The sequence below is a fragment of the Lissotriton vulgaris genome, chromosome 8 (genome assembly GCF_964263255.1).
Source record: "Lissotriton vulgaris chromosome 8, aLisVul1.2, whole genome shotgun sequence".
NCBI classification, from domain to species: Eukaryota; Metazoa; Chordata; class Amphibia; order Caudata; family Salamandridae; genus Lissotriton; species Lissotriton vulgaris.
In genome coordinates, this window is record NC_141696.1 from 790920005 (window position 1) to 790992093 (window position 72089).

Genomic DNA, 72089 nt, shown 5'->3' on the forward strand with positions numbered 1-72089 from the left:
CTCACAGACCCGATCTGACACTAATTTACCCATTCATATACCTACTCAAACAATCATGCACCCAGTCATAGACCCACTCAGACACTGATGACCCCACCCATAGACCCACTTAGACAATCCCTCAGATAATCACAGACCCACTCAGAGACTCACACATTTTCTCACAGACCTTCTCAAACACTCATACACCGATTTAGAGACTTACTCGAACACCTATTCACAGACCCACTCAGACACACATGTACTCACAGACCCATTGATATTCTGATATACTTACTCACAGACCCACTTAACCACTCACACACCCACTCAGATACTCATGTACCCACTCATTGACCCACTTCAACACTCACTCACAGACCCACTCACATTCTCATGCACTCACTCACAGACCCATACAGACACTCACACTCACTCACAAACCCATTGATATTCTGATACACTAATTCGCAGAACCTCCCAAATACTCATGCACTCACTCACAGACCAACTCAGACACACACACTTTAAACATGGGTCAGGCCGGCTAGTGAAGACTGTGCCTCTGCACTCTCGCTACCAGCTTCACTTGGCATGTAAAATCTGTTTGGCATGTCTTAAGTCTACATTTTAGTACAAATAACTCACCTCTGGCATATGCTGTAGTAAGCCATAAAGCATGGCGCTTTGTGCTTAAAAGATTAAAAAATGTTGTTTTCAGTTTTAAAAACGTACTCATGCACTTGCAGACCCATATGTCAAGCACTGCATACAGTGTACCATTCATAATGCAACTGACATTCATGTGTCCGAAGCATAAAAGCTGTCACCTAGTCACAGAGTGACTGAGTGACTAATACATTCAGTCACGTACTCAGAAACTGCTTATGTGTGCTACAGTATCAAAATCAGTTGCAGATACACCTACATAACCCTCTAATCCCTAACATAGGCACTGAGATATTCATTCAGCCACTTACATACACATTTAAAGAGCTCTAGAGGTAATAAAACAAAGTCACATACCAACACATTTACTTAAACATCTCATGACACTGCTACAGGTAGACTCCTACATTCACTCAGATATGTAGGCAAGTAGTGACTCAGCCTTGTCATCCATGCAGACAAATAGCCCTTTAAACATGGGTCAGGCCTACTAGTGCAGGCCCCATCTGTGGACTCTCACTTCCAGCTTTAATTAGCATGTAAAAGCCGTTTGTCAAGTCTTAAATCCACTTTCTGGTACACATACCTCACCTCTGAGATAGGCTGTAGGTATGCCATAAAGCACAGTGCTTTGAATTAAAAGATTGATAGACATCCTTTTAAGTTTTAGTAATTTACTGATGCACTTGCAGACTCCTTTGCCAAGCACTACATAGAGTATAACACCCATAATGCAACTGACATACATGTCTAAAAATCATACAGTCTCTCACCCATTCAAAGAGCAACAGAGGAACGTATACATCCACTCATATACTTAGAAACTTTTTATGTATACAGCAATATCAAAGGCAGTTGCAGACACACCTACCTAACCCTCTAATCCCTAACACAGGCACTGGAGTATTTGTTCAGCCACTTACATACATATTTAAAGCACCATGGTGACACTAAAATAGACAGGGATAAACTGGCACAGTTACCTAAATATCTTATAGGTGTCCTACAGCTGGACTCGTACATTAACTTAGATATGTAGGCAAGTACTGACACAACCTTGCCATTCAGCCAGAGAAATAGTTATTTAAACATGAGTCAGGTGTAATAGCAAAGACTCTGTCTGCACTCTCACTTGCAGCGTCACTTGGCATGTAAAATATGTTTGTCAAGTCTACTATCCATGTTTAAGTACATATGACGCACCTCTGAAATGCAGTATAGATATCCCATAAAGAATGGTGCTTTGTGCTTAACCCCTTCCATGCTCATGACGAGCTCAGCTCGTCATGCAGTACAGTGCTCCTGTGCTCATGACGAGCTGAGCTAGGCATGACCACACCCATTTACATTGGGGCCCAGCACAGAAGAGGAATCTGTCAAGCAGCGATGTGGTTAAAAGATAAAAAGATGTCCTTTTTGAGATTTAGAAACGTACTCATGCACGTGCAGATCCCTATGCCAAGCACTGCATACAGTATAGCACCCATATTGCAACTGATATAAATGTTTACAAAACCTAGAACCTCTTTCTTACCTACCATCTAATACAGAGGACATTTGTGCGACTCACACAGCCATACAGACATGTACACAGACACTAACTCGCCCATACAGCCACTCAAACTACAACTCACTCACCCAAACACCCACTAACACAGGTACTCTCTTACCTATAAAGCCACTCATACATGCAGCGACTAACCCATACAGTCACTAACACACTCACTCCCTCAACCATACTATCATTAACACTGTCACCCATATACCATTTATGCACTCACTCACTGATACAGCCACTGCCCCATCCATTCACTTACCCACACAGCCACTAACACAACCACTCACTCTACCATATGGCTGCTTACACATGCACTAACTCAGCCTTCCAGTCAGTAGTACACCCATTCCCTAACTCATACAGTAACTCACATTCCCTCTCTCTCACTCATACAACCACTCACACACCTACTCACTCACCCATATAGCTGCTCGCTCAGCCATACAGCTACTAACATTAGAACTCACTCACCCATAAAGCTACTGATACACCAACTACAGCTAGACATGTACCCACTCACTCAATCATACAATCACTCACACTCACTCACCCATGCAACTACTCACACAGCAGCTCACTCACCCATGCAGCCACTCACACTAGCACTTACTCACCCATATAGCTACTCACACACCCTCTCACTCACCAACACAGCCACTCAGACTAGAATTCACTCACCCATACAGCCACTGACACTAGCACTCACTCACCCATAAACCTACTCACACACCCATTCGCTAACTTATACAGCCACTCACACATCCACTCACTCACCCATACAGCCACTCACACAGGCACTAACTCACCCATATATCCACTTACACAACCACTCCCTTACCCATACAGCCACTCCCACAACCACTCACTCTCCCATATGGCTCTTCAAACTAGCACTCATTCATGCATAAACCACTCACGCAGGCACTAACTCAACCATACAGCTACTCATACAACGATTCACTCACCCATTAAGCCACTCACACAACCACTCACTTTCACATACAGCCACTCACACACCCACTCACTCAAGCAAACAGCTACTCACATAGGAACATACACCCACTCATGTACCCTCTTACTCAGCTATAGGTACTCACATACCCTCTCACTCACTCATACAACCACTCACACACACACTCTCACCCATACAGTTACTTATACACCCAATCGCTCACCCAGACAGCTACTCACACACCCACTCATTCTCCCATGCAGGCACTCATGCAACCGCTCACTCACACATGCACCACCTCACACAGCCACTCACTCACCCATACAGCACACTTTAGCTTTTTTTAACAGTAAAAGGCAGTTCTGACAAGAACCTTTTTTCTTCTTTTTCACTTTGAAGATTAATGAAAACTGCCTTCTCCATTCAAATCTCTTTCTTACATAGTCTCAAGATGTTCGTGAATAACAACATCATTGTGAAAACTGGTGTCATAATGAAAAAAGTGCTTTACAACAAAAATTATTAGAAAAATAGAAGTTTCAACACTAAATTAGTAAACCGATATTGTCAAACATTAATTACAATATGTGTATATATGTGTTTTACACTTTTTCAAAATCACGCCATCTTCGCGACTTTTCCTCGAAACCGGAATATATGTATCACTATAATTCATGATTTGAATTTAATTTGAATTTGAATTTAAAATTATTTATATAGCGCACGTTCACCAGCGGCTTCATGGCGCTGCAACTGGCAGATAACAGGGCAGGAGTGGCAGAAACTAAGCTAGAGGAATTCAAACTGCAGGAGGACTAGTTGAAGATTTTAGTGAACAAATGAGCTTTGAGCTGTTTCCGGAATTGCGGATAGAGAGATAAGGCTCTAAGCTCTGGAGGCAGGGAATTCCAAAAGAGTGGAGCAAGAGTCGCAAATTTCGATCCTCCCCATTTCTTCCTCCGGAACCGCGGGACTGTGAGAAGGGATTGGGTGGATGAGCGTAGTTCCCTGGTAGGAACATAGGGGGTGATCTCAGATGAGAAAAAAGCCGGTGCCGTGCCCAGTCGAGCTTGGAAGGTGATGGAGGCAAGCTTGAATTGGACACGTTCACGGACTGGGAGCCAATGTAGAGACTTGAGGAGGGGAGTGACATGGTGGGACTTTGGCAATTTAAACACCAGGCGCGCCGCCTGGTTCTGAATCTGCTGCAACCGCCTTAAGCTATATGCAGGTATACTAGCATATAGGGCGTTGCCGTAATCCAGGCGGGAGATGACCATTGCCAGGGTAATTAGTTTCAGAGCGTCAAAAGAAAAGAAACGGGACACCTTGCGTATAGTGCGCAGTGAAAGAAAAGAAGAAGACACCACAGAACTAACCTGGGAGTGAAGGGTGAGTTGGGAATTGAGTTTGATGCCTAATGTTTTTACTGAGGTAGAGGGAACAGGTGGAGAGCCTAGGGAAGGGGGCCAAAACAGAGAAGACCAGTGACTGGATGAACCACCCGTCAACACCAGCTCAGTCCTGTCTGGGTTGAGTTTCAGATGGTTGTGGTTCATCCAGTCTCGGATGTGAATCATAATAGATTGAAAATTAAGGACAGAAGAAGGGGAAGAAGACAGATTAAAGACGAGTTGGAGGTCATCCGCATAATTATATACGGTGACCTCCATCTGCTGCAGTGAAAAAATAAGAGGGGCGATGTAAAGGTTAAACAAAAGGGGTGAAAGGGAGGAACCTTGGGGGACCCCGCACTGAACTTTCCGGAAGTCCGCAGAAAAATCACCCAGGCGAACCGCCTGGGTGCGGTCCCTCAGGAAGGAGGACAACCATACCAGGGCGGTACCCCCGATCCCCGCCGCCTTGACACGGGAAAGTAAGATGGTGTGATCAACCGTGTCAAAGGCGGCTGAGAGATCGAGGAGGACCAGGGCCTGGGTCTGGTTAGTGTCCATTCCCTCCCTGAGGTTGTCAAGGACCGAGAGTACTACGGACTCCGTAGAGTGTGCGGGGCGGAAACCGGCCTGGCGGGGGGCTAAGACCCCATGCGTCTCCACAAAAGAGCTCAAAGTGCAGGTGACATGGCGCTCGAATACTTTTGCCAAGAATGGCAGGAGGGAGATGGGGCGATAGTTGGCGGGGACCGAGGGGTCCGCGCCCGGCTTCTTTAGGATAGGGACAATGACTGCTGTTTTCAATGGGGCGGGTACAACGCCCTGAGAGAGAGAGCTATTGAGGAGGTGAAGGGGGGGGGTCGGGACAAGAGGTAAAAATGTGACGGAGAATGTGGGAAGGGCAAGGGTCTAGGGGGGAGCCAGATTTGACTAGAGGGATTATCGAAATCAGGGATTCCTTGGTCAAGAGAGGAAGGGCACCAAGTTGTCCCTTGGGGGGAGGACACTGAAGATCCACAAAAGTAGGAGAAGGGGGAGGAATGTTGGCTTTAATGGTGGCAATTTTCTGGATGAAGAAGTTGTTAAGGGAGTGACAGAGTTCCTGAGAGGGGGTGGGCTTCAGAGTAGTTCTGTCGGAGAATGCCAAGTTATGCAAAATCGAGAAGATTTCCCTCGATTGGTTCTCCGCAGCGAGAACTTTGGAGGAAAAATAAGCTGTTTTTGCCGCCAAGATGGTCTGTTTATATTGGGTCAAGATGTTAGTGAACTCCAATCGAAGTAAGGGGTAGTAGTTTCTCCTCCAGGCACGCTCCGCTCGGCGTACCGCTAATTTGATGATCTTGAGGTCCTCATTAAACCACAGGTTTGCATCCTTCTCCCGCTTTGAGGTGACCCGCTTCAGGGGGGTGATAGAGTCGCAACCTGAGGTGAGCCACTGATCAATGGACGTGACCTGGGAAAGAGCGGATAGACCTTGTAGGAGGGGGTAAGAAGCGGTGAGTAAGGCGGATAAATTGTCAGGGTCTACTCACCCCCAAGCCCGTACCCAGACATTTTTAGGAAGTGGGGGCTTGACCGGGGGGTGGGTGGGAAGGGCGAATGAGATCAGGTGATGGTCCGACCACGTGCAGGGTGAGATGGATAGGCACTTTACGGGACAATTCAAGGACCAGATCTGGTCTAAGATATGTCCTTTGACATGGGTAGGGGAGTGGATATGGGATATGAAATTGAGAGAATGAAGGGTGTCTGAAAATTCTTTTGAGGAAGGGCATTCTGCGGGGTCTGAAGGCCAGAAGTTAAAATCACCCAGAAGCAAAATGGAGGAGTTATTGACCATGATCGTGGCTAATACTTCCAGAAAGCTGGGGAGAAACAATAAGGGCGATTGGGGGGGACGATAGATAAGTACACAGGTGAGAGGGGGGTAATGGAAGTGGTACGGATAGCCAGGTACTCCGTAGTAGCAATATCTGGCAGAGAGAGACTTTGAAAAGGGAAGTCGGCTCGGGCGATGACCGCTACGCCACCCCCAGCCCTGCCATTAGGGCGATCTGTGCGTAAAGCATAGTATGGGGCTGGGAGGGTGGCCAAAAGGATGGGGAGAGAGTCATCGCAAAACCAGGTTTCTGTTAGAAACAGGAGGTCTGGTGCATGGAGGTCCAGCAGCACCGATAGTTCGTGCGAGTGGGCTACTGCGGACCGGGTGTTCAGATAGTAGGCCGAAAGGGCTTTAGTGGATCCAGGATTGACATCACCCCCAGAAGGGTTAGGGGGAATGTGATGAGGGGGAGGGATGGCGAAAGCAGGAGACAGACCGAGGGAGGAGATACGGGAACAGGTGGTGGCGGCTAGGACCATGGGCCCTGGAGGCAGTGAAGTTCAGCGGGGAATAGGTGATACCGTGGGCAGAGTGACGTGCCCCTAGCCCCGGCCGGCCGCAGAAGGGCGCAGACGGGCTTGACTTATGCGCGACTTCGGCGCGAAGTCGGCGCTCCCGCTGCGCTTGCTCCAGGTCGTCATTTATGCCTAGTAGCCGTGAGCCACTAGACCGCTGACCTGCACGGTGGAGAGGCAGGGCGGAAGTGGTGCAGGACCAGGCAGGAAGTTTCGCTCATGGGCTAACCCTCCGCTCAAAAGGCACACAGCCGGGGCGGACCGGGGTCGAGAGCGAAGATAATAGAGGTAAGTTGGACTCAGTTGCCAATATTCTAAATCAATGTGCAGGCGCGATGCTTTTAGTCAGCATAGAACAATTTTAAAACACACAGAGTGCGCAATGCTTTTAGTCAGCATAGAACAATTTTAAAACACACAGAGTGCGCAACACAGCTATCAATCAGCTGGGTTGTGCAATTTTTAAAAATAAATGTATTCAGCGTAAGAGCGCGCAAATAGCCTGCCCACCGCTGTAGTCTGCAGTAGTTGACTGAATGATGAATTGGTAATATATACGCGACGATTAAAAAATGGGGAAAAAAACAGTTATTAATCCACTGAAACAAATGATAAGGGGTGACACAAAGAAATACATAAATGGGTGGTCCATTATGCAGGTGTAGTGTTTAATACACCGTAGACATTTGTACAATGACAGCATAGAAACTAAATCCCCACTACAAAATACTGCAGGTTAGTACACATTTTCCTGAAAACTGTGGACTCTACAAAAAAAAGAGATTTTATTCAGATACTCATGATCATTTTAGATGAATTAAATCTCTACATGAAACATTTACAAATATAAACAAAGTACATTCCCCAGGAAAAGCTCCACTTTAAAAAATAGAAACAAATATTCTTCTTAGGTTGGGTGAATAGAAACCAAAAAAGTTCTCTATAATAATTCATATTGAAAAAAGATCCGAAAGCTTTAACAAAAGTGAATGCATCATAAATGCACTGGAGTAAAATTTGAACTTCAGTGAGTGTGATGAATGAATTCTATAATGATATCTTCTCATAAGACCAGAGACCATGGTTCTGTCCTTTAACCCCTTCGATGCATGTGAAATGCACAGTGCGGGAAAAGTTTGCAAGTGCGCAATTCGGACGGCTCCCCCGTCCGACACACATGCCACCCGTAGCGTTGGACGGCCGGGGACCGTCCGACGCATCCAAAGGGTTAAATATACAAAGTATGGAAATCCACAAAAACAGTAGGACCACCCATACACTCACTAACATACCCCCGCAAACATCAAAAGCAGCACTCACACATGCACTCACAGACACACACAGGCTTTGACACAACCAGTGACAAACCCACCGAGGCATACACAAAGTCACTCACAGACCCACTTATGCACTCAAAGACCACCTCACATAGCCACTGACATTCTACCACTCCCACTCAGAGAGCCAAACACACAGTCACACACCCACTAACTGACCGACACAGGTGCTCACACATCCACTGTGAAACATTACAGCTTAGAGTTATGTGAAACAAATTGGAAAAACTTTAGAAATTAATTGAAAAAACAAAGGATACAGGGATGTTATAGTTAGGAAATAGAATTTTAAAAACCTTAGAAATTAACTGGAAAAAAAGGTTACATAGATGTTATATTTAGCCTCACATTCCATTCTATACCAAACCAGTGAAATTCAGCAGTTATAGTTACCTCAGCTATCTATGACTTATACCCCCCCCCCCATGCACAGCTTAGGACTTCATATATTACGTCACTCGTGACATGGTCATTAACATCACTGATGACATCTCAAATGACAACACTGATGACATCACTGATGACATCATTCAGTAAGTGTATAGGTGCTAGCTATGATTTTTTTAAAGAATAAAAAGAGTTCCAGCACTTAGAAGGAATAAGCGCCAGTTAGAGTTATCTAGTCACATTGGGCCGGGGCAAACTCAACAGTTAAAGCCAACCACAAGGGAGCACAGGCCAGGAACAGATGCCACACAGGCTCGGGGAACAGAGTACCTTCATTCTGGTCACAACAGCGAGATGTGGCATCCAGTCGAGTGATGCGTCAATGTCGGGCCAGTAGTCGAGGTGATGCATTTATTTTCTCCATGCAGTGGCGGCAATGCATTGGTTCAGAGTGAGATGCAACAGGTTCCACTCCTCCAGCATGGTCAATATGCCAGTTCTGCTACACACAGACTGGAGATGTGTTGTTGTCACTGGTGCAAGTATCTGGGCTGATTTCCAGTGGCCCAGGAGCAGGAGTAGAGACTTTGATATCCCTGAATTTCAAGCAAGAGGAAGAAAGTTAACAAGCTCTTGGAGATCACTTCAGTTGCAAGGCAGAGTCCAGCTCTCCTCAGCAGGGTCGGAGAGCAGCAGGCAACAGAGCTGCACAGCAGAAAAGCAAGACTTCCCGGTCAACAGGCCAGCAGAGTGTCAGTCCTTGATGCAGCACAGCCGTTCCTCTGACAGAGTCTAGTTGTATGTCCAGAAGAGTCTGATCTGGAGGGGTCTGAGACCCAGTACTTATACCCAGTTGTGCTTTTGAAGTGGTGGCTGACTTTAAAGAAGGGTCTTTGAAGTGCACAATGTTCCTTTCTTCCCAGTCCTGGCTCCAGACTATAGGTAGGGGTTAATCAGCTCTTTGTATGGGGAAAGTCACTGCCCATTCAGGAGTGTCAGTTCCTCTCTCCCTTCTTTGACCAGAAATAGCCATCACAATACAGATAAGTGCTCATACACACCTAACCTTTCTCTGTTTGTGGCTATCTAAAGGGAATGCACAAAATCTAGCCGTCACTCACCCCAGACGTGCATTGGAGACAGGCTGCAGGCACGCAGAACTGTAAGAGCTGAGAAATATCCTCTTTTTAAAAGTGGTATGTTTTAAATTGTAACATTGAATACAACTTTACCAGTAAAGAGGATTCATCATTACCATTTCAAATACATGAAAAATGATTCAGCCACTTCTTTCTAATCAGGAATTACAGCTTAAAAGTGCATCAAGGAATTCCCAATGTAACCTAAGCCAGGAGTCGGCCTCACAGTTGTGAAAAACGAATGTAGATGTTTTTCACTACCAGGACATGCAAAATTTAAAAGTACATTTCCTACTTTTTACTTTTACAGCACCCTGCCCTATGGGCTACATAGGACCTACCTTATGGGTGACATATGTGCAATGAAAGGCTTGGCAAAGGGTTTGAAATGCCAAGTCAAAATTTCAGTAAACTGCACATAAAGGCCTTGAAATGGCAGGCCTGAGACAGGTTTGAAAGGCTACTTGTGTGGAAGGCACAATCAGTGCTGCAGGCCCACTAGTAGTATTTTATTTGCAGGCCCACTAGTAGCATTTGATTTGCGGGCCCTGTGTAAATGGTATTCCACTTTACATAGGACTTACAAGTAAATGAAATATGTCAATTGTGTGTACACCAATTTTACCATTTTTAGGGGTGAAGCACGTGCACTTTAGTACTGGTCATCAGTGATAAAATGCTCTTCTTCCTAAGGTCACACAAAAAAAATCAGTAAAAACAGGAAGTAAGCAGGCACAAAGTTTAAAGGAAGACCCTTTCATTGTTGTCCGAGTTGATGATAATTTAATATTTCCTTTGATTTATGTTTTCAACACTGAGTCCTGGTGATGGTCTTGTTGGCCTTTTAGCTTTTTGAGACTGAAGCATTGATGGTTCCTAATCTTTAACTATATTGATGTAATTATTTGTGGCGGAGTCCTTAAAATTAAAAAACAGATTCATAATTAGGACTGTGAACCTACTCAAGTTAAAAGGAGTCTACACCTCTAGAAGATCTATGTATTGACACCTTCTGAACTTGTCTATGTTGGATCTTGCTTGTGAGGGGAATCAGAATTGATGTAATTAATATATCTGTATTTATTGACATATGTGGTTCTAAGCAATACATTTCGGCTACAACAGTACGCTATTTGATGTGAGTTTCTTGTGCTTTTTGATAATACTGTTGGATCTAGTCACCAACCAAAAAGAAATTTATAAATAAGTGCTCCAGGAACATTGTTATTTGTAACTGATTTACCCAGCTCCCTAGGGAAATATTGGATTGCCTTGTGTATGTTTATGTTATGTTATTTCCGCTTGTAACGCGCACGGATACTCATGAGTTTCCCAGCGCAGAGATCGAGGGGAACAAGAAGAAATTAACATACAAAGAGATGTGTCCTGAGTTTCTTTTTAAAGATGGCAGGGTTCTGACATGGTTGTTTCATGGGAACACCGACAGCGACAAGCATGTCACGCACCCAACATGCAAAGTATTGTGTGAAAAGAGTCATATTTATCATGCAGAAAGTTGCACTGCGGGTGCGTCATGCAACATGGCGAACGTGCGGCGGAACAGGCTTGTAAATAAGCCCAGTGGTGTTCTACTAACTTGCCCCTCTTTCCCTACACAATTGAGACCACAGAGGTCAGTGCTACCCCTTTATGTTTTAAGAACGAAGTTAGCCGCGCCTCTTGCCCTTATGATATAAATAAATGAACTTCGCGGAGCCCAGCTTGTTTAGCAAGTTGGAGAAGGTGACATCCAATGTATGACATGGTTAGTGAATGTGTCCAGAGATTATCTGTTGTAAATTGTGTGTCTTTAGTTCTGATGGCATTTGTTTGAAGTGTTTGAAGCATATTTGACTTATGAGACTAGATGTTTAGGTCACCAAGTATACATATATTAAACAGTTTTGTTTATGGCTGATGACTCCACTAGACAGGCTACTCCTCTGGGGGATGGAGTCCAACAATCCCCTTTCCTAGTAGACCATGCTGCTTTGCCAGGTAGTCCACATCTCTTTTTGCTGGGGTCATGCCCAGTTGCCCCATCTACTAAGGAGGCTAGCAATAAGAGTTCCTGGCTCTAATGCTCAGTTAATTCCCACCTGCCCAGCTGGGTGAGTCCTAGCTCTGATCAGTGAGAAAACTGGCACACTCTTGCATTTCCACCAATTCTTTAATTTTACGGTAAACACTGTAATTTCCAGAGATCCACCTCGGATGTCATTTTCAGGAAATGTTTGACATTTTTATATTAGCCCCAGACTGGTCAGCCTACAGTCTTTTGTCAATCAAAATTGAGATATAGAGGAGGTGGAGCCAAGGGTTCCCTGACAGAGAAATTTGAGGCAAAGGCACAAAAGAAGTGGAGGCCTTCCACTCACCTACTACACAACACTGTCTGAACTAACACCTCCGGGGAAGAAAGTAGCAGGAACGGGGCAGGGACTGTAACTACACTTGAAATGGGCTTCTGTCTCCATCCCTGCTTTCATAAGCAGGCAGTGGTGGCTCCTCCACTATGGTAGAGGAGCATCACCCACTGCTTTCAAGCAGTGCAAGAAGCAGAAACATAAAATATAATAACTTTCAGTAATTTTCATTTTATGTTTGTGCTCCTTTACTGGTGGGCGGGTGAGCAGGGCTGCTCCACTTTTGGAGCAGGGCAGGGGAGGAGTGGGTTGAGCACTCCTAAGTGCGCAATGTCTGTTTGGTCGGCCTTCTTGGGCAACCCAAACCAGTCATGCGTACTTTCCTCATTATCCATGTAGGCTGCATTACAGGGGAGGGAGCCAGACAGGGGACCCAGCGGCAAGGTGAGTTACTTATGTATTATTTTAATTATGTACCCACCCGCAATAACAACTCCCTTGTGACCCTTCCACCCCCCACCCCAGCACTGTGCATGCGACCAATGCTGTAAGCCACTGTTTCAAAGCACAGGGAAGCAACATATGTCCCATCTCTGTTCTCTTCCCTGCGCTGGCACACAAACTGATGCCATGAGCCGGCACATGCACCTCTGCACCATGTTGCAAGAATACCTGCATGGTGGGGAGAATGTTTTTATGGAGGAAGAGCACCTTCCTGCACAAAAACAATCAATTGAGGTGATTTCCTCTTCTAATGGGTGATGTAGAATGCAGCACGCATTGAAAGAGGACAAAAGCAAGGAGAAATGAAAACGTTTCTCCTCATTGCACCTCACTACGCCACCCCTGGGGTGGCGTAGCATTCTGAAGCATTTTCAGGTTTACGATTGCTTATACATCTGGAAATGCATCAGTTGACATGGTTGTTGCATGGAAACACCGACAGCGACAAGCATGTCACGCACGCAACATGCAAAGTGTTGTGTGAAAAGAGCCATGTTTATCACGCAGCAAGTTGCACTGCCGGTGCGTCATGCAACACGGTGAACGTGCAGGGCAACGGGCTTGTAAATAAGCCCAGTGGTGTTCTACTAACTTTCCCTACACAATTGAGACCACAGAGGTCAGTGCTAGCCCTTTACGTTTTAAGAACGAAGTTAGCCACGCCTCTTGCCCTAATGATATGAATAAATGAACTTCGCGGAGCCCAGCTTGTAAAATGTCACACTATCACCACAGTAGTCGGGAGAAAGGGGGAAGGATCGAAGGACTCAGAAGTGAGAGAGTAGGGCCCAGTTCCTCATTCTGAGTAGCCCGGGGATACTGGTGGAGTGTTTCCACACCGGCAATTATTGATCCTCCAATGGGATTGTTACAACTATGGCGTGGAAAATCAGGAGTATTCAGAATTATACCACAAGAAGTGAGGAACTGTTGTGGGAATTAATCTTTCGTCATCTGATTCATGCAGTAATTCCTCATTTTTGGGACATTTATCACAACCATATTTCACCAGGTGTTTGTTCTTGAAATGCCGGTGGAGCACAATGGACGTCAGGAGGACTGCGGTTTTCGCCTTATTTTTTATGCTAATGAGCCTTTTTTTTTTTTACAGAGTTTTATATAGCGCGCACTTGACCCGAATCGGGTATCAGAGCGCTTTACATAGCACCAGTTACAGAGCACCAGTTGCATTACATGAGGAGCCTTCCTGTTATCAACCAAATCATATTTAAGAGCCAACTCAGAATGACATAATGAGAAATAGCCACAAATAATCAGGCCATTCCTTTCACTGCATTACATGTAAAAACATACATATCCCGGAAAGTCGCCATTATGCCAACTTGTAATTTTCAAACTTGTTTGATAACATCCAAACACAAAACTGCAATCTTGTTGGTGAATTCAATTGTTTTCTGTCTTGTTTTCAAATCCTTGTGCAAACCAAAGCAATCCCTACTGTAGACAATTGATTGTATAAGTAGGCACACAGCACAGTTATTTGACTCTGGATATTGAATTGCCGGGAGGGATGGCTGCAGAGAAAAATGTGTTTCATTAAATTGAAATGTTAGTATTAAATTCTATTGCAGGGCTGGAGGCTCCGATTATGTTTTCTCATTTCTTTAATAGAAATGCTCAGCAGACAATTAGAAAACAGTTTGTAAAACAAAAACTACAATACCCATGAATACTTGGATATCACGACAGATCATAGAGTCATCAGTATAAAACGTCACACAGAGAATACCAAATCCTCTTTCTTTGCTGCTCCGTAGCCAGTTAAGTGCATTTCTATCATTACTGCTTTATATGCTGTTTTGGTTACCTTATTGTGCCTTGTGCGCTTTCTGCTATTTGCGCTTTTGCTCACCCTTTGTTCGCGCGTTGCCACTGTGTCTTTTGCCTCTGTACGGCGCTTCCTTTGCCGCTTTGCGCTTCATTCACTTTTGCCGCTTTTGATTGCTTTTCACGTTGCGGGGAGCGTGTGAACACCTCCCTGGTTCGCCCGCGCCTTTTTCACAGTGTGGAGAGGGAAACTGGGGCAAGGAGGCTCGCGCATGGTGCGCGAGTGCTCCTCTGATCTCTTTGGCAGGCGGCCATTACCGTGCATGCGCAGAGGCCATTTTATTTGTTTATCTCTGTTCTTTCACGGAGTTTCACAGAGAGGTAAGCATCTTTGACTGCATATGCCCACTGCCAGCTACTTTTGGCCCCATTTACGCCCATTTGTCAAACTATTGCTTTGAGCTGTATAATTTTCATAGGCTCTGCCTAGAGTGGCTCATTTAATAGCAAGCCCTCCCTCCACTAATAATTTAATTATTTATTGCACGAGTTTTGCCTGTCCTCTGTTGGCTTACTTTGGGGTTGGTCACTCCCCCTGCATTGTGCCTTTGGCATTTTTCATTTTTCCTCTCCTCTGTGGGCAATTGGTGGTTACACTTTGTGTAATTATGGAAGACTACTATGATGAGGATGAGTATTATTATCACGAGGACGCCTCTGGCTCCATGGAGCAAGACTTAGTTGAAGCTTTGGACCAAGGGGTTCAGCATTTTGTCAATAAAGCGTCTTGTTCACGCAATTGCTCCCTTGAAGCGTCTTCTTTCTAGCTATGCGCAACAGGGTTGGTTACAGTCCACTTCTGGTCGTGCTTCTTCCTCTAAATCTCCCAGTAATCCCCATAAATCTTATTTTCAGAAGTTGGCAAAGGCTTTATCTAGTGACTGGTCTGCTAGTAAACCGTCCAAAGAAGCCTCTACATCGCAGGTTCAGCAGACGGAAACTGATGAGACTCATTCCACTTCATCTTCAGACCAGGATGGACCTCCACCTTCAAAGAAAGCCCGTAAGGAGCATTATGTTGATGCTCCAACACACCCTCAGCTCCTCATGGTTGAACCATCTGAGATTGTTCACCCAAATTCTTCCTCTTGGCTTCCGCCCCCAGCTGTGTCCGAATATGTTCAGGCTCATATTCGCCAGCCATTTGAAAAGGATGTCAGAGCACCCCTACGTTCTCAGTGTCCACGTCCTGACTTGACTGATAAGTTGGTCGACACTCCGGAGGTTGACCCCACAATGGTGACTTATCTTAAAAAGTATGCTAAGGACCCAAAAAAAGGGCATTGACAGGGCGTGGCGTTCCTGCCAGGATAAATTGTTAGATCTTTTGGGTCCTCTTACAAAGATATTGGACCTGGGCTTTTGAGCCAAGGAATCGTCCTCCGTTGTGGATCCTGATGATTTAATTGAGGGGTCGCAGAGAGCGATTTGTCAATTGGGGAATGCCAATTGCGCAATGTCCTGCGAGCGTCGTCGCTCCATTTAACTAAAGTTAGATCCCAAGCTGGTGGACCTGGCCTCGTCAGAATCCGGCTCGTTGGCTCAAGGCTTATTGTTTGGCCAGCCTTTCCTGAAAGAATTAACAAAGTTTGTTGCGACTTTTAGTGGGCTGGATAAGGCTCAAGCATCCCAGCCATTCGCCCGGTTTTCGCTAGGGCCGGACGAATCAAGGGATGATCGTTCGGCCGTGGGTCCAACCAGAAAACCCAACGTGTATTCCAGTCCCAACGTGGCGGAGGACAAGATTCCGGCTATACCAACAAAGCCCATTTCTAGCCCTCCCGTAAAGGGAGAGGTCAGTATAAAAAGGACGCTACGGCGGGGCCCAAGGAGGACATCAAGATTCCAATACTTCAAGGTGAGGTTGATCCCGGTTTCGGAAGTGGTATTGGGGGGCCGAATTCAGTTTTTTCTACCAAATTGGGGTCTGATCTCCAACGATTAATTAATTAATTGCAAGTTTATATAGCGCTAGGATCGACTCCCGGAGGAGTATCTCCGCGCTTCGACCGCTGCGAAACCCTTCCTGGCTTCCCTGAGGGATGGTCCCTTAATGGGTATCTCCAGGGTGAGACCAGGCATCCCCGGCGGTCTGGTGGGGCCGTTAGTGCAGATGAGGCAAGCTTATGCCCAGAGTTGCCGAGTGTGATCGCTGATCAGAGTGGGCACCGAGGCGAGAGAATTATCGAGTCCGCTGACCCTGGTCCAGAAACCTGCCGCGTCGGGAATCGAACCCTGGTCCCGGGCTGTCCTCTGCTCTCGGGTCTGCCGCCTCTAACCAGTGAGCCACACTACTGCACTTGCATGGGTGTTGGAGATTGTTCAAGGTTGAAGGATAGAATTCTATCATTTCCAAAGTCAATCCCACCCACCCACTCCTCTAGTTTTTTCCCTTCACGAACAAGAGTTCGTTTCATTCAGCGCAGATCAACTCTCTTCTAAACAAAGGGGCCGTTATTCGGACTTCGCACCATCCTCAGGGCTTCGCAAGCACAGTTTTTCTGGTCCAGAAAAAAGGGGGTGGGTGCTGAATCTCAAAGATTTCAACAAAGGGGTGGTTTATCACTACTTCAAAATGGAAGGCATCCATCTCTTGAGGGATCTTCTTCGGAAGGGGACTGGATGGTCTTTCTCGATCTGAAGGACACGTATAGTGTGGCTCACTGGTTAGAGGCGGCAGACCCGAGAGCAGAGGACGGCCCGGGACCAGGGTTCGATTCCCGGCGGGCAGGTTTCTGGACCAGGGTCAGCGGACTCGATAATTCTCTCGCCTCGGTGCCCACTCTGATCAGCGATCACACTCGGCAACTCTGGGCATTAGCTTGCCTCATCTTCACTAACGGCCCCACCAGACCGCCGGGGATGCCTGTTCTCACCCTGGAGATACCCATTAAGGGGCCATCTCTCAGGGAAGCCAGGAAGGGTTTCGCAGCGGTCGAAGCGCCTTGGGACCCTCCGGGTAAGTAGTGCGCTATATAAATGCCTATACATTTACATACATTTATCAATTCCCATTTACGGTCCGCACCGTCGGTTCCTGCAATTCCAGCGGCAGGGGAATCGGTTCGAGTACATGGTTCTCGTGTTCGGCCTCTCGTCGGCACCTTGGTGCTTCACAAAGCTTTTGAGGCCCGTCGTTGAATCCTTGCGATCCCGGGGTGTGCGTCTAATCATCTATCTGGACGATATTCTGATAATGGCGGATTGCCCTCAAAAGTTGATGATGCACTTGGAATGGTCCATCAATCGTTTCCAATCTCTGGGTTTTCTGATCAATCCTCAGAAATCGATTTTTCTTCCTTCTCAGTCAATAGAATTTCTGGGTTTCCAAGTCAATTCCCTCTCTTGTCAACTCCTCTTACCCAAGCAGAAGATTTGTTCCATCAAGAGGGAGTTGAATTTAGTTTTGTCCAAACAGAGTGTGTCGTTGAGGTCTATAGCTCGGATTGTCGGTCTGTTAGCTTCCTCAATTCAGGCAATTTTCCAGGGCCCTCTTCATTACCGGGCGCTTTAACGTTTGAAGATACATCATCTCCAGAAAGGCCTTCGCTATTCAGATCTGGTTCCTCTTTCAGAGGAAGCGAGGTGGGAGATGGTATGGTGGTTGGAGCATATGGAGTCCTGGAATGGCCGAGCCCTGTTTGGAGCATCCCCGGAGGTAGTGATAGAGTCAGATTGCAGTCTGTGGGGCTGGGGAGCCTGTTGCGGTCCGTTGTCGACGGGAGGTCGGTGGTCTCAGGAGTTGTCTCTCCATATAAATTGTCTGGAGCTGCTAACGGGATCTTTTGCGATCCGTTGTTTGTCTCCATGCCAGACCAATTGTTGCATACTTCTCCGCATGGACAATATTTCGGCGGTTCGGTATGTCAACAAGTTGGGTGGAACGAAGTCCAAGATTTTGGCAGAAATCGCCAAGGATTTCTGGAACTTTTGTCTTCAGAGAAAGATCACAGTTATTGCAGAATATCTTCCTGGTCGCAACAATCTGAATGCAGACTGGAACTCGCGACATCTTCGGGACTTCAGTGATTGGAGGCTTCACCCTCACATATTCTGCTCTCTATCCCGTGTTTGGGGCCAGTGTCAGATCGACCTGTTTGCATCTCGTCTCAACGCCCAGCTTCCCCTGTTTTACAGCTGGAGACCAGATCCAAAAGCCCTGGCCACGGATGCATTTCTGCAGACATGGCCATGGGTCCTGTATTACGCCTTACCCCCGTTTATGATGATTCCCAGGGTCCTGGCTCACACAAAGCATTATCAGTCGGAGCTGATTCTGATCACTCCTCCGTGGAGGGCTCAAGCTTGGTTCCCAGTTCTCCTGGAAATGTGTTGTGCAGTGTCGCTCCTTCTTCCCCAGAGGTGGAATCTCTTGCTGGACCCTCTCGGCAATCCGCTTCCCCTGATCGAGTCAGGTCATCTTCACCTAGTTGCATGGCGAATTTTGGGGAACGCTGGCACATCCCAGCTCTTTCGCAAGACGCTACCAGATTTATCAGCGAGGCTTGGTCACCCAACACTCACAAACGTTATGCAGGGGCATGGAAACGTTGGTGTGGTTGGTGTGCTCAACGGGAGGTGGATCCCGCTCCAGCGGATATCGCTCTGATTGTTAATTTTCTGGCTTCCATAGCCTCGTCCGGTCTTGCTTATCGAACGGTTATTAATTTCCGTTCGGCTATTTCCGCCGGTCATATCAATATTGATGGCAAGCCTGCTGGAGAACATCCTTTGGTTTCTAAGTTGCTTAAAGGTATTCGCCTGGTGAAGCCACCTTGTCCAAAATACGCTGCTTTATGGGATGTTTCCATTGTTTTGCGGTTCTTGGAGGCCTGGCCTTCCAATTCATCTTTATCCCGCAAGCAGCTTTCAGCCAAATTGACTATGCTTTTGCGTCTTGTTTCATGTAAACGAGTTTCTGATGTTCGTGCTCTGGATCTGGCAGGTCACAGTTTCACGCCTGAGGGTGTTACTTTTACTCTTACCAGACGCACTAAGTGTAATACGTCGTCTGTTACTTATCCATCTTTTCCCAATAATCCCAAACTTTGTGAAGTTCAATGTGTTAAGGGTTAGGAGGTGAGTACTGCTCCTTTTCGTCATGATATGCAAGGTCATGTGTTTCCCCTTGGGCTACCACCCTAATATCGAGAATTTGGTTTGCCCATGTCAGAACCCAGGAAAACAAACATTAATGCATTTTCTGTTCTTCTGCTCCTATTATCAAAAATATAGTAAGTACTTCCTGATACCATTTTTTAGGACCAAAGTTATAAAGGATTTTAACGTGGCATATAAGACCGTTCTTCAGCTTAAAGATGATGGATTAATATACCGTGCGTGTAACTTTTTAAAAATGGCTATCCGATCTCGTTCCTCTATTAATACCTACTTACCTGGACTAACGTGATCCATACACACTTGGAGGTAGCCCCTTTGCACTTGCACAGTTGCACTTTAACCCATGCTGCTATCTGTAAATATATGAATCTAATAATCTGAGAACTAATGCCTACTTGGCCAACATGTTTTTATTCTATGTACTTTAAAAACCTGCACCTTAAATAATGCTGCTAAATCATGTGAATATATTGCTGTTACTTCAAGGGTGATCCCTGTATATTTACATTTATTTGAAAATGTTAAAGAAAAATACATGAATTTGAGGATCCGTATAAGAATGACACTTTGCACTTTTTGCTGTCACAGTTTTTAATAAGGAAAATACAGCAATGTTATTCTATTTTAATGTGATTTATTTATCTTGACCATGTACGTAATTATGTGTATGTAATTATGTGTGTACTTTTATGGATAACGAAATATCCGAATAAAGGGTATTGACTTGACTTGACTTGATATGCAAGGTCAATTGTTAATTGCTCTACAGAAGCCTTTTCGTCCTGTGACCCCAGCTACATTGGCCCGTTGGGTCAGATGGCTCATGACTGAGGCTGGTATTGATGTCTCTATACTTGGTGCATATTCAGCACGTGGGGCTATGGCTTCTTAAGCTTTTTCGATGGGAGTGACTTTAATTGACATCATGAAGACCACTGATTGGTCGTCTGATTCTGTGTTTACAACTTTTTATTATAAACCAATTGCACATATTGCTTCTGTTGTGGTGCATCAGCTTTGAACAAGCACAATCGGAGCCTCCAGTCCTGCAGTAGAATTCAAAATTTGCGAACATACGTGACAAGAATTTTCAATTCTATTAAGTACATGGAGGCAAGGAATATCTCACCCATTTTTTCTGCATTTTGCATGTGTTAACTTGTTATTGATTATTGCTAATTGCATATGGCATTTTGTTTCTTACTGTTCTTTGTCTTTACCCTCCCTATTTATTGATCTTCTCTGCACACAAAGAATGTGTATTAAGGCTCTATATCTCTTTTCAGGTTCTGACCTTAAATAGAGGCTTCTGTCGAGCATGGTTTGTCCTGCCTGACGGTTATCTTCAATTCCCAGTTGTCTACGGCTGCAAGAATCCATTTCTTCCTCTCCAGGGATTTCTGGTGCCACTGGTTACTACCTTTCTGATCTTCATATTGGACTGCCCGTTTTCATTTTGTTGTAGACAGAGGGGTTCGACCCATGTGGTCAGTGGGACCTGGGTAATAAATTGAAGTATATGAAAGGGTCCCAGACCAGAAAACACAATAGATAAATTATTAATCGTCACACAGTTACACAAGATCAAAATCAAAGATACTTATGGTTGACAGTGTTTTTATTTTCACTGAACCCAGAAAAACCGTATACTGTTTTTACATTCATTAGTATTATGCACAAATTTCAAGTGCGCCCACACAAAGGGGGGGGGGGGGAAGGAGTGCAAAGGGAGGGGGGGGGGGGGGTTTGTGTTTCAATTAGTTAGCATCACTAATCAAACAAGTCCATAAGCACAAATCCACAAGTGAAACCATCATTATCATTGATCCATGAGTGAGAGATCAAGAGAAACTCATGTTAAATAAACCATTATACATGAAACAGAGACTCCTATAATGATTCTTAATATCAGTCTTGGGGTAATGCGCTTTAGGAAACCCCAGGCGCTCGTCCAAGGGGGATTGTAAAATACTCTCAGAAAGGAGCCGGCTCAGCGTGTCTCCTTGGAAATGGCAGGGGCCTCCGTGGCCTGAGCGTCCCAGAAAGTGGATCAGGCAGCCATAGGGAACTCACCCGTGATGGGTCAGAGCGGGGCCAGCGTTAGCGCGTGTCTGCCTGGAACCATTTGAGGGACCCTACCCGCCGTGCCATCCAGAACGGTTGACCTATATACTATAAGACACCTCTACTATTTACCCGGACTGGCCCTGCCTGGAGACGCAACACGCCCAGCAGGCTTGTGACCTTGTCTACCTGCGCTGCCAGGACCCGGCCCCACCTTTTCCTTCACCCCCTCACGTCCTGATGAAGACCCTCCAGTAAGGATCCAATGTCCTACACCTCTGGGTCGAAACGTAGACCATCTTCTACCTATACGAACTCCTTACCCCAAGACTGATATTAAGAATCATTATAGGAGTCTCTGTTTCATGTATAATGGTTTATTTAACATGAGTTTCTCTTGATCTCTCACTCATGGATCAATGATAATGATCGTTTCACTTGTGGATTTGTGCTTATGGACTTGTTTGATTAGTGATGCTAACTAATTGAAACACAAACCTCCCCCCCCCTCCCTTTGCACTCCTTCCCCCCCCCCCCCCTTTGTGTGGGCGCACTTGAAATTTGTGCATAATACTAATGAATGTAAAAACAGTATACGGTTTTTCTGGGTTCAGTGAAAATAAAAACACTGTCAACCATAAGTATCTTTGATTTTGATCTTGTGTAACTGTGTGACGATTAATAATTTATCTATTGTGTTTTCTGGTCTGGGACCCTTTCATATACTTCGTTTTCATTTTGACCAGTTTTAGTCGCCAAAGAAAGAGGATTTGGTATTCTCTGTGTGAGGTTTTATGCTGGTGACTCTATGATCTGTCATGTAATATCCATGTATTCATGGGTATTGATGGGTATTGTAGTTTTTGTTTTATATACTGTTTTCTAATTGGCTGCTGAGCATTTCTATTAAAGAAATGAGAAAGCATAATGCTCGCCTCCGTGTCCTTAATAGAATTAAAAATTCTTGTCACGTATGTTCGCAAATTTTGAAGTGTCTGGTAGAATCACATTGGTTTGCCCTGCAGCAGGTAACAAATTGCTTTCAAAAGGGCAAGTAAATTACTTTAAATTAAATATCTAAACAATTCACGAACGGTTGTATTTTGTGTTAAATGAACAAATGACACAACAAAAGAATTCTGCTTTAGAATGTTCGTGTTTACATTTTATCGCAGTATTAAATCTGAAATAAAAATTCAGAAACAAATAACTTTGGGGCATATTACCAAGGGCCATTATCGCCGCCTTAGCGGGACTTTTTCCCACTAAATCGGCGATAATGTTATCGCCCTATTACCTAGCTAGATAGCGACCATCTTGGGGCCCACTTTGCATGTCAGCGATATTTATCGCTAACGACATGCAAAGTGGGCGTGCCAAGATGTTAGTGACTGGAAACAGTCACTAATATCGCTATCTCCAATTATCAACAAAGCCTTACTTTTGGAAATATTTGCGCTAAGCGCGAATATCTCCAAAAGCCAACGCCTGCCCAGAGCAGTTCTTAGCCATGTTATCCAATGGAAGGTGGATAACATGGCTAAGAGCATTGTCACGATAATGCATGAATATCGCTGATTTTTCAGCGATATTCATGCATTTCGCAGGATTTTTACCGCTTTTGAGATAAACCTTGAAAATATCAAGGTATCTCAGCTGTAAAAATCGTCGGAGCGCGGCGATAAAATTTTAGCCGCCAACCATGCATAGCGATAATTATCGCTATTGCTTGGTAATATGCCCCTCTGTTTTTCACTCTCGAAATTAAAGATTTGCCGGTGTGCAAGCAGTAGGAGAGACTGTAGGTGATCTCTTCAGGCAGAAGGATGAATAAAAGGGCTGTGTGCTGACAGGTCCTTCAAGGGCTGGAAAGGGAAAACAAAAGCTTTAACTGCGCATGAACATGTTATGTTCACTTAAATAGCACTTAGAAAAACATTTTTCCAAATGGAAACTAATAGGAGATGCGCAGACAGTTTTGTTCAGCCAGTGTTCCTTAACACCAGCATTTGTGTTAAATCTTATCTAGTATTGCCCTCTAGTGGTTACTTGGCAGTATGACAAATAAAATACCTGTGCAATAGGCCCTCTTTAAAAACTAAATAAGGCATAAAACCGAAGCACTCTTTTTCCAGTCCAAAAATGCTAATTATGAAGTACTACGGGGCATATTACCAACAACTAGCGATAATTTTTGTCTCTAACTTGTTTAGAGACAAAAATTATCGCCGCACATCGGCGATTTTTATCGCAGATAAACCTTGCTATTAGCAAGGTTTATCGCAAATGCGATAAAAATCGCCGCAATGCATGAATATCGCGGAAAAGTCAGCGATATTCATGCATTATCGAGCAAATGCTCTTAGCCATGTTATCCACCTCCCATTGGATAACATGCCTAAGAACTGCTCAGGGTAGGTGTTAGCTTTTGGAGATATTCGCGCTTAGCGCCAATATCTCCAAAAGTTGGTAATAGGAGATAGCGATGTTAGGGACTGTTTCCTGTCGCTAACATCTTGGCACGCCCACTTTGCATGTCATTAGTGATAAATATCACTGACATGCAAAGCGGGGCCCAAGATGGTCGCTATCTCCTATTAGCTGTCACTAACTGGTGTTAGCGACAGCTTGGTAATAGGGAGATAATTTTATCTCCGCTTTCTTGGCTTTTAAAGCCAAAAAAGCGGAGATAAACCCCCTTGATAATATGCCCCTACATTTGTAAAAACAGCTCTGCATGATAAATAGATAACGAATTTGAACATTATAAGAGAAAAGTTTGATAACCAAGCATGATGTACACATTTATTTTTCCATTGCATACCCTGAGATTCACAAAATTACGTTTGCAACCACAAAAGGAATTTTCTTTATGTGTTAAAGCCATTTTACGAGTCGGGAATTGCGAGATTTATTTCTGAGTCGTAAAAGGACTTTTGCAATTCTTTCTGAAACACACGTATGTATGTGAGTGGGCATGAAAGCGAGGTCCCTTCCAATTGCCGATTTAGAAATGAATTTTATCAATGGTTTGCAACCGCTATTGTGGTCGCAACACATTGACTAGTTACTGACCCTTAAGGTGGGATAGTAACTGATCCTCAAATGGTTCTTATTAGAAGTTATTCCTCTTTCCAGAGTCATGTTGACAGCTTCAGGGGGAAGTGTTCTGTGGTATAAGGGGCAACTGCTTCCTCGACCAGACGTTTTCCAAAATGTAAAAACCTTATTATTTAAAAATACCACTGGTTGACTTAAGGACCCCTAGCTCCTTTAAAAAAATAACTTCTGTTTTGGAATGCAATGCTAGGATGGTGGTCTGCTGTTCCTTGCTGACCACTATCCCTGTGATGGCACCAATCACAGTGGGTCAGAAACTGTGACTTGCCGAATGGATATTAACTAGGGAAGTCATTATGTGAAATCCTGTGATTCTGTATTTTGTGACCAGACTTATTAGTACATAGTCCTGCTTGCAAAGTACTAGTTTATATGAAAGATGTCGGTTTGCAATGTGCAATCAGTTTTTGCAAATCAAGTATTACTACAACTGGTGCCATATTACAGATGCAGCACATTCTCCTGGATTGCGCTGTGCGCACCTTTCAGAAGGTGCGCACCTTTCAGAAGGTGCACCCAGCGGAATCCCAAAAACCGTGCCACTTTATGGTGAATGTGCTGCCCCCAGGGCAGCAGCAAACTTTTGCTGCCCTGGGGGCAGCGCATTCCTGTGAAAAACAGAGCGGTTGCTTTAAAGCCGCTCTATGTTTCACAGTGCAGGCGGTAACTTTTAAAGGAAATTGGAGATCCCCTTGAAGGTGTGTTCAGTCAGTGACTGCACCTACTTATAAGGGGATGTCTGGGGGTTCCCACCAGAGGGAGCCCATCAGGCGGCGCACTGACAATGAGCCACCTGAGAGCTTCTTTGCATCTGAGCCTGTGTCTGTAATACAGTGCGGGTGCAGAGGCAAAGGGAGACCCTCATTTGCAAGGGGCACACCCCTATGAGACTGAGAGAACGCCCTCTGAAGATAGTACTGGCGCTTTATGTGCAACAGCGCCATCGGTATTACAGAAGGGGCCACACAAGCGTCTGCAACCCCTTCTGTAAAACCGAAGTCCCTGGGGGCGCGCAAAGGAAACGCAGTCGCATGTTGAGCCCCCGGGCACTTTCATAATCTGGCCACTGGTGCTTAATCTGAGGTAGTGGTTGATAGTGGGGGGCATCATCACTTAATTTTGGGGACTGGCACAAATTTTTCAGCATCAGACATTTAGAGAGAGCAAGAAAGTGACAACTACACAGGAAAGAGAAAGACAGAAAAGCCATAACAAAGGAAGAAAGCAGGATCCTGCTAGTGTGAACAGAAGGGGCAGAGAAATTCCTGAGGTGGACTATGCAGCTTTGGTTATTCTGTGCATGCACATTTGATTGCACCGGCCTCATGTTTCAGAGCAGAGCTTTGGGCACCGGCACTCTTTCCTTTACAAATTAACACTGAAGAGCCCCAAATACGGACCGATTCTCAAATAGGGATTCCCTAAATGTATTATGTATGAAGTACTGGCAAATAGTACACAGCAGCACCAGCATAGCACACTACCATCATGTGCAAACTGTTAGAGGAGGTCTGAAATGCAAAAAACTGGTCAAAATTGCAGCCTAATAACTTGTGCTTTCTGGGTTAACCTTTAGAGTTTTCCTCAGTGAATGTCTTGTTTTTTTTTTAACATAAAGTTATATTTTATAATAAAACCTTATTATTACCAACCACAAGCTAACCCTGTGACCACACTCCATGGGTGGCTAACCCCGCTCTGCACACAGCCTTTACACATGCACACCATTGAGATGGGTGCAGGGCTTGGGCTGTAGTCAGACTGTGCATCCCAACCCTGGTTGCCTCACCACACACTGTTGGCCGTCCCCCATGGTTGTGCAACGCCTGCAGGCTCTTCTATTTTTTATTTTTGCACTGCCATGGTAACACAGTACTTCCATGCATTTTCACGGTGAGAATGCTGGATATCCGAGTAGTATATTTAGGTGTATTTTATCAACAAGGGGAATACAGTTCCTTAAGAACTGCATACCCCTTGTTGTTACCCAGTTACTAATTGGAGCACGTATGCTAGATCTTCATGTGCTCCTTGTCCCTCCTTTCTGTATAGCGCATTACATGAGCACAGATTGCTTTACATATGGTCAGATTAATTTTATTTCAAGCACAGTAGATTAAGTGATGTTCTCAGTGCCAATACCGGGACTCAGACCTGGCTCCCCAGATCCAAAGTTGTCAGTTATGGCCGTTAGGCGACATCCATATTTCTCAATATATGTATAAAAGTCCTACACAAGTGGGATTATTCTGTATGACAATGTCAAGAATGCAAGATGCGCCCGCCAGCATCCTAATCACCCCCACAGGACGGCCACACTTATGGCGGGAGGTCCCTTTCTACGTCAGGATGGCGGGCAGACAGAGTCCACCGCCATCTTAATGATGCCCAAGTGTAGCGAATGTTTTCAGTAGGTAAGTGGTAAGGGTGCAGTATGTAGCTGGTGGTGCTTTTTAGAGCACACTTGCAAATATATTAATAAAGCACCGTGCATAGGCACACTGTCATATACAGACACCACAATTTCCCTTTAAATGGACACTAATGTTGGACAGGCATCCTGTTTTACTGATAAAACTATATCTTACTCAAATGATAATGTGTAGCAATCTGGTTTAAATGAATATTTATAATTTTTTACATCAAACTGTCTTGATTTGTTTTGATCCTATTTAAATCTTTGCTTTCATCCCACTTCAGAATTACAAACAAATTTGCTTAATTTTTGCTTCCCAAAATGCTGATATATTCAGAAATTGTATTTGTGGTGTGTGTTACAAAAAATTACACCCTACAAACTTTCCTTTCATACACCAGGTACCCCAGCAAAATGTTCACATAGTTCACTTTAAAAGCTTCTCTCTCTCTATAGCACGCCGAACTCAGCGCCCTACTCAAGAAACCTACAGCGGACCCCACCGAACTCAAGAATTACCGCCCCATCTCGCTCCTCCCGTTCCCAGCCAAAGTCATCGAGAAGACCGTCAACAAACAGCTGGCCGCCTTCCTTGAGACGAATGGATCCCTCGACCCCTCGCAGTCTGGCTTCCGAGCCAACCACAGCACCGAGACCGCCCTCATCACTGCCACCGATGACATCCGAGCCCTGATGGACAACGGAGAAACAGCGGCCCTCATCCTCCTAGACCTCTCCGCGGCATTCGACACTGTCTGCCACCGCACCCTAGTGCAGCGCCTCAGCAACGTCGGAATCCAGGAGAAGGCACTGGATTGGATCATCTCCTTCCTCGACGGAAGAACACAGAGAGTCCGTCTGCCACCGTACAAGTCAGAGGCCAACAAAGTCATCTGCGGCATCCCTCAAGGATTCTCGCTGAGCCCCACCCTCTTCAACGTCTACATGAGCCCCCTCGCGGCCATCGCACGCCAACACGACCTCAACATCATTTCCTACGCTGACGACACCCAGCTGATCCTCTCCCTGACCAACGACCCCGCCGCCGCCATAGCCAACCTTCACGAAGGGATGAAAGACGTAGCCGACTGGATGACGACTAGCCACCTGAAATTGAACTCAGACAAGACGGAAGTCCTCATCCTGGGTTCCTCGCCCTCCGCCTGGGACGACTCCTGGTGGCCCCCCGCCCTGGGTACCGCACCCAAACCGACAGACCACGCACGCAACCTGGGCTTCATCCTGGACTCCTCCCTCACCATGACCAGACAAGTCAACGCCATATCCTCGTCGTGCTTCAACATCCTGCGCATGCTACGGAAGATCTTCCGGTGGATCCCCACAGAGACCAGGAAGACGGTCACCTAGGCCCTCGTCACCAGCCGACTGGACTACGGCAACGCCCTCTACGCCGGAACCACCGCCAAGCTCCAGAAGAGACTCCAGCGGATCCAGAACGCCTCAGCCAGACTCATCCTCGACGTCCCACGACACAGCCACATCTCCGGACATCTGAGAGACCTGCATTGGCTCCCCGTCAACAAAAGAATCACCTTCTGTCTCCTCACCCACGCACACAAAGCCCTACACGACCAAGGCCCGAGCTACCTCAACAATCGCATCAACTTCCACGCTCCCAAACGTCATCTCCGATAGTCAGCCACGCCCTCGCCGCCGTCCCCCGCATCTGAAGAATGACAACAGGAGGAAGGTCCTTCTCCTACCTGGCCGCCAATACCTGGAACTCCCTCCCTCCCGACCTGCGCCTGACCCAAGACCACCTCTCCTTCAGGAAGAAGCTCAAGACCTGGCTATTCGAGCAGTAGCAGCACACCCCCCCCCCCGCCCCCCCTAGCGCCTTGAGACCATCCGGGTAAGTAGTGCGCTCTATAAATGTCTGTGATTGATTGATTGATTATAGTCATAAGTGCAAGTTGTCAGAAGACATAGCCTGACATTTGAACCCCATTGCTCTTTTGCGATCCACCACAAATTGGCTGGCAACCCACAAGTGGGTCACAACCGAACAGTTTGGGAAACACTGCTGTACACCAACATTATCTTTTTGTCTTTCAAGAGGGCAAAACGTTATTCTTTTCAGATTAACCTCTTCATACCACCTTCATCACCACTTATCATTATATTTCCGTTCTCCAAAACTACACTCTCCTCATTTGCCATCCTTCTACTGACCCTTGGATGTCCACTCTCTGATACACTTTGTTAAACTTTTTCCTCACCCCCTACATCAGAGAACTCCATTTCATCTGTTCCTCATAGGCAGTGGCATAGCTGTGGGTATGGGGGGGGGGGGGGGCGGTGGGGGATGTCTGCCCCAGGTGGCACTATTTTGGGGTGGACAAAGGCATTCACATAAGGCTCGGCTTGCTTTTGTGGACGTTCGGGGATGGGCAGAAAAGGAATAGGACTCGGACAATATCCTCTTCTCATCCTATTATTCCCTCTCTTTCTGTCTTGCTCCTCACTTACTGAAAACTGTGACTTGAATAAATTATTCACAAACCTCTCTTTCCTTCATTCACTTAGTTGCTTCCCTGTGAAATGGTTCCAAACAGAAAAAAACTCTTGCAGAAAATGCCCTGTTTCTGACATTGTTCTATTCCAAAGTGCAGCGGGATGGAGAGACATAGAAGGTTTTAAATGTGAAAAATAAATAGATAACTAAAAAAAACAAGACAGAGTGGTTGCAAAGTGGACATATTGGTTGTATTCACATACAAATACATCAGCCTCACTTTACAGAGTTTACCAGTGAAGAGCTACTTTTGTTTTCTCGTCTTTCTTTGAACAGCATTGTTGTCTCCAGGTGGGGAAGTGTACCATTCCTGGAGGAACTGCAATACCTGGTTGATGGGTGGATTGGAAAACAAAATGTGTACCATGGCTCTGTGTTTATGGATGTGGTCTTTTTAAAACCATACTGATTATGTTTTGTAAGGATATAAGCAGTGGACATTGAAACGGTTCCCTTTAGGGCCCTGTAGTCATGTCCTTAGCTTTTCAGGTAAAACCCCTCACTGATTTCTGAATAGTGAGTGAGAGATCGTTATGGTAACCATATTGTTTCTGCTTACATTTCACATGCTTTAGTTAAGCTTGCATTCCCTATGAGTGTTTGCTTTTACTTTTTTTTAGGCAGCATATTACTCTTATCAAGTGCATAATTTGAATTGAGCCACATCCTAGTGTTTATAGTGGGCACAATTAGGTTGTAGCTAAAGGCAGTGCGAGTTTCTTTCAGTGAGGCAGTATGGTGTTCAGTGGGGGAGAGGATGTGGCACTATTGCCAGAGCTGTCGAATTTGGAACTGGGGAACGGGGTTCAGCCTTCATGACCAGTCCACCTGACCACTCTACTTAGGGAGCACATTCCATGCTAGACCTTAGAAGGCCCCACTAGACCTTAGAAGGCTTGAAGTCTTAGCACAAGCAGGTGTACTTTAGTGGTATCAATTGTGGGCTAACCTTGAAGGCCTGTCCACCACAATCCATACTGAAGTTCATCTCCAGTCTTGCGGGCAGGCCTACGAAGCAGCACACCCTAGAGCAACAGTGATCCAGTCACTGTGACTCTGTCACTGAGGTCACATGAACCTTGAGCAGGTTAGGGCGGTGCGAACAGTGTCACCGCACTGGGAACCTATTTTGGGTGGGTGCGTAGTGTTTGCAAGTATATTATAGTTTAAAAAAAAGTTGCTGCCTCCTTCCTGGCCTCCAGCAATTTTCAGAAACAATAAAAATGTCTTGATAACTTCGGTGATTAATGTTCTTCCTAGAGAGAGATCGGAGTTTTGTCTAGTGGAAGGGTTGACTCCTGAAAAAGTAGCACAGAGGGTTAATGTGCCTGCTGCAAAGAACATGTACCATGCAGATCACAAAGTGCACTGCTTTAATGGGGGGACCATGATGAATGGTCATTTAATGTCAAGTGTAGATGATGGATCCCTGAACAGTGTCAAGTATATGCATGTTTGCATTGTGCTGAGGGGATTACAAGGTAATTGTTCACGCAGCTCTTTGATGGATGTCACATGCGGTTTTTCAGAGTCCCCAGATAGATCATGCAGTCTGTGTGTTCTCTTTTGTACTGCCAGTCACCGGTGTATTCAACTGTGTAGCCTTTTACCGTGTCATGTATGTGCATGTAACTTGCAGGATTGAGGTAACTATTAGCGGCGATACTACGTGTCTCTCGGACCTCTTTCAAGTGCTTGCCGTCCTTTTTCCCCAGCACCTCCCCACACCCCAGGGATGGCAATCTGAGGGATAGCCCCAGGCGCCACAAGCTCTAGCTATGCCTCTGCACATAGGTCTTTCACTCCTAGGACCTCCTCATACTCAACACATGTACATCTTATCAAGTCATCCATATTGCCACAGGCCACAGTTTGCTCACAAAATATTTGATGTATGATCAAGGTGCCACTTCCCTATGAATCTCCAGCATTACTGAGTCGCACATTACTTCCATCATTCCTGTGAGACCGGAAAATGTCGACTCCGTTTTAGGCACTACAATTATTTTCCTGACTTTGACCAGGTACCCAACTTCCACATCAATATATTGTGCTGTACCCATCCAATCATGCTGCCTCTTATACTCAGACTGAGATTGCTACAGTCTCTCATTCAGCTTCACAGATGACAAATTAGCTATTCTTGATTGCCTTATTCACCTAGGCATATTTGTCAAGGACAGCACTTTTCCTATTGTCTTACAAATAAGGATGAACCTTGTGGTCTCAGTCATGCCTCTAAATGACCGCAACTTTTTTTCTAATTCTTTCTTCCAATATACTTTCCTGCTCATAGCCAACTGGCTGGTAGTCTCTGTAATGTGACTGAATCTTTTGGAGAGGGGGTTCATCCCTCCTGTGTCAGTCTGAACAAAAATCAGCCATATGCAAATCAGTCTTGCTCCTGCTCCACCAGGAACTATCCAAGCTATTTCCTATCCAGACAGGAACACAACCAACCCCAGACAGATTTTAGCATGCTTAGGCCTTATCTGCGAGGTATTGCTTGAGTCCAGTGGCACAGTGAGCATGGGACCCACATCTGGGCATACTGATTGCTAGTAGGGTTTCTACCGCAACAAACAACAGTGAACAAGAGAATGCTTGATATAATCTCAGCCATTGGCGTTCACTTGGGGTCTCATCCCTGACTATCATTTGTTACCCACATGAAAGTGGATGATAAGGGAGAGAATCCTAAAAGCATTGCTTATGCATTAAGGTTGCTGAGGGGACATGGATGCAAGTACACTGTTATAAAAACCGACAAGCTGTTTACTGGGGAGTTAAGAATTTCAGGACTTGCTTCTGGGGATGAGAGCTCTCAGAGCAGATGGAATACAACCTTTGAAAAATAACTAGTCCAAAGCTCTATAAACATATGTACATGGATTTAGAAGTTGCAAGAACAAAATTTCAGAATTGTGTACGTTCTCAGGTAAAAAACCAAAGTAGCAGATTGTCTGCCTTGGATCACAGAAGAAGATGTGAAGGTTTCCATTGATACTGAGGAAGAAGCATATTACGGAACCACGATAAATGGGTTGACAGCTGAATGAGCTATTCTAAAAGCGCATTGGTTGGAAGTATTTAATGACAATGATGAGTTGAAGCAGGTTGATACGGCAAGAAGAAGGCTGACTGATAGTGAAAATAGATACATTTCCAAAGGCAAGGAAGGAAGTCTGGCATCAATTTGAAAGGTGAAATGATTATAACTCCACAATCAGTCAAGCTTAAATTTTCTACTATTAACACTTTACCTGATGTCTCCTTTTGCAACTTGTCAGAAAATGCTAAGGCTAATAACGACAATGTTAATTCACAGCTATCAGCCTAAGACATTATTGCCCCAGTGCAGGCCACCACTTCCCATCACTAGACAAGTACTGTTACTGGGTATGATATGAACGTGTTTGCTGCCAAAAAGGAAAGCAAGTTGTTTGAAAGGAACTGGCAGTGTGACAATCAGCCAAGGCCAAACTCAACTACATAGGCAAAGAAGCACTACAAAACCCTGATCAGGCAGATTAGGTCTGGATGTGTTCATATCTAACATGGGCTTCGAATGGAATTCATAGAGCATATTATCAAGGCCATTATCGCCGCTTTATCAGCAGTTTCCTGCCGATAAAAGCGGCGATAATGTATCGCCTGTCCTTGATAATATGCCCCCGCATCTCTGGAATCCTCTGGTGGATTTTGATATACAAGGACTTGATATTGTTTCTCTTTCTTGTTGCATGGCTTTCTTATTCCGTTGTTTGGTGCAGGTAAATGCTTTACTTTAACATTGTTTCTTTGTTTAGCCTTCCTGCTTGAAGCCACAATTACCCAGGATTGAGCTTAAGGTTTACAAACCAGTCTAATGACCTAAGGCAGTTTCTGCAAGTGTATTGGATGATAAGGCCCCACGCCATATAATATAATACTGCCAGATCCTCACATTGGTGGTAGCGGTGGGATCCAGCACTTATGTTTAACTTTACCAGACAATAAATACATTGGTAACTACAGAAAGGACATACTGAACAATAGTCAAACTGTTTAAAAACATTTGCCAAAGTTCTCTATGTACTAGGTGCTGTTTTTCCAAAAGCCAAACAGGGTCGACAATGAATTCTTAAATAGCAAAACATTTTGCAAAGGCTTAAATGATGGATAACATAGCAAATAATCTGGCTACCCTGTATGCACTTAAAGTCAACGAGTTCAAATGGATGTGCAGGAGGAGAAACATTGGACTAGGCAAGACTGCCAAAAAGGAGGAATTGGAGAATGCCCTCAGGGACTGGAACAAGGCAAGGAAAGCCCAGTCCCAATTTGCAGGAGAAGTCACTTTCATTTTGTTATACTATCTATCTATCTATCTATCTATCTATCTATCTATCTATCTATCTATCTATCTATCTATCTATGTATCTATATATCTATATATCAATCTGTCTATCTCTGGGATTTGTAAAGTGCAAAAGCTACTCAATGAGTGTCCCAGCGCTAATGAGCTGGATGGATACTATCAGGTTAGGGAGCAGAATGTAGATTCAAAGAGCCAGGTTTTTAGACAGTGCTTGAAAGTCTGAATATCCACAGAGGTTCTGAGCTGCTGAGGTAGGGAGTTCCAATCCTTGGCTGCCTGGTAGAAGCAGGAGCTGCCATCCCATTTTTCCTTTTGATTTTGGGGACTGTCACCAACAAAGAACTCGTGGAACGGAGAGATCTGGGTGGGCTATAGTGAGTGATTCTTTTATACAGGTATTGAGTTACAGATTGATAAAACGCTCTATGAGTGAGGACTAGCTCTTTCAACTTCACCCACTCTTTGATGGGCAACCAATGAAGTTCTTTCAGAAAGGGGAGGATACGTGTTTTCCTAGAAAGCTTCATCAGCAGTCATGCTGCAGCATTTTGAAACAGCAGCACTCTTTGCATGGGAAACGCTGGCAGGCTCCAATAAAGTGATCTGGCATAATCCAGCCGGAAAGTGATCAGGGCCTGAATTACTGTTTTCTGTTGTGGGAGAGAAAGGAGGTACAGAATCTTTTAATGCTTTTTAACAGTCTGAAACAGGAGGCCACCACACTGACCTGAGGGTCAAAGGTTGCCGCACTGTCAAATTTCACCCTCAGATTGTGTGCCATTGTGGTGGGGTCCGGTTGGGACAGGATCCCGCTTGGCCAGATGGAATTGTCTCAATCAGGGGGAGGGACCCCAAAAAGCAAGATTTTGGTTTTCCCTGTTTTGCATTAAAGGTTGTTGGCATGCATCCATGCAAACACTGCCGAGATGCAAGCTGTGAAACTGCTCAGCACATTGGGACTGCTTTAACTAAGGTGAGGAACAATTGTGTGTCATCGGCGTAAGAAACTATTTGTGCACCGAGTGATTCTACACGGGTCGCTAATGGGTCACATAAATATTGCACAGCGTGGAGCTCAAGGCAGACCCCTGAGGCACTCGAAAGCCCTGGGGCTTTTGTGCAGAGGAAAATAGAGCCATCCAAACAGATTGATGTCTGACCATCAGAAAAGAGCAAAAACAGCAACCCTTATGTCACCCAAAAACTGCAGAACGATAGTATGGAAGAAAGTTTCAAAAGCCACGGATATAGCCTTATTCCCTGGATCCACAGCTAGCTTGATTGAGTCGGCATCCTCCAGCAGAGTCATCTCAGTGCTAAAGCCTGGGTGAAAGCCTGACTGAGTGGAGTGAAGCAACTTATTCTGTTCTATATAACATGAGAGTTGCCAGATAATAAGTTACTCTACTGTCTTTGCGAATGTCAGTAACAAGAAAATTGGTTGCTGGTTAGACAAGTTAGCTTTGTCCGCTGATGGCTTTTTTAACAGTAGAATTAGTATGGCCTGTTTCCAACAGCTAGGGATTGAGGTCATCAAAATCGATAGATTTATCAGCTGGTTTAGAGTGGGGTAATTGCTCCACTATTGGAAACCAGAATGTGGGGGGGCAACGATCAAGCTGGGACCCTGATTTGCAGGTGCTGAGAACAAGGGCAGAGTCCTCTAAGGAGATAGGAACAAACTTATGAAGGGACTCATGGCTCAATGTAGTCAGTGGCTCTGGCTGCACCATGGGGCCACCGATAGACCCCCTATCCAGGTGCATAACATGTAGGGAGTCAATGATTGTTTTTATTTGAGAATAAAAGAAGTTAGCTATTTGTCTACATAGATTGAGAGAGGGCATTAGCGGCTGAAGTAAGAAGTCAGGGTGAGCATATTTAAATTTTTTTAAATAACTCACCTGGTTTATTATTAGAGGAGTCAATCTGAACTGTGTAGAAATCGGATTCTACTTTCCTAATTGCATGATTGTAATGTTTTAAAGCCTTCTTGTAAATTAGTTTGTCTTACATAAGGTGCAGACACCGCCATCATCTTACCAGTCTCTTGCATTGCTTACAACGGCCCAGTTTCTGCAGGAAAGGAGGGAACCAGTCGTGCATACACACAGGCCATGATGAGTCTACCATTAAAAACTGAATGATCTGACCAAACTAGGGATATAATGTTGGATACCTGTACATGTACTTTTAGAAAAACAATGGTTCAGGGATGGCCTGATAAGGTCCTAAAGAGAATAAAGCGAATAATTAATTAACACTGGGGAGCTAGAGATGTAGGGTCATATGGAATCTTTTATTTAATTTCTTTTTTAACACGTGACACAAGTGAACATAGTGAAAAAACGAAATGTCACACAACAACAAGGCTAAACTCCTGAAACTGCAAGAGTTGATTGGAATTAAAATTAACATGTGGACCTACAAAATCATTTTCGTAGCTTTATTGATACTTGTGCTCCCAGTGTCATGATTTATTTTCATGCACATTTCGATCAAGGGGGCGCTTAGCAATCTCACCAAATGTGTGCTGCGCATATTTACTTATCTAAAAACGGGGGGTAGCATGTGAATGAATGCAATGGCTTTATCGTCGTGTAGGTCCACATGTTAAATTTAATTCCAATCAACTCTTGCAGTTTCAGGAGGCTCATCAGTCCTGATGATGATCTAAATTCATACAGATCGAAACGTCGTCGACCTACCCAAGGAAATACCCCCACTTCATTGTATATATCTCTGTGGTTTTTAGCCTTGTTGTTGTGTGACATTTCGTTTTTTCTCTATGTTCACTTGTGTCACGTTCTGCACCTTGTCACTCATTTGAGCACCTGAAAAACATTATGAGAATTGTTAAAAAAGAAATTAAATAAAAGATTCTATATGAACCTACATCTCTAGCTCCCCAGCGTTAATTAATTATTCTCTTTATTCTCTTTAGGACTTTATCAGGCCATCCCTGAACCATTGTTTTTCTAAAAGTACATACCCACCCCAGGTTCGCTTTATGGGGTACCCTTGTTCTCAAAGGATACCTGTACATGAGCACTGGAAAAGATGTCACCTGAATTAATACTGAGGTGGACACTGAGAGTTTGATCCCCAGAATTAGACCAAGGAATGGTTCACTATCTGGGAGTTAAAGGAGTTTCACTTTCAAAGAGATCCAAAGACATGGATGTTCAGCTTACCCTCTTGGAGATTGAGTAGATGTAGTTGGCACTTCAAGCAAAGAAACTGGTTCTAGCAGAGGGTCAAGCTGGGGTTGTCTCTCCAGGAGAACGGTGGCAGCAATGAAGAAGCAGAGGTGCCATACTGGTGGTGCCTATGATTCGAGGTTGCTCAAGGGTATTGTTCCAAAGTTTGTAGAATGGGATGACATAGACAAGTTGCTGACATCCTATGAGAGTGCTCTCAGGATGAGAATGGTGGGTACTCGACATTTGGGGAACCTCTTGTAGGAGTTACTACCTACAGTAGGGAGAGATAGACAGCTTACACTTGAGGATGAGGTGGCAGAACCTTACACCCACATGAGAGAGGCATTCATTGAGTTATTTGGTCTTACCCCAGAGGAGTACAGACGTAAATTGAGGAACACACCTAAGGGGCCAACACAAGCAAGAGTGGACTTTGTTGAAGAGTTCCTAAGAAAATCTAGGGGATGACCCAAGGAAGGGGGGTAGTCCCACAGAAGGGAAAGGAGGGAGGTGGTAAACCCACCAAAGACATTTCTCTCAGAGACCCATAACACTACAAGAGAGATCAAAACCCATCCCAACTCTAATGAGCAGAGTAGTAATATCCGAGGCCTCAAAAAATGCTTAGAAAATGCTTAGAAAATAGGCATATCTTTGGCTGTCAGTAAACAGGGCACTACAGAGGGAACAAGGCTTGTCCAAATAGAAAGGTAACCACTACCTTAGCAAGTGTGGCCTTAGAGGGCGGGGTCTCTGAAGAGAATAGCCTATTTGCTTTTAAATGGGAAAAGGGTCCAGATGGTGAGTTGTTGAGTCCAAAGACTAGTAGAAAACACTGCCACCACCTCAAAGTAAATGGAATCCCATCCACTGCCCTAAGAGACAAAGGTGTCAATCACACCAAGGAGAAGTAGTGACAGTAAGGGCTATTCCAGGGGAGCTCACGAGCATACCTGTGGCCTTAGTAACCCTAGAGATAGCTGGTTCCCTGAGGTATTATAGGTGGTAGTCAGTCCAGACCTCCCCCTAGGTTGCCTTCTTGGTAATGATCTTCCAAAGGTTGGCCAGAGCTCAGAAAGTGCAGTTGTCCATGCCACTGCCTCTCCCAAGGATACTGGAGGTTCTAACCCTAAAGTTAGGAGAAATAGGCTCCAAAAAAATGCAAGAAAAAAAAAGGAAGGTAGCTCTTAGAAGGGGACTCAATGGGCCAAGGGAATTCTAACCAGTAAGGAAGAACCCCAAAGTTGGCACTAGTAAGGCCTTACTTGTTCCCGACTATGCCCTGGAGAGCAAGGCAGCTGTTCAGCAAGAGGGTGAGCTAACAGAAGAAAGTGTGGAAGGGGAGTGTCTGCCACATGAGGTGGTAGCCCTCCACTCTGATAAAGCAGAATGGCTTGAAGAACCCAATTTACCCACAAAATAGCACATCACCCTGTCAGTGGCGAGCTAATAGCCTGGTTCTGAGCACTGACAGCTGTAAGTAACCTCTGCTGGGTGTTTGACTTTATGACGGCACTGTCCCTAGCATGATGGTCAGACCCCATGACAGGTAGCAAAGTTGTCCCCCCTGGCCATGTTGGTCAAGTTGGTGTTACTCCAGAGCTGGATAACCTCTTTGGATTAGCTTGGTGTTGACCTGTCTAAGGTTGGGTTAGTGGAAATAGGTACCTCCCAGGCCCACGAAAAAGACAAGGATGAGAGAGACAAAAATGTAGCTAGAGGTCTGTTTAGGGTGAGTACTGCAGAATAGAAGTAGGTCAGTTCCCCAGTAGGAATGGCCCTGACAGAAGAATGTAAGACAGAGTAGGCCCTGAAAAAACACAATTAGTTTCCAATATCCTTCCGTACTGGGTGGTCAGGGAGACTCACCAAGATTGTGGTTGAGGTCTCTCAGAAGCATTCGTTCGGGAGGGGTTGTATGAGGATACAGATTTTTTGCAGGTCCCCCTCCCCCGCACACACTTTTTGCCCTCATTTGGACTATTAGCTACTGTTTTTTTGACTCTGACAGTGCACTGAGCCACTTAACCAGACAACAGTGCCAGTGCTCTGACCCATTACCAAAGTGATGTCAAATTGGCAACACCGAATTGGCAAGTGCTGACTGACTTACTTATAAGTCCCTAGTATATGGTACCGAAGGTATCAAGGGCATGTAAGGCAGAGTATCCTTCCAGGGCTGAGCCCTGTATGTGCCACTCTGACAACTGACAAAATGGCTAACAGCCTACCACTGCCGACTGGAAACGCAGTGTGTTCACTGTTAGTTCACCAATCATTTGACCACTCTTTTCACGCCTATTAGATGTTATATCTTGCTTAGCATTGGGTCATATGGCTCCTACCTGATCATGTCAGCCCTTTACATCGTAGGTGTACCTATTCTAGGATATATAAAGCAATTCATTTTATTTTATTTTTCATTTTCCAACTGTGACGCACTTAGATGAAAGATAGATTTTCTACCTGATCAATTGGTTTTCGCATTTCCAATAATCTTATGACCTTTCTTGAAGCCATATACTTTCAACCTGACCACTATGATCATTTTACTAGGTCCCATGGCCCTTTGTTGCTTTTGTTAGACACTGTGCTAGGAACACTGTTCTCAACACTATGGGCTTATACGGACCCATAACAAGACTTTATTCTGGTTTTAACAATACTGGGTTTCGCTCATCCTTAAAACGTATGAATTTTGTTAAAGCTACAGACTTTCAAACATGACCACCAAAATCTTCTTACAAGGCCACATAACCTTTTACAGCATTCACCAGATGCCGCGCTACTTATAAACACTGGGCCCGATTCACAGAACTAACTTAAGACAAAATCCTAAACTTACTACCAGTTTGGGGGCATATTAACACGGGCTTTATCACCGCTTTTTTGGCTATCTCCCGATTTACAAGAGAGTGCTAACGTGCGTAAACGCATGTTAGCACCCTTTTTCCCGACGCCTCCCTTTGCATCACTGGGCAGTACAGCCTTGCAAATATCGCTGATGTGCACATCGTGATATTTACAAGGTTGACCTAGCATTTTAGCAGACCTTAGCTTTTGGAGAAAACTGCTGTTTTCTCTAAAACCTAACATCTGCTAAAATCCTGACTTACCCATCCCTAACATAGGGGATGGATTATGCTGCTACAACCACAGGGTCGTATCAGCAAGGTTGTCACCCTTTTGCAGGGAACATCGCTGGAAAACCAGCGATGTTCCCTGCAAAACGGCGATTTCCCCCACTATCTCTGGAATTTTTATTGCCCTAGAGCAACACGTTGTTGATAACGCGCTACCAGGGCGATAAATTCCAGAGATAAATGGCGATGAATAACAAGGCGCTAAGCACGCTTGTGTTATTCATCACTGTTCCTTGCTGATATGCCCTTTGGTATTCACAGAAGGCACTTACTCATTTTGGTATTCACAGAAGGCACTTACTCATTTTGGTATTCACAGAAGGCACTTACTCATCAATGAGTAAGTGCCATCTGTGAATACCAAAATGAGTAAGTTACTCAAAATGAGTAAGTACTCATTTTGGTATTCACAGAAGGCACTTACTCATCAATGAGTTAGTGCCTTCTGTGAGTACCAAAACGAGTAGGCGCCTTCTGTGAATACCAAAATGAATAAGTGCCTTCTGTGAATACCAAAATGGTAGTAAGTTTAGAATTTTGTCTTAAGTTAGTTCTGTGAATCAGGCCCACTGTGCTTAACACCAAGGGTTTATCAGGACCTATCACAACACTGCTTTTCTCTTCGACCGCAGAGACACTTTCTAATCTCTTCAACTATTACTAGGTAAGCGAACTGTTCTACCTGCCTCTTCCACTGCTATTTGCAGTTTCCACTTAAGTGATGGTGCTTTGGCACATGAGACGTCAGAACTCAACTGTGAACAATTATTTCAGTTGAGTGGCTATTCCATTTCTTTATTACAAGTGACGAGTGACGTCACAAGAGGACTGTAAAAGGAAATTGGAGACTGCTTTTATACATGAATTGCAGAATACCATGCATTATCACTTTCATAAAGCATGACTATGTTTACCTTTTTATAAAAAGAGACTGTTCCTATTTGTAGGAATGGTAAATTACTAAAAATTGTAAATGACGTTAGTCCAGGTCTTGTTTAAGGTAGGCTAATTTAATAAAGGGATATAAGCCACAAAACATGACCAAAGAATCGGAGTGGGTAGATACAAGAAAACCAGAGTACCAGTAGAAAACTATGGGGAAGATGTACTAACTTTTCACACAATGCAGAGCAGCAACTGAAGTTGCAGCACTGCATTGCTTGAAAGATAGAAAGCGTAACATAGCCATATCGACTATGATATAGCGCTGTCTCTCTCGCCCACTGGACTGGTGCTATTAATGCAGCCTTGCTGCAATGCACACACACTTGCACCGTAGCGTAGATTGTTAGTCTAATGTCAAAAATAGCACCTTTCTAGTGCAAAATACTATTCTTAGACATAGTTTAACACTTTTCGCACTGTACAGTGTAGCACACTTACACAATTTGAAATGTTTAAAAGAAGAAAACTTTTCACAAACTTTACGCCCCCCTTGAATGTGTTAATTATTGGCGCAAGGTCCTGTTTACCATATTTTAGTAGATACAGCTTTGTGTCAAAATCATTGGATGGCTGCCTGGGAAAGATTTTGCACCACCCATGGAACTCCTCCTTGATGCATAGTAGCGCTAAGTAACTTTGCATGACCTTTGGCTACTTTCCAACTCAAATAAGGGTTTGCGATGAAAAGTATATCCCAAAGTATGGTATAGTAGCGGTGGTTTGCATCACCCAGCTCCGATCTGGAAACTCACAATCAGGACCTGACTAGGAACCGAAACCGGCCCTGACAAACTGCTCGGCCGGTCCCCCTGGCAGGGCTGAGGGGGTGCGGCCGAGCTGTTTGTATGGTGCCGGATTCAGCCAATTTTGATACAGGGGCCGATATTCCTGCCACCGGTAACCAAAAATGGTCCCCCAGGGGACAAAAACAGGCCCTCACACTGACGGCACACCGGGGAAACGCCCTGTGCCCGCTACAGCCAGTCCGGCCCTGCTCACAATAACATATTCATATTCAACTAGGACTACAATTGCTATTATGGAAGAGTGGCACCTGAATAGAATAGATTGATTATAGTCACCTATGCAGGGCAATTCAATTCCATTGTCAGATTGTATGAACCAGGTATGTTTTTACAAATTTGAGGAGAGAGATACCTGCTGCCTAATGATAAATGACACAGATTTTCAGAATGAATTGTAGGGTGGTAAATGCCACTCACACAAATGTCTTCTTTTCCCATGAAGGTCTATTTGAATACAATTTTGTATTTATTTATTCATTTTTTAAATATCTTTATTGAGCAGCTTGTAATCAAATAGACATAGAGCACCCCGACAAGGGGTTCAGCACTTAACGTTTTACATAGGATATCAATACAGGCTAGTTTGCAGTTTCAAACATTAACCCCCATTAAACAATCCCACCACCTATTCCCTCCCCCTCCTCTGCACTGTTGATAGCATTTTAAAACACCTGGGTAATCCTTCAGAGTGACATGCAGCGATACTCTCCAACGGCCTGTACTCCCCAATGACATAATAGCACTACTAATATTATCCCAGCCTAAATCTGGCTTCCCAAGTAAACACCCCGTAAGGGGAGCCCAGAAATCTTTGGGACGAGAGGCCTCCAGTAATTCCACTTCGCTGTTGGAACAGCCTTTGCCACCCACCTCTGCGCTACAGCTCGCTTAGCAAACAAAGTGGAAATGGCAACTAGCCGCCTATTGCATGGTTTAAACTTTTGTATCCAACCCAACAGGCATAAAGCAGGCAAACATTCAACATGCTCCATCAAAACATCTGTGAGAACTTGTGTGACCTGTACCCAAAAATTGTATATACCAGCACAGTTCCATGCTAGGTGTAGGAAATCTGCGTCATCCTGCCCACAACGCACACAGCACGCACTGTCCCGTAGGCCGAATCAGCGCAGCTGAAGAGGGGTATAATATAGTTGACTTAAGTATTTGAAATGGATTATTCGGAGATTACAATTCACCGTTAACCGCCCAGTTAATACACAGCAGAATTTCTTATTTTTGTTTTATTTAGTACACAATTCCCCTAACAACAACAACAAAATAACATATTTCACTCTCTCTGTTTCTAATCCTTTTTTTCTTGCTAATTTTATCTAAATTATATTATGTTGTGAGTATTTGTAGAGCAATCAGCTCACCCAGGAGCGTATCCAGGTGTTAGAACAAAAGGGTAATGAGGTGGCTAAGTCTGAGGTCTAGGTAAAGAGCCATCTGTTAATTTCTTTCAGAATTCAAGGACCAATGAGGTGTCTCTGATGTGCAGGTGGAGGTTGTTCAAGCCCTTGGGTGTGAGGTATGAGAAGGTGTGCCCACTGGCTCTGTGGATGCAGTGTATATAAGCAAGCAGGAGGCCAGCAGATCATAGGGTTCTAGTCAGGGAGTAGAAATTGATGTGGCTGTTAAGGTAAGCTGGACCTAGGTTGTGTAAGGCTTTGAATATGTGGGTGAGGAGCTTGAAGAGTGTGGATTTGTGGACAGGGAGCTAGTGGAGCACTTTGAGGTGCAGGGTGATGTGTGTGCAGGATGTGAGTCCGAATGTAAGTCTGGCTGCTGCTTTTTGTATGACCTGGAGTCTCCTGGTCAGTTGGCTGTGCTGCCGATATAGTGTGCAATGCCATAGTCCAGCTTGTTGGTGATGAAGGCCTGTGTGACGGTTCTGTGTGTGCTGATTGGGATCCATTTGAAATTTTTCCTGAGCATCTTTAGGGTGCAGAAACATGATGGGGTGACCACATTGACTTGGTTGGTCATCAAGAGTTGGTTGTCCACCACTATGCTCAGTTTCTTGGTTTGATTGGTCGGGCACGGTGTTGGTCTAAGCTAAGGTCTTCTGACCACCAGTAGGGTTCCATAGTGAAAGGTTCTTGCCAAAGAGCAATTGTAGATTGAAAAATGATGCAATTATGTGCTTGCAATCACCTATGAAGAGTCATTGAGTAGTCTACTAAACCTATTTTATGTTAAATAATAATTTAAGTTAATGTTATAGATTTTTTAAATGTAAAACAAAATTAAAGATTGTATGAGCGTTAAGGATTGGTTATGTTAGTATCATCAACTAGGAGGAGAAGTGTTGCGCAGCCACCAGAGCGGCATCATCTGGAGCATCGGACTCGATCCCCGTTGCAGTTGGTAGCTCAGCATCATGTGACTCTGGGTAATAGCTCGCTTAATCTCTCCGAGGGCCCCAAGCAACTGGATACCCTTAGGGGTGATAAGTCACGCTTTACAAATCTGGAATTTCTCAACTCAAATTCTCTTGTTGTTCAATGGACTCCACTTCATATGCTGATCATTTGATGAGGCACATCACACAGAAGTTTGATGAGGGTGCTTGACCACCTATCAGCATCTCGTACCACGCCCTATACAATCTTTTTCATCCCCAAAGGGTGAGAACCACATTGCAGTCCAGTGACAACTAATGTGGAAGACAGACTGCGGAACACAAAGTGGCAAACAATTGTGCTTGGAAGGAGAATGGGGCAATACACAACAACACTGCCTCAGAATCAGGATCTATGAAGAGCAGCAGTGATGATCTGCCAGGCTGTGAAGCATAAGACAGGGTCAGCATATTCTGAGAGGGAATACATTCCAAGAGTACAAAAGGCAGCAGATAGAGCTACTCTCTGGGTCACTTAGCAAACATGATGATGCATTGTGGTACTGTAAATCTGCAAGTAAACATGGTGCACTCTGGACAATCCTATGGGTATGCAATGAAAGGTGTTACAGCTCTAACTGTTGAGAGTAGGTGGGCATCTAGGCAAAGCAGTATTTCTGTGGTACAAGCTGTATGTGTCCAGGGAACGCAGAGCCAGGTGCTGGATGCAGATGTACTCTGGGTCAAATGTACAAGTCCATTGCGCCGTCCTGTGCGCCACTTTTTTTGACACACTGGCAAAGCTATGGGTTTGCCCATTCTTACAAGATCACGTAAAGTCATCCTGCATGACTTTTCATGGCCTTGTAAATATGGGCCCTTTTCAAGCTTTACTATGTGTGAATGGGGAGTTCCATGTGTGTTGCTGTGGGTGTTCCCATGCAACATCCATGGAACCTGACAAATTCCCTGCTTTACAACGTTTTGTATAACTGGGAATGTGTAGATATAGCGCAATGAGGAGAAATACTTCTATTTCTTCTAATATTACCTCTTTCTATGCATGCAGCATTCTGCAGCACACATAGAAAGAGGAAAATGCCATCAATTATTGTATTTGTGCAGGAAGGTGGAATTGCATTTCGTGACATTCCAGCTGCCATAGTGACTGCTGACTGGAGTAATACTGCTGCTAGCAAGTGCAGAAAACACAAAGCAGGTACATGTCAGGAGTTCCTGACTCTGTTTGTCTGCACTGAAGTAATGGATAGTACTCTTGGATCAAATCTGCTATCCCTACAGACTACATTCTAAAGCTGTCAGTGTATTGTAACCCTTTGCCAATATGCATCCTCTCAAAGGCACACAGAACACACATGCCATTGTAATGCTACTAAAGTGTCTTATATACCTAGGTAATTTACAGGGTTTGGTTTTCTCTGGCAGCAGTAGAGATGAGAGGAGGGCACTCATGAGCAATGTATTAAATTCCCATCACCCTCCATTTCCATCATTAATGTTAAACTTCAGAGTGCAACTTTGTGCTTGAGGGCAGTAAAGGATGACTAGGGTAATACTAATCTACATGATAGTTAGGTTAGGCTTTCCAGTACTACTACCTGACCTTATGTGCTCAACAAAAAAATATTTCAGAGCGACTACTGAGAGAGGTGCTTAGACTCCAACCAAATGTTGGTTCACCTCAGTAAAGGATCTCATTGGGACAAAATATTACACTAGATACAGCAGGACAGAGTTTTCCATGGTCGCAAGCTAATGATCACCGTTTAGGCCTGATCTGTTTATTATTAAATGTTATGATAAAGGCGCTAGGTGTGACTTATTTACTGTGAAAAACCCATATTAAAATCACTAGGCATTAAAGTGTGGATTATTATTATTATATATTAAAGCCTACACATGGCTATTTTGTTACACAGAATCTCACAGATGACCTTAGTAGGTAAAGATTTTGGTGCTGGTTACTCTCTCTGACAAATCCTAGTTAAAGAATATTCACACTGTAGGAATCCTTGTTAAATACTAAAGAGATAGTGTTTCACTTTGCCAACTGTAATTTTGAATATATTTCCAATTATATGACTATATGCCTGATGGTTGCCTTGTGGGAAAGTTTACACTCAGTCCAAAAATCCTGAGTTCGTTATGATGACAAACCAATGATAACATCTATAGGTTTGTTATGAAACGTTATTGCAATGGCACTAGGTCTGACTTATTTATTGTGAAAAGCATGTGGTAATGCTAATAGGACAACATATTCTAATTGTATACATTTTAAACATTCATTTTATAAACGTATGCCTGTTGGTTGCTAGCGTATGCACACTTTGCACCTGAGCTGTATATAGTGTAAATCCATTGGTAAAGGGTAGAGGCCTTTTTGGTTAATTGGGAAAAGTTATGTCAGATTCCTTAGGTGTGATCTGTTTATGACAAAACCTTATAACAAAGCAAGCAGGCCGTAATTACTTATTGTGCAAGCCATGTGTGAAAGGCCATTAGCTTTTAAGGGTGGATTGTTATTACACTATGCTGAAGCTCAAATGCAGATATTTTGTTACATGGAATCCTGCAGATTACCGTAGCAGGCAGGGGTTTTGGTACTGGTGATCCACCCCAACAAACCATGGGATAGAGGGTTTGCACTATGTTAATCCGCTTTAGGCTCGAATAGTAGGGATTTGATAACGATAATATTGTTTTATTTTAATTAAATTATGGTATACCTGTCGGTTGCCTTCTGGGAAGGCCTGGGGCGTATTACAGGCCTCCGCATCCCCGGCGGTGCAGGAGGGTCCCCGAGCTGCAGGGGGCCCCCTCAGCACAGTACTCTGGTCTGGCCCCCTCTGTGTACATTGCAGGTAAGCCTTTGTTACGCCACTGGGGAAGGCTTATGACCAACACAGCAGGTTTGAGTTGGTTATGGTAACAAGACAATGATAAAGGTTACATGCCTGATTGTTTATTATTAAAAGTTACAATAAAGGTAAGAGAACTGACATTGATTGTTAAAAGTGTATGTTAAATTCAATCGGCACTTACGAGTAGATTGTTATTCGACTATATTGAAGCCTACAACGAAGTTCATGAAATGTCACAAATTGCCTTTGTTGGGAAGGATTCTGGTGTTGATACCACCTGTGACAATCCTTATGGGAAGGAGATTTGCAAAGTAATAATTCTTGCAGAATCACTTCTTATCTGTCTTCCATGATCCTGTAATAAAAAACATAATTAAATGATGCATTCATATGAATAAATATATATCCATGAAGAAACAGAGGGCTTTTAGGTCAGCTCTTTTTTGTAACTGGTCTGGCTGAGTGCCATTTACACACTGCTTCTGTCCATGACAGCATAGTGCATGCGGTAACGATTCAGTCCACATCAGTATTATCTCTCTTGCCGTTTGAATTACCACATTTTCTGATAACATGTGTACATCTACCTGCAAATGAGTGCTGATTTTCCAGGGGGCATATTTATTACAGTTTTGGGACACCCTTGCACTACGCAGGAGGGTGCGAGGGTGACGTAAAACTTCGACTGAATCTACTTAGCCCTGCATGAAATGGTAAATGTGGAGTAACAAGAGGGAGTGCAAGTCCGTGCCTTGCTATACTTCACAGTCAGCGAGGCATTCCATGGTTGGAGCATGGGTGTTCCCAATCATCCACCCATGGATTTTGGTGCATCCCAGATTTACATTAGTGGTAGATCTGCGAATGCTTCAAAAAGCTATACCACCCCAGGGGAGGCATAAGGAGGAGAAATATATTTATTTCTCCGCGTTTATTCCTCTTTCTGCATTCTGCATTCTTTTTGCAGCACACGTAAAAAAAGGAAAAATACTCTGATGATAGTTTTTGTGTAAGAAAGTGTCCCTTCCTGCACTAAAACAATTCTGCCTACAACGCAGTCACCCCTTGCGCCATGGTGCAAGGTGCCTGAATTGGCACTAGTCAGTGTGCACCTGTGTCGACAGAGAGCCGGAATGCGCTATATATTGTTATATACAGTGCAGGAGCAAGGTGGCTTGCTGATTTGTGTTAAGTGAATATTTCAGTAATTATGCCCACCTCCGTCCTTTAGTTTTTAGTTTTCTCTTTTTATAGCTCCCCTTTCTTCTTTGTATTCTAATGCTTCTTTAGAGGATACTACAGCTCTCCAGACAGTGCTAATGGGTCACTTGTTTACCACTCATTTTATCAGCAGTGCGCCACCCCACACGGTCTCTTCCCCTAAACCAGGAGACCATATGGACTGTTGCTGTCCAAGATGAGCTATGGTGTACCCCAAGGATATGCGTTAAGTCCCATTCTTTTTAATATTTTCTTTCAGCCACTACTGGCCCTGATTAAGTCATATGGGATTTAATTTGTGAATTAGGTTGATGACACCCAGATTATTATGTCACTGGATAACAACAGTTCAACACAGGTGGATGAGTTGCACTCCTGCCTAAGAGAAATGGTAAATTGGTTAAAGCACAATGTGCTGCCATTTAACGTGAGCAAAACCAACTTCCTCTGTTGCACGACAGCTTAAGTGCAGAACTCTTTCCCTACGAAGTTTTGGCCTTAGAATTCTCTGCAGAATATTAAAACAGTTCAAAATGTAGGATTTTTGTGGAGGAAAACTTATCAATGGAAACATATGTCAATAAAACTGTGGCTACCTGCTATGGCCTGGTGAGAAAACTGAAGATTATCCCACAGCTAGCACAAAGACTAGTGGAACAAGGTTTGGTACTAAGTAGGATTGATTATTGTAACGCTCTCCTGCTGGGAGCCCCACATTACCTGCTTAAAAGACTTGACAGAGTGCAAAGAATGGCAGCAAAGCTTGCTCTAAACAGGTCCAGATTTGACTCCGACTCAAATGCCCAGAGGGATCTCCACTGGCTCCTATTTAAGGAAAGAATTGTGTTTAACCCCTTCGAAGCTAATGACGAGCTGGGCTCGTCATGGCGCTTACCTGCCGTGCGCTGATGACAAGGCCAGCTCGTCATAAAACAATGAAAAACAACAATTTGCAGCACAGGACGGGAAAACGCCTAGCAGCCATGTGGTTAAAGCAATCTGTGTAGCCTTCAAATCATTAAATGGTACAGGCCCAACACTCCTACAGAGGAAATTCTGTATCTACAAAGACTACTATGTTCCACCTAATCGAAACTGGTCTGTGTATTACAGTTCAGGAAGTCACGTTCAGGCATTAGGTCTTTCCAGGTTAAGGCTACCAAGCTCTGGAACAAGATGCCACCATCCCTTAGGATTGAGAGAACATCTATAGTTTTAGGAGGTACATAAAAACATGGCTCTTCACTTAAATAACATTGGGAATTAGTATAAGATCTGACCATAACCAGGGATAGTTTGTGTGTTACAGGCAGTTTCCTAGCACCATGATACCTGTGAGGAGAATGCAGTGCTTTATAAATGTTTACCTGATAGAGTCTTCTAGCTGCAGATTCCTTACCTTTTAATTTCCCAGGAAACAGACTGGAACCAGAAACATTTTTGTGAGCAGTACTCCTGCACGCCATCTGGTGGCTCCGTTCAGATTCATGAGGTGTTGTCGACACCAGATGTAATGTCACAGTCACCCCTATAGACGTCACCTAGGCGCGTGGTCATCAGTTCTTTTATTTCCGCAAGAGTTAGCGCTGATCCAGAGGACTGCTACCCCTCTGACTCTTTTTAAGACAGTGTGTTAAAGGAAGACCTCTAGAAAGGTAAGGTTTAAGCCATGTGGCCGTGTCACCTCGACATGTTGGTTACTGATCCGCACCTTGTGTGCCTATGGTGTCTCAAGCATGACCACAACTTGAAATTGTGCTTGGACTGCAAGGCCATGGTGAAGAAGTGTTTGTGGATGCCGGCCCTAAAGCTACTTGTGGCCCGGCATCCAATGCCATTGAGCATGACTCCTTGGAGGTCCAGTTCCCAATTGAGGAAGAGGGGGTCGCGGGATTGCTGCAGGAGCCCTAAGTCGTCTTTGTCTCACTCGAGGTCCTCTGGACACTCAGGGAAGAGGCATAAAAAGAAGAAGAAGACTAAGGGGACTTTGACTTCACCTCGTCCATTGAGGATTGACGAGACGAGTGAGGAACATTGACGTTCCAGGCATTGATCCGCGGAGCCAGGTTTGACTTCACACCCCCCCCTGTTTCCCAGGAGCCAGAGCAATCCCTGCTCAGGTAAAAGAGTTTAACGAGTCTATGCGCAGAGCATTTAAGCAGGCCAACCCCTCTGGTGCGCCTTCAGGCCTGGTGGGATCGGACGATACCCCATCAGGCTCCGCACTGACAGATCCATCCTCAGTCCTGGAGGGGGTTCCTCAAGGACATATTTTCAGTTCGGCACGGGTCGTGTCAATGCAACTTTCCCCATCACTGGTTCCAAAGTTGATGCTCCGGGCACCACTGGTGCCCCCCAGCAGCACCAGCCCCATTCTAATTCCCAACAACTCAAAGGCAAGACTAACCTCTTGACCAAAGTGCTTCAGCCTTTGGGTGTCGTGTAGTTCCTATATATCCTATACAGAATCTGCGCGTTCAGATAACATAGACTGTGAGTTTGGTGGCAGACTGGTTCCCAGCACCCCCACCGAGAATGTTAACCTGGTTGCATTAGCTAACTCACAGTACCACTACAATCTCCTCCTATGGGGGAAAGAATAGTTTCTGGCAGCATCAGAACATTACAACCCTGATCCCTCAGAATCGTGGAAACAACGTACTACCTTTCACTCAGTCACTCACAGAAGAAACAGTTGAGCATGTTACAATAAGGATTTATTGCACAGTTGTTCTTCTAGTGTAAAATAGATGTGCTGCAACAGCTGATAGACAGTAGCAGATATATATAATTAGCAGTACAGTGAAAATAAAAGGATAGTACAGTTCTACCATCTTGCAATAATCATGATTACATACATGAACATAAAATGCATGATAAAAAGAGTGTGCGTACTCCTACGATGCCTGTCTAGATTTACATAGCATGTGAGTAGGTGTGAAGCAAAGAATCCCTCTAGAATTTAGTCTAACCCCATTACCTGAAGTGAGAGAGTATGGGACCCCGTCCTGGTCTAGAGTTGGACACGCCATGAGGATTGTGTTAGACCACTGTCAGCTGGAGCGCCTGCATGCAGGATCCTCAGCGTCTCTGGTCAGTGTATCAGCTGGGAAGTCTGGGTCTCCTCTATCTAACCCTAGTAAGATGTATCTAGAGTTCCTTTGTCCCTTGTTTCTTGTATTAGATTTGAGGATGACATATGGGATGTACCTTGTACGTAGATACTATGCAGGTGGTGTAGCATCTGCATGGTTCCCAAGAGCCCTTATGAATATTCATTCATACTGTGTGAGTGTATTGATAAAGTTATAGTATGCTATTGTCCAGGGAAAACCCCTCCTTCTGCGCCCAGGTCTAGAACTAGGTAAAGGTTCAATCCTAAAAAGCTTGTTACTGTGTAGTGTAAGGGAGGTAATGTAGGTGAAGGTGTAGGATATTACCTGGGCCTGAATTGGGGTACCTATATTAAACATAACAGGGGCGTCCTCATCTAAACCCCTTTTGCATTTATCTTCAAATCTAAAGCAATCACAAACAATCTTGGTAAACATTTTTGATTTCAGGGTCCAGAAACAGATTCTCTTCGAGGCCATCCAGCCAAAAGTGTTTGTTTTGTGGGATGGTTCAAAGTTTCAGATCTATCCTGATACCCATTGCAGCAGCGCATCGTAGCAGAGAATTAAAGGATATGATTATTGTGTTTAAAGCAGCTGGAGTTCAAGCTGCTATCCATCAACAAACAAAATTGAAAGTGCACTCCTGCTCCCTTTCCTCAGTTACAGAAGCTTATGACTTAAAGAACAAGTTCAGATGAACAAAGTTTAAAGATCTAACTAGTTTTATGATGTTTTTTTTAATGTATCTGTTCTGTTCCTTTCATCATTTAACCTATTGAAAAGGATGTTAATTGTTTGAGTCTGCAAGATATATTCAGTGGTTCGAGGGAACGAGGGTGAGTTGGACAGTACTTCCCTAGTGGAGTTCGCTGAGCCACTGAGTAAAGGAGGGATTGGTCAGGGGATTCCATGCTACGGGATAGGGGATAGGGGGTGGACGTCAATGTGAATGGGAGGGTTAGGAACAGAAAGACGTTTTTATTACATGTTGTGACAAGGTCATGGAAGGTTACATGTAATATAAATGGTCTAGCTAATAGACCAAAGTACTTGGCAACAACCAGTTGGTTAGAATAATTTAATCCAATTGTGTTTTTTCTGGCAGGAGACTCGCCTGAAGTCAAACACTCCTAGATTATCTATCTTCCCTATTTTTTATCCTTCTATTTTATCTCAGCTGAGTTGGCATGTCGGGTAGTGGCAAACTTTTTTTTTTAATTGTGAGAATTAAAAGAGATAATCCAGATTGATGGCTGTGGGTGACAGCCCATTTGGATTTACAGACTTTTATCAATTACTATGGTCCAATAGAGGATGAGACTTCATCTCTACAACAGATTTACTCATTATTGATGGTGGTGAGGGGATTGATTGTTATGGCTGGTGATTTTAATTCGCTTCAGGACCTGGGTATAGATGGTTCTTGTAAAGATAAAAGGCAGCTAAACCCTTAATCAGCTGCTCTAATAGAAAGGCTTAAGGAAGATTATGGTCTGTTGGATCTCTGGTAGATTGTGAATCCAGATTCTAGACAATTTACTTGTTTTTCAAAGCAATTTAAATCTGTGTCAGGGTTTGATTTTTTTTAAATCTTTTGATAGGGTAGGTTCTAGTATTCTTGGGAATGTTTTTTCAGATCAATAGTTACTGCACAGCTCAGGATTAGCTCAGCCAGCTTGGGACTCACTTAGCTACAGGCAAAAATAATAGGCAGACATTTGATAGGCCACTCCTATCTGATGATACATGGAAAAGTGATATTCAGGAATTCCTTTGAAGAGTTTTTAAGGTTCAATATTACCTCTGCCTCTACAATAACTATTTGAGAGGTTTTTAAGGCCTGTTTTAGGGGGCAGGTTATCGCCTTTAAGGCAGGATAGGCTTATTAATGTAGAGAAAATATTAAGAGAGTACAATAGAATGTGGAAAAGGAAACTAGCTTGAGTTTATGACCTTACTCTCCTTTTCCTAGTGTGGTAATAATTCAGACCAGATATGAGCTTTGTGATTACTTTTTAAAAGTATAATAGGTCAACGAGAAAACTGCATTCCAGAGTATGGGAAGAGAGTGAACACGTGGGAGAGTTTTAGCATGGTCTGCAAAAACAAGAGCCAATACAAATACGATACTGGAGGTGATAGACCCAGCCATGAATTGTACCACCATCTGTAAGGATGCCATTCAAATTATCGTTCTTAAGCACAAGTCTGCACTTTATCAGGCACCAACGGAGGATGCCATCACAAAGTTTCTTGCCATAATTCGATTTCCTAAACTATTGGTGGAACAGGACAATATTATTAAACCAATACATTTGGCAGTGTTTCAAGAGGCCTTGGCCATGATGGCCAATGCTAAGACAGTAGGTATTGATGTCATCCTGTTTGAGACATACAAGGAATTTGACCCACTTCTCCAGAATCTTATGATCAAATTTTTTAATTAAATCATTTCCGGCAGGTCGATTTTAGCTTCATTAACAGAATCCATTGTTCAGAGCATTCTATAAAACATACTACCCGTCTTTTAATCCTAATCCATGAAGATACACCTGTTTGTTAAATTATATTGTAACTAATCTCAGGTGGATCAAAAGCTTATTCATAGAGTCGAGAATGGTTTTCGTCCCCAGAAATCTATGGCGAGTAATACCAATTATTTGATTCAAACGATAGACTATTTTGCGGTAAATAGAATTGTGGCTATTTTAATGGTCAACGCGGCGGAAGTAGTTGATCTAAGAAGAAGAGCAGTGCTATTCTATAACCTGAGGAAGTTCAGTTGCCCTGTACAATTCTTAAACATTTAAAGGAATCGCTCCTGCAGGCAATAGCCAGAATTAACATTAATTTGTGCGATGAAGGTTAACTTCAAGTTTCTAGTGGAATGTGACAAGGTTGTCCTCTCTCGCCGGTTTTATATGCAGTGATTTTTATTGATCCACTAGCCATTAGTTTGCAAAATGATTGTTCAATTTTACCACAGTTTTTAGGCATGTCTAAGCTAAAACGTTTCACCAACGATATTATTCTGTATCTGGAAGCAACACGAGCAAATATCCAAAGAGCCCTTGACAGGTTTAATGAGTTACCTTTAATAGAGGGCCATAAGAGTCATCTTAATAAATACAAAATCCTCTTATTTAATGCCTTGAGCGAGGATCTCTCCATTGCATTTAGAGATCAGTAGTCACCAACTCGCCCTATTAGATACCTTGGTCTGTACGTAACTTCTAATGTTTTAGACCTTTATGAGTTAAATTATTGGCCAACACAGGCCAAAGTTAAGAAATTATTCGCAAATTGGCATCATTCACCTTTATCTATTATAAATCGAACTTGGCTTTAATTAAAATGTTGTCTCAATCTCATGTTTCCTTTTTATTTGCTAATGGTCCGAGTAAGCTTAGAAAGAGCAATTTTGATGAGATTGATAGCTTATACAAGAAATTTCTATGGAAGCATCAGCATCGACATATTAAACTTATCATTATTCAATTAAGTAAATAGCAGGGAGGTTTGGCCTTACCACAATTCTGGGGCCCTCACTACTGGCCATCTGATATGGGCAAAGCCCCTACCCCTACCCCTGCCGCAACGACACTCGGAGTGACCCTGAACAGCGACCCCTCCTTAAAAACTCAAGTGGGTCAAGTGGTCTCCAAGTGTTTCTTCCAGCTCAGGAATATCCGCAAGGTGCAACGCTTTTTCACTCCAGCAGCCATGACCCAGTTGGTGATTACCACGGTTTTGTCCCACCTGGATTATGCAAATTCTATATACTTAGGCCTACCCCTATATCTTTTAAAGCGCCTCCAGATGGTCCAGAACTATGCAGCCAGGCTGATCACTGCGCAACCCAGATGACATTCAGCTTCTCCTCTGCTTAGGGACCTCCACTGGCTCCCCCTGGTCCAACGTTGCTCTTTTAAAACTGGTTGCATGATCTTTAAATCTCTCCATTGCAAAAGCCCTAAATTCTTTGGAACACCTTCCCCTTTGAGATCAGATCATGCCCGGATCTCATGTCCTGTAGGAAAGCCTTAAAAACATGGCTTTTTAAACAAGCGTTTCACTGATTGCCTTCTCCTCACGCCTTCAGGATCCGTTCTCTGTCTACTCTAGAGCCAGGAAACTAATCGTGACAGTGCGCTCAATAAATACTTTTTAAGATTAACATTAACACATTCTTATTTTTATTATTAATCTGCCTTTTTATGTTCTCATTCTAATTTGAGCTTTGATCTGCTTTCTTTCAATATTTTTTCTCTACAAGCAATGGTAAAAGAGTCAGGGCTTCAGTTCTCATTCTTCTTACAAACTTGGAAATATAAAAAAAATAATAGATATGAAAATATTAAAAGAAATGATTTTGCAAAAAAAATGAAGTTAGTCTAAAATATGAGCTATTTGATTGGCACCCTTTTTAGGTCTCCCCTAAGCTATCGCGTAAGCGATGCTTTGGTGAGATTTTAAGTAAGGGGCTTTCAAAAGTGCTCCCAAAGTCTGCAGGCGGATCGGACACAGTGCATGTGCGCCGGGTGCGCACACCATTTATCTGCCTGCAGCCTTTGGGAGCACTTTCGTCGCGGCTTTGATGTTCTCAGTGAGCCGCGCGGCCACTGAGAACATCAAAGCGGCCTTGAAAGTGATCACCAGTTGCCACCTGAAGGCTTCAACTTTAACTTCGCTTTACCCCGGCTGCTCAGCCGCTCCATTTACGCAGCAGTAATCTCCTTTGGTTGCATTTGAAAGATTTCAACATAATGACATGTTCTTCTTGCAGGCAATCAGTTGCCACGCATGCACCTACTCCATCCTCTTTGTAACATTTTGTGTTTATCCCCTCACATCTGTAAAATCCTTCATTTAATGTACTCCTTATTGCTTCTGTCCCCTTTACCACATGACAAGGTAGCAAAACCCCCCTTTGGTTACATTTCTGCATTAACGTGAGATGCGTCAGTCGTGTGATGGAACAAGTAAACAGTCGCAGATGGCACATTCACGACCTTGTACCACCGACACACATTTTTTGTGTTTTTTCAAATCACATATCTGTAATGAATATCTCCTATGCTATTACTGTATTACCCTAGGTAAACTTGTGTCGTGACCATTCATCGTTAGAGCTGTCAGGCAGGTATGGTGTTTTAAGTGTGGCAGTGTGCAGTATTGTGAAACCTCGCTCGCCGCGGATTGGCTGCACTGAGTCTGCTGGGCGTCTCCTATACTATGCACCATTGAGTGAAGATCCGATACAAGCCTATGAGTTACTTTGGGCGTCTAATTATTCTACCCGTGACCACCTTCTGAATACTGCCCCAGTACAGAGCGCGCCCATAATGGTCAGTATGAGGAATCACAGCCGACTTCTCCTTTTAGACAATCTGCTTTCAGTGACCGTGTTAACTGCTAGGAGAGCGAATGTGCGCATTAGATTTACAGTGAATAAAACCTGTTCATGGAAGGTGGTGGGTGTCTGTGTACAAACCATTTATCCATGTTTTAAGAATGTTTGCTGATAAACAGCATTTGGTAACAAAGTATTTATTTCTATTCTTTTGTGTTGGTACCTGGAATTCATTGACTCTAGTGCCACCATGTGGCAGTGAGACGCATACTATAACCATGACCCAGATTTATTTTAATTAACTTTGAATATCTTTATTCGGTAAACATTTTTCACCATAAAAGAGTGCATATACACATTAAAAATACAATTCCCCCGCTAAAAACAATGATAAATATAACATTATAATTAATATAGACCTAGGACGAAGCATCCTCAACAGTCACTAGGTTAAGTAGAAGAGCCATCAATTACATACAGTCAATCAATTGGTAGCCTAGAATGCAGCTTCAGTAACCTTGAGCGCGTCAGCCATGCACTACTCAAAAATTTTGCCACCCCGCATATCATGGCAGTGGATGTTGAGTCAGTAGAGAGTACACGTAAAGCCAGACTATGACACCTCAACCCCAACTCCCTGCATACAGGTTTCAGCCAGATCTTCCGAGCCACTTTGTAGGCGGGACAGGCAAAAAACAGGTGGGCCACAGACTCCTTAGGTGCTGCGCAGCCAGGGCACGAACGCGAGGGGGCACCAGAGTTGGACCACCTCGCGGTAAATTCATACACCGGGAGGGTCCCGTACCTTAGTTTTAAATATAGCGCTCTGTCTAAGGGTTTGGTTATCAGATCAAAAAAGGGTTCCAGCTTTCTCACCCATTTGAATTCTAAAAAACGATCGGTGAGTGAACCCCCAACCATACCGCGTAATGCCTCGCCCTGTACCCAGTCCCAGTATAGCTTCTTGATCACTAGTTTGGGCGGCGGCATTTGTGACTCCCATGCATCTCTCAGACCCAATTGGAAAACCAGGTCTCTCACATTATTCAGCCATCCAATCTTATTGCCAGTGTCAAGCAATAATAGGTCATCCAACCCTTCAGCATATTTAACAAGCTCCTTAGCCCTTCTTAAGCAGACCCAGAAGAGCAATGGGCGCAGCCTCACTAGGTCCTTAAGGGCTCGTCTACCCAAGTCTAGTCGCAAGGGGATCAGCGGGGTAGAGGCGGGGAGAGCCACCACCTCCCTCAAAAACTTATTTTCCGCTAAGGAAAGTTCCGAAACATTTTCGAACCCCCAGAGCTCAGAGCCATATAATGCAGCCGGGAGTATCTGACCCTCAAAATGGCCATGGCCGGGGAGACAGGTTTACTGGTTGACTCTCGAAACTCCCTCAGAGTCACCCCAGATACTATTTTGTGACCAAGTAACATTTTGGCCAGATGGTCCTTCCAGTTCATTCGACTATTTATCCGCACCCCTAAATAGTCGAATCAGTCGACCATCTCCAGGGGGGCCCCATTGAGCGAAAAGTTATTTTTAAATCTTTTGGAGGGTGAGAAGGCCATCAGCTTGGTTTTCGAGGTGTTGATGGTTAAGCCTCTATTTATGCAGAAGGAGCTGAATCGATTCAGGAGTTTTTGCAGACCCACTGGGGATTTGGAGATCAGTATAGTGTCGTCGGCGAAGAGTAGGGTGGGGATTCTTTCCCCCGCCAGGGATGGGCATCCGACTCTTCCCATCTCAGATGATCCACCACTCCATTCACAAACAAGGAGAAGAGAGTCGGAGCCATAACATAGCCCTGGCGTACTCCACTCCTCACAGGGACCCTATCAGTTAACTGTCCCTGGGTACCCCATCTGATCCTCGCGTAGTTCCCCTCGTGCAGCTTTACAATTAAACTCAAGAGTCTACCGGGGAAGCCCATCCCTCCTAGGATCTCCCACAATTTAGCCCAAGGGACCAGGTCAAAAGCTGTTTTAAGATCTATGAAGGCCATATATAAACTGCCCTTTTTGATGGTAACTGTCTTCCAATAGATAACAAAAAAGCGAAAGACCTGGTCCATCGTGCCTACCTTTCGGCGGAATCCAGCTTGGAAGTGGGAGAGGATGCTAGCCTCCTCCATCCAATCGCCAACCCTTGAGATAATGACCCTGCCAACCACTTTCTGAATTACATCTATCAGACTGATAGGTCTGTAATTGGCAGGGTCATCTCTTGCCCCCTTCTTAAACACTGTTACCACCTCAGCCCCCTTCCAAGAGTCAGGCACAGGGTGGCCCCTTACAATCAGATTCATTATTGTTGCGATTAGGTTGGCCCAGGCCAAAGGTTCCGCAATCAAGAGGTCCCCAGGGATGCCGTCCGGACCGGCCGCCTTCTTGGGGGTTAAATGTTTAATAGCCACTGCTACTTCAGAGGTCGTAAATGGGAGCTCGTCCTCCCCTGTAGGATCCCCACCCCCACAGCTGGCTCCCCCGAGGCTATTTGTGTCCTCATTTCCGCCATATAAAGCTGAAAAGTGATTAAACCATTGCTGGCTAGTTATATGAGCAGCTAGTGGTTGCGATCTTCCTTGCCTAGCTCTATTGATTAAGTCCCAAAAAAGATTCGGGTTCCTCCTGCTCACGGCATCTGTTAGATCTTGCCAATGCTGTTCCTCACATTCGCGTTTAGCCAGCGCTAATACTTTCAAATAATCCTTTCTAGACGCTCTAACTAGTAAAGGATCCCTTGAAAGTAGGGCTTCTGTCAGGTTTTTCCTTTTACCCTTGCACTGGTCCGAATACCAAGGGTTGCTTGAGATGGGGGGTGTGATGTTCGTCCTACGGCTTTTCCCTTTGGAGATAAAAAAGTGACTTACTTGCTCAATTGTGGCTTTATAGACTGTGTCAAGGGAAGTGGGAGGGTTCAGGCTACTCCCGTTTTCCCGATCCCAAACCTTCAGATCCAAGTACAGGCCCACCACAAGGGATTTAATGGTCCCTAGTTCGTCCTCCTTCAAGTTAGCCTTATCCCACTTCAGTCTGCGATTGTTGTTATATGGGATAATCTCTTTAGTTATCTTCGTGGGGGCACTCACCCTCCTATCTTTAAAGTTACCCCACTTAAACTTGCTACACAAGGGATTTTGGTCGCTATCCTGAGTAGGTATCACCTCCATATCAATTAGGTCAGTCCACAAGCTAACATCCATTAGGATGTAATCGATTCTGGACGGCCCTATGAGCCTATTAATGGTCAATGCACCTGCCCGGTCGGACGTAGTCCTACCGTTAAGAGCTCTTAGCTTGTGATCCCTGGTGAGTGCATTAATTTGTATTGCCCTAGCAGACCATTTTCTAATGGGGGGTAAAGACAGGGTTGGGATGGACCATTTCGAATCTTCTTCTTCAATACCTAGGGGATCATCTCCGAGGAGGGGTTCAAACGTACAATTGAAATCCCCCCCCACAATGATTTTAGCTGCAGGAGGACAGTTAGCTAAAGCTGAATCTAGACTTGATATAGTTGCTGAGATGGTATCCCCTGGGGCCCCTCGGGCATACACATTGAATAGTTCAAGCCTACATCCCTCAATGTGACCCCTAGAGGAGAGATGAAGTATATCCCTACACTCCGAGTCGTGGTGGATCACATCCCAGTCTAAATCGATTTTTATCCAGACCGTGAGGCCTCCCGCCGGCCTGCCCTTCCCTCTGCTTACTGCTGGAGCAAAAAAGGTGGTATAACCCGGTTTGTTTATGGGTAGCAGGCTCCAGGTTTCCTGAAACAGAAAAACATCGAACTTCTCGATGAATGTATGCCATTCCGGTATGTCCAACTTCCTTTTTAACCCCGCTACATTCCAAGACAGGTTTATTACCCGTCGACCCTTGGATACTTTGGTATGGACCCCCTTGCTCCCCCCATCATTACCCACCTTGGTCGTGCAGCTACCCACCGCCCGGATAGGAGATTTGGGGTGTACAGTGCAGCCAACCGTACTGACCGTACTCGCGGCTACCAATGAAGCCCCAATGGTGCTGATGGTAGCGGCATTTTGAACTACAGGGGATCCCTCCTGCCATGTACCTTTACGGCCACCTGACCGCGGAGCCTCCACACCTAACTGACCACCTCTCTCCCCCTTAGACTGTGAACATCAATCGCAGTCTTCCAACCCGGAGAGCTGCGAAAATCTATTGCAAATGTCCAGATGAGTAAAGGGTCTTAGATGTTCCATCCTAGTGTCATGGTTCATTGGGTGTCTCTGGGGTACTGTAATCCAGGCAAAGTGGTCAATAGCCTGGGCAGGGTACTGCCCGTGCTGAGAATAAGTATTGCTATATGGTAAAGGGGGGATTGGTCTATAACGGTGGAACTTGTTTTGGTAATTGGGGGGAAAGGCCTCTGACCTAGGATAGAAATAAGTTAGGGCCCGAGGGATGATACGAGTGTCCCCACTTCCAGTGGGCCAGTTTAGAATGTAGTCTACTGCCCGAGGGTCTCTGAAGTTAACCACCACTATATCCCCTTCAATATCTTTGCGTCTGCTACCCAGCCAGTTGATCCACCTGACATGCACTATATCCCCATCTATATTATGTGCTATGGGCCTATATGTCCTCAACCAGTGTATGATTTTATTTTTTAATTCAGCATATCCCTCCTTCTTATTTCCTGCTAACGGTGGAACCCCGGTCAAAACTACCACAAAGGGCACTGCTTCTGGGGGAATTTCCACTTGCGGCCCCTTGTTTACTGGGCCTCTAATATATCTACCTTCCCCATGTTCATCCCGTTTGTTAGTTGTGGGGGCCTTCGACACTGACCTTTTGGGGTCACCACCCATTTCAGTTACTGGAGTATTTGTATGTTTAGGAGGGGGTGGATTTTGAGGGCCGGGCTCAGCCCTACCCTGGGGCTGTGACTTCTGTTTAGTTGGCTGGGGTGGGGCGATTGGGGTCTTAGCAACATTGTTAGTAGGTAGCCTAACTGGAGGTATGGGATGCACCACCCCGCACCCCTGGGCTTTGGTTAAAGTAACCATGCTGTTTATAGCAGTCTCCAGGATTGTCAATCTGATTTCAACTTTTTTAATGGTCTCATTAAGAGGAGAGATCTCAGTAAAAATTCCAAGTTCCCTATTAATGTAGGGGGAGATGGAATATCTAATGTTACGACCCCAACATTACTATCAGAACCCACAACCTGTGTGACTATTTCAGGTGATTTGGTTTTTGGCGGTGGTGCCTCAGCTGATGGGAAATGCGGCACCTCTACTAGTACACTCTCATTTGTAGTGAGAGTTTTTAACCCTTTACCAAAGTCAGAGTGCAGGATTTTAGCTTTACCTAGGGCCGCCCTTGATTTCCTCCTTTTTTTACTAGGTGGTGGGCGGTGAATCTGGGCAACAACTAATTGCTTAGGTTTCGGCTTCCTCGGCTTCGCTGTAACAGTGGTACGGCCGGGACTTTGAGTAGGGGAAACAATTACAATATGGTCTGAGGGCAAGCAGGGTGTAGGGGTACAATCACGCAACAGAAGAGGCACACCTTCTTGACTGGCGTTTTCCCCACTAATATCAAGTAAACCTTCCTCCCGGGCCAAAGCAAGAGGAGCACTGTCAGTAAGGGATCTATTTTTCAGACTCTCGACTGAACGTCGCCGCTCAGCCCTTCGCTCAGCCAAAGAGTCCTTGTCACCCTCACACAGAACCTTAGGGAAGTAATTGTCCAGAGACCCATTGCGTAGTCTTCCTCTTTTCCCAGGGGTTCCCTCTTCAGACAGCATAGCCATTCACCAGCCTGTAGCACGGACAACTGAGCTACAGACGTAAATGGGTGGGCCCAGCCCAGCCTACTCTGGCCTACGAGGGCCTCAGAGGGCCCGCCCTTTGCCCGGGCTTCGCCCCGAGCTCCGTCCCGCGCACGTCCCGCTGCGCGAGACGGGTGGGCTGTTTATGTCCTCCTCGCGGTGGGGGCGGGGCCACTGCGGGAAGAGGCTTCAGGTGTTGGGAGTGCCTCGCAGTCCCGCAGCGGTGTGGGCGGTAAGGGTGGGTCCTTGTGCAAACGGTGGCAGCTCGGTGTCCAGAGCCACGTCCCAGAGGAAGGGAATCAGTGGCGTGCTGTGTCCTTTTCACGCAGCGAAGGCAGGAGAGATTGCACCCAACAGGTCAGCCCACGTTTACACTGAGTAGCACCCGCGCAGCGGGTGCTGCGAAAGTTTATGCAGGCACCGGGCGGGGGGCAGGGCCGCTGCGGGAAGAGGCTTCAGGTGTTGGGAGTGCCTCGCAGTCCCGCAGCGGTGTGGGCGGTAAGGGCGGGTCCTTGTGCAAACGGTGGCAGCTCGGGTCCAGAGCCGCGTCCCAGAGGAAGGGAATCAGTGGCGCGCTGTGTCCTTTTCCCGCAGCGATGGCAGGAGAGATTGCACCCAACAGGTCAGCCCACGTTTACACTGAGTATTTAATGCAATTTTCTATAGCGCGAGCATTACACGAAGGTGTCAGAGCGCTTTACAAAAGAACCAGTTTCGATACATAAGGACTTAGGAGAACATGAGTTACATAAAAGATACAAATAGAAGAAAAAGTTCAAATGTACAAGTTGTAAAGTCACACAGGGAAGAGATACAAATAGAAGAAAATTGCAAGTGAACAAGTTGTAAAGTCACACAGGGAAGAGGCTTCAGGTGTTGGGAGTGCCTCGCAGTCCCGCAGCGGTGTGGGCGGTAAGGGCGGGTCCTTGTGCAAACGGTGGCAGCTCGGTGTCCAGAGCCCCGTCCCAGAGGAAGGGAATCAGTGGCGCGCTGTGTCCTTTTCCCGCAGCGAAGGCAGGAGAGATTGCACCCAACAGGTCAGCCCACGTTTACACTGAGTATTTAATGCAATTTTCTATAGCGCGAGCATTACCCGAAGGTGTCAGAGCGCTTTACAAAAGAACCAGTTTCGATACATAACGACTTAGGAGAACATGAGTTACATAAAAGATACAAATAGAAAAAAATGTGCAAATGTACAAGTTGTAAAGTCACACAGGGAAGAGATACAAATAGAAGAAAATTGCAAGTGAACAAGTTGTAAAGTCACACAGGGAAGAGATAACCGTAATCTGAGCAGTGTGTAAAAATGAAGGCAACAAAGAGAATCCCAAATATTTTACCCATGAAAGTGCATGTTTTTAACCTGCAAAAAGGTAGCTGTGTAAATTGAGATAAATAGAAGCTTCTGCAGGGTTTCATTCATTGTGTCAACATGCTTGATATCCCGACTCTCTTTTCAAGACTGGCGTGGCACAAAGGCCCCATAAGCTATTATTATTAACAAGATGGCTTTGTCAATTCAACATTGTAATACAGGGGTGTGAAATTCGATCAAATGTTCTACTTATCCAAGGGACAGGATGTATATGAAATTCACTTTTCCTGCAAAAATAAATAAAATCCATGTGTCCCTTTTGGTGCCATTGATTGAGGTAACACATTATGGCAGCATGCTCATTATATGAGCGCTTTGACAGCAAATTTTCTTATAATGTTATATCTCATGTTACATCTGAGTTTTGATTCTAACAATGGTCTGATTGTGCCACCTTTTCTTAAGTGTACATACATGGTTTAGAAGAAAACTTTTTGTGAGGGTGTGTTGTCTGCTTCTTGGTCTGTTCACTCGCACCCCTGCTGCTGGGTATCTTCCACTCAGCCCGGAAATACATGGGAAACGCAGCCTGAAAATCGGTCCATAGTATATCATGTATAGTTTAGCATTCATTCATATAATTCATGCAAATATTCATTTTCTGAAGGACGGTGAATTTACTCTGTTCGCTAGCAAAACCCCCTTAGTTACGTTAAATCTGCATCCCCAACCTCAGTCAAAATACATCCCTGTAAAACGCCCTGGCAGTCTGCCCCCCATCTATACTATCCCGGTTGTTTTGATAACAAATGTTAACAATGGGAATGCAGCCGAGAAAGCTACATCGTATCCCTCCTGGACTCCGCCCGAAATACGTGCTTGAACTCTTCGGGGCAGATTTATGAGGCCGTTGCGCCTCTTTGCGCCGCAATTGCGCAATCTAGACGATGCGTCACGTTGTAAAGCACTGCGCCATAAGGAGGCGTTCCTGCGCAGGGGGGGGCGTTCCTGCGCAGGAACGCCTCCTGAAAGTGGCTGAGTGAAATCTATGAGATTTCACTCAGTCACTTTCAGGGCAATGCTGCGTCAAAATCCTGCACCTGCTTGAAGCAGGCGTAGGTCTTGACGCAGCATTGTGCAGATGGTGTACCCCCGAGCCTTGCTGGAGCTGCGTCGCGCTTGCGACGCAACTCCAGCAATGCACCACATTTCCGGCACAGATGCGTCATGCATCTGTGCCGTTTTTGCACCATGGTGCGCCGCATTATAAATGCGGTGCACCATGGGTGGCGGAGCTGTGGCGCACTGTGGCGCACGTTAACTGGCGCATCCCTGGGGATGCGGCAGTTAACATAAATCTGCCCCTTCGTCCTTTTAGAGCGTAGAAATGCGAATGACGTTCTTATTTTTTGTATCACATGTTATGCCGCCATGAGTGCTCTCAAGTTGCAAGGACCCTCCTTGCGTGGTGTCATTTTTTGCCACCTACTGGGACCACATTAGCCTAAAACTAAAGTCGCCAGATGTCTGGTTCCAAGTCAGTCACAGAGGCCGGGCTTTGGGAGGTAGCAGCATACCCTTGGGGCGTGTGATCAAAGATGCTGCAGAGTTACTTGCAGGCTCATAATGTGCGTCATCCCCATTATTAACAGTCCGAGAATGTGTATGTCTAATTAACCCCAAATTAATCTTACATCCCGTCTACTTTGATGTAAAAAATAATCATTTGGAACAATTAGCTGGCCTGGACGGGAACAGTACTTTTTCTACTTTGCGGAGTTCTTGCTTAATGGAGCGTCCGCCTTTTGTATGTGCCTCGGTTCTTCCCGAAGCCTCCGTGCAGTACAGGTTGATTTGCCGGAGGGCTGCTGAGTCAAAGTCAACAGGCCCCTCCCCCCAGGCGGACCATGGGGCATAATACTGCTAACTAAAAAATACTGCGGGTACAGCGTTAACTGTATGTATATTTACTAGATATACACACTAGGTGGGTCTACTTCATATTTACCTTAAAATTAGGTTGAATCACAGGAGTGGCATACATGTTCCCTGAAGAAGAGGTGTAGGGGACACCTTGAAACATGTCGACAGGATATTAGGGACTATGACCACATAACAGTTATATTTCCTTTATTTATCCCCCTTTTTACCATACCAACTAGAGGCAGGAATAAAATTGTTGGCTTACTAGCTAGGTATTTTTAACTAACACCAATCACCACTCCACCACCACACATTGCACTACACATAGTTTCACAAAAAAGTGCTCCTACGTATCCCTCGCAAGTCGCAGCACGCCCCAAGCAGTAAATGCTTGGGATGGCCCCAATGAGGAAGCATGTCACTTAAGGGCAACCTTGGGTGAGTGAGTGGACTCAAGAAAAGAATTGTCTTTTCCAAGAAGGCGCACCCAAATTTGGGTTGACCTAATTATTTCTTTTTCCTGTGGCTAGGTTCACACGATCCACCATATGGATTCTAGTGCAATACTGTATAGTTCAGGAGGCCGAATCTAGCTGTAGCCCCCTCCTCCCACCTTTTTGATAGCTTAGGGTTCGTAGACAATCGCATTCGAATACAATATAATTATTTTCAAATCTTGTATTTTCATTGATATGACCACTGAGGGCTTTTATATTAAAAACTGAGCTTTGGACTATAACATTTCCTGCAGAAAAGCAATATTTCTTTCCATGTGTTCCCATACCTTGTCTGTCACGCAGTTTGGTGCCTACTTTCCCTCTATGTTAACCTCTTAAGTGCTGCTGACGGCCAACGGTCGTCACGAGCGCTACCTCCCCAGTGCTGCGCACGACCATTGGACGTCCATTCAGCACTAGTTCCAATGGACAGCGCAGCACTGGGGAGGGATATTTGCGAAGCAGCTATGGTGTTAAAGAACAGTAAATGCTCAGCACCCAGGCTAATGTGCTGCATAGCTAAATACATATAAGGTCCCAAAGGCGATTGATTGCTTTGCAAATGCTTTTTTTTAAGGGCGCTGCAGTTAACACGAATACTTTTCTCTCGGGAGATGTGCGCGCTTCAAAGAAAACACTCCGCACTCGGAGTGACAACGGTGCATGCGCGCACACACTTTACAGGGAAGAGTGGTTGTGAATGCGCCTGCGATTGTGACGCTCAGCGGGTTCGGGCTGGTGGGTATTCGAGTAGAGCCAGCCTGGGCTTCCTGGTACTGTTTCTTTTCTATTATGTTCTTTATCCCCTATGCCTCATGGCCATTGCAAGATCTTTGTATGGATCTATGATCGGTATATCTATGTGCCCTTTGGGCTTCTAATGGGAATGGTTTTTTTCCCTCATCCATCTTGTGAGATCATTCTTCCTGGATATCTCTTTCGGTAAATTACGAAACTCTATAGTTTTCTTCCTCTTGACCATCTAGCTACCGCGCGCTTCTTTGACAAGCGCTCTCTTTCATGTCTATTCCCCTCGGGGAGTGTGTGCCTGCTGGGATTCTTCTAGCAGGAAACATTGTCAAGTTCCACGCTCTATTCCTGTAGGGGTTCCATAGCCCCCTCACTCTTTTCTCTATTATGTCACCTGTTGTTCGAAGCTTGTTCAGCTCTGTTTGTCTTGCTGTGTACACAGAGTGCGTTTGGACGTTGCTGTGTTTTATTCGGCTGCGACATAATTTTCCTGCATATGCTTATTGGAAGGACAGTGTTGAGTTTTACCTGTTTACATAATTGCCTTTGGCCATATATTGGTCAACTGGACCTCTACGTCGGCGTGGTGCTAAGTCGTTTCTGGTCTGGCATGATTACATTCTGTCTACTTCACCATGTCTTTTGTTACCAAAAATAAGAACGATCATTTGCAATGCAATAGGTCTCGCATTTGCGAGAGTTTAAGATATTGGGGGCCTCATTTATGAGGCCCCTTGCGCCATCGGAACTTCACTTTTCATGAAGTTCCGTGGCGCAGAAGCCTGTGTGGTATTTATCAGGCAGCAGTACGCCAGTTTTTGTGGCGTACTGCTGCCTGATAAATATCAGTCCCTTTAACGCAGTGTTCTGCGTTAAAGGGGCGTGCAATGGGTGTTGCTGGGGGCGTTCCCAGCAACATCCATGGCCTTTTGACACTGCCCCAGATTTACGAGAAATCGTAACTCTGAAGCAGTGCCAAAAGCTTACGCCTCCCCAGGGGAGGCGTAAGGGAGGCGCTAGAGGGAGAAATGTCTTTATTTCTCCTCGTATTTCCTTTTTCTATGTGTGCTGCATTCTGCAGCACACATAGAAAGAGGAAAAGCCTCTTATGATTATTTTTGTACAGAAAGGTTTTCCTTCCTGTACAAAAATAATCTTCCCCGCAACGCAGGCACCCTTGCACCATTGTGCAAGGGTGCCTGCGCTGGCGCCGGCAGGCCATTGTGCGCCGGCGCAGGGGAAAAGGACAGGAATGCGCCGTATCTTATAGATACGGCGCATTTCTGCCCTTTTCTTTTGCCGTAGGGAAGCGCAGCAGGAAGGCCTGCTGCGCTTCCCTACGGCAAAAAGTCATAAATGAGGCCCTGGCATTGTAAGTGGAAATGCCTTTCAATTATGTTTTAAAAACCAACACGTAAATAAAAGGCATTGTCATTTACAATGCCAACAGCACAAACTCTCACAAATGCGAGACCTATTGCATTGCAAATGCTTGTTTCATCTCATGGTTGTAACAAAGTGGGGTTACAGGTGGCGGAACTTCTAATTAAGCTTTGGAAAAGACAAAGGTTTACTATATGAGAAACAAATGTATGCCGCGGCAAATGCAGGATAATGAGTGTGTGTCTGTCCTATGGCTTAGTTTTGCACAAATCTCCAGTTTTTGAGGGATTAAATATAGGGGGGTTTACCTTTAACCTCCTAAACATATTTTTTAAAACAATTTGTTAGGGCTTGGTAATTGATATAAACTCTTACATCAGAGTATGCATGAGGAAATAACCTCCGAATTTCTTTATCACATATAATCGGTAACTAGGTGTATAATTTCCCTGAATCAGTGGGTAGGTATTTCTTCTTTTGGGTATAATCTGTTTATAGCAACAAACCTTTACCTCTCCCCTCCTCCTTCCCCAATTCCTGCACAAATGTTTTCCTAATGTCCATAATAATTGTTTTAGATGTACTACATTAGTGGCGGGAGATTAGTCCCATATTTTGCTTTTATTTGCCCGGTTTTTGAATTTTTCGGGGTCAGATATTTTGGCCACACAAGGGATTACAAAAAGTGCTGCACCACTTATAATGTCAGGCATAGTCCCCATAATCACCACAGGCCCAGCCACAAGAGCAGAGAGCACCACAATACCATAGCACTTACCACAACTGAAAAGACCACCCAATCAGTTACTGCAACAGGATTAAAGATCGTTTCAAGTACAGCAGATGCTAGCAGCGGAAAACATCACAACCACTGCAGGAATTACAACAGCAGTAAGCATAACCAAAACTACTACAGCACCTTTCACAGAACCAGAGACTATTAAATGCACTGTAGCACCTACTATCATATCTGGCCTAGAGTTACACCTTCCTTTTTGTAAGTCTTTAAAGACATAGCTTTTTGCATTGGAAATTTGATCTTCCATACTCTGCTCCTCCAGTTAGCTCCAACTGCATCAGCGCCTAGATGCCTTAGGGTAGTTGTACGCGCTTTATAAATAGTTCATTATTTCATTCATACTACAGAAGCAGAAAACAGTATAAACATTATTTCATTTATTACGGTAGCAGAGATCACAACAAGCACTTAAGATTCGGCTACAAAAGTAAAGGACTCCAAAAGACTGCTGCACCACCTACAAGGTATTGTTAACCTGGGAGACCCCTGTCTCGGTATCCCAGGAATAACTAGGCTTTGGAACCTATGGGAGACTTAGGTCTCAGTACACCCAAGGGTCAAAGCCTCAGTACCCCTGGGAGACACATATTTCAGTACCCCAGTAGACCTAGACCCTGTTGATACTGAATGACCTTGGCATCACCATCCTCAGGAATCTAGGTCTCTGTATACCATGGGGGACCAAGGACCTGGTGCTACGGTGGTAAAAAGACCTAGGTTCTCCGGTGGTACTGAGGCCTAAATCCCTCAGGAACGGAGGTCTCAATACCCCTAGTGAACCTATGACCCTGTATCTTTGGGGGACCTAGGACTCAGTACCCCAGTGAACCTAGGGCACAGAGCCCCTGAAGGTCAGGGATCTCAATACCCACCAGGAGACCTAGGCCTCGGTACCTCAGGAGACCTACGACTTGTTATCCCTCCGGGATCTGGTGATCCAAAGCTAGGACCCCTGGAGGTACCGAGGTCTAGGTCCCTTGAGACCTAGAATTTGGTACTCTCAGGGGGATCTAGGTGTCAGTACCCCCTGGGGACCTAATTTTCAGAACCCCTAGGGGACCTAGGACCCGATGCCCTAAGGGATTTAGGATCCAGTAACCCTGAAAGCCTAGGCTTAAGCAACTCTGTGAGACTCAAGTTTTGGTACCCTTAGAGGACCTTTGCCTCAATACCCCGCTGACTTAGGTCTCAGTACCCCCGGGGGACCTAGGCTTCAGTAACCCCAGAGTACTGAGGTCTCTGTAGCTATGGGACACCTATATGTCTGTACCCCGGGGAAACCTAGGCCTTGGTACCCCCGGGAGATCCTCGACCTTGGTACTCCTGCAGCAACTAGGTCTTGGTACCCCTGGGGGGCCTAGGTCTCTGTACCCTTGGTGTACCAAGGTTCGGTACTCCTGGATGACCTCGGAAACGGTGCCCCCGATGCCCTAGTTCCCTTAAGGGACCTTCGCCTCAGGGCCCCCGGGGGACCAAGGAATGAGATCACCCAGGGGACCCAAGGCTGGGTACCACCTGGGGGACCCAATGCTTAGTACCCCTGGAGGATTAAGGGCACAGTTCCCATTGGGGTACCTAGGACTCGATACTTTCAAGGGTGCACAAACAATGGAGCCTTGAAGGACCTTATTTATTAATTTGCACTCAGAACAGGCATATGTAAAGCAGTCATGGTGCTGCTCCTATATGAACATCCCAGCACACAGTGACAAGCAAGGCCCCCTCCAGATGTGACCACACTCAACTTCAGTCTACTTTGACCTCCTCATTGAGGTATACCACAGGTTTATTCCTGTGGTGCACTGAGTAAGGTACTCACATCTGGGCATACCCTATACACTCACCTTCAATCAGGGCTTATTCCAGAGTATCCTTTAGCCATTATGCCACTCTAAATTTACACTAGACATATGCAAATATGGTTTGGTTGCTTCTCCAATGGGAACAATCAAGCATGATCTAGGAGGTACTGTCCTTTCCAGATAGGAACAGATAATACAATAATGCATCTTGTAAAGCGCATAGCTACTTCTTGCAAAGTGTCCCATCGCTTGGATACTGATTTCCGAGAGAAAAACAGCTGGATAGGTCTTAATCAAATATGAAGAGCCAGGTTTTCAATTATTTCCTGAAAAAGGTTTTAGAGGGAGCAATGGAACAAAGCAAGACTGGACTAGCTATTTTCAATTCATCCCTAATACAACTCCAATAGGAACAGGCCAATCTGAACTGCAAGGCTAGGTTTCCTCTAGACAGAAACACAAGAAACAACAGAATGATTCCTGTGACACTTGTACTAACACAGAGATTGTTAGTACACACCTCTATCACTTTGGTCCAGATTTGTATTTTTTTCAATCAAGAAGGCTTTATTCGGCTGCTTTTTGAACAGACATAAAAGCACATAAAAACCTGTAACATTTCCTATTAAATTACAAAATATTAAAA